This window comes from Eublepharis macularius, chromosome 8 (assembly GCF_028583425.1).
Source record: "Eublepharis macularius isolate TG4126 chromosome 8, MPM_Emac_v1.0, whole genome shotgun sequence".
In the NCBI taxonomy this organism is placed as follows: Eukaryota; Metazoa; Chordata; class Lepidosauria; order Squamata; family Eublepharidae; genus Eublepharis; species Eublepharis macularius.
The window spans coordinates 122,848,570-122,920,658 of record NC_072797.1 but is presented as its reverse complement, the minus strand read 5'-3'; the positions used below and the strand labels follow the sequence as shown (position 1 = coordinate 122,920,658).

The window sequence follows — 72,089 nt, the reverse complement described above, 5'->3', positions numbered from 1 at the left end:
AAATCGAATGTTATTATTATTATTATTAAGTAACAGTGGTGGCACCTAAGCAAAGGATAGTAGCAGAAGGCATTGGGCAACATGTTTCATGTATGCCTGTGTCCTCCTCAGTGCAGCTTTCCTTTAATTATTCTTTATCATTGTTAATTTCTACCCTAATCTGCATAATATGAGCCTTTGTGATAGACTAGGACTTGGAGGCTGGAGGAGACCCTTCCCTCCTCAAACTAATGAGTCCATGTCTGCATGGACATTGGTTGCTCAACAGCCTTGCATAGTGCATAAAAGGGCACAGAAAGGGATTGGTGGCAACACTGTCGACTAGGGGTGTGCACTTCAGGTTTTGATTTGGATTTTTAACCTGAATCAGGCTCATTTGGAAAGATTCAGGATTCCGAAATCGGCCCCAGCATTGGTAAGTCAATTCTTGTGCGGCATGAAAAGTATTGCCGCTTTCAAATGCTGGCAGCTTTTTTCAGCTGATGGGGGACCCCCCTTCCATCAGCTGTAAAGCGGATGGGGTTTGAAAGCAACACTTTTCTTGCCGTTTGCAAATGGCAAGAAAAGTGCTGCTTTGAGCTTTGGTGTGCTCCGTAAAGTTCCCGAATTTTTATGCAGCATACCAAAGCATTTAAACACCCGAATCCTGAAGCGGCATCCTGAATTGCTTTTCCGCTTTGGGTGGGAAACCTGAATATTTTTCAGGTGCACACCTCTACTGATGACACCATGCTATCTGCTGCTCCTCTCCCCAACACAAAGCCAGTTTTTTACAAATCGATCCGTACAAGCCATGCAGTGCCAATGCCGTTGCCCAGGAAGTGCTGAAGACAGCATGCACTCATGCATAATGCACACATTTCTCTTCCTGCTAATAGAGTTATTCTACTGTTAGGATCCAATTGCTTGGTTGCCATTAAGGAAAACAGTTACAGATACTGTTGTCTGCCACTGCCAGCCCAGTGGTTGCCTGCCTGCACTGCCGCTACATGATAAAAACCAAACTGAAAAGCACAAACTTGGCCGTTACCACACCGCTGGTCATTCCTGCTCAGCCTCCACACACACTCCTCAAAGGCATTTACTTTGTGCTTTGAGGTCGCAGGACAGTTTCCACAGTTCTTAGAAGAAGCAGTTTGGCAGAAGAGGTTGGGCACTTTCGTCATCGCTGGCCTCCCTTTCAAATGTTTTTTTTTTTGCTCTGCCCATGCACAATTGCATGCTGAGAGCTTCAGGGGAGGAGGTGGGCTGTGATCAGATGATTCCTCAGAGTGCTTTAACAATTGACATGCCCAAGAATGTAGAAAAAGTGTTCCATCAGCCTACAACAAAAGACCAGCGGAAGTGCAGTCTCAGAAAAGGCACCAAAAAACAGAATCCAAGCAGCCTGCAACCATTTTGCAAATGGTGACATCTGGAATTGTGGGGAAAAGGCGCCAGTGTTCTGTGAGTGGACCATCCCTACAAGGACATGTGGGAATGGCCCTTTTCAGTGTGTGTGTGTGTGGGGGGGGAATCATTAAAGCTCAGTTTCCCGATTTGTTTCATAATTCCGGAAGCCATTTTAATGAACCGAACTAGTGATTTCTGAGTGTGTTTCCAGCTCATTTGTTTTTTTCACACATCCCTAGAATTCCGCCTCCCTTTTCCATATTAGCACATGGTATGGGAACAGCTTCCCTTCTTCTTCTTGCAATCTCAGGCAGCTCTGGTAACCATGTAGGTGGGACAGATGTTGCCGTTTCTTAAGAAAGCAATTATGCAGCATTTTGGTGTGTTTTATTTATCTGTAAAATTTCTGAGTCACTTCATCCAGCCTCAAATGAGCACTCAAAGCAACTTGTAGTACAATAAAACAATCACATTCACAATTAAAAGCATATACACCCAATAAAACAACTTTTTAAAAGATACAAGAAGCATCAGAGGGACAAACTTAATTTCCAGCTCTTGACAATTCAACAACAACAAGCCCTGAAAAAACAGTGTTTTAATTTGCCAGTAAAACACATACCTGACTTGGATAGCTCAGGTGAGGTCTAAGAAGCTAAGCAGGATCAGTCTTGGTTAGTAATTGGATGGGAGACCTCCAGTGAAGACCAGAGTTGCTGAGCTAGTCAGTGACAAACTACCTCTCTTGCCATGAAAATCCCACCAGGGGTTGCCATATGTCAGCTGTGTTGAGGGCACGCTCCACAAGAAGGAGTTTAAAGCACTCAACCATAAATTCATAGGATGACTGACCATTGGTCTATCAAGGTCAAAATTGTCTACCCTGACTAGCAGCAGTTCTCCAGGATCTCAGGTCAAGCTACACTTCTACTGTATGTGTCAAGTCACAACCAACTTATGGCAACCCCATAGGGTTTTCGAGGCGAAGGACAAACAGAGGTGGTTTGCCATTGCCTGCCTCTGGGCAGCGACCCTGGACTTAAGTACTAACCAAAGCCCAGCCTGTTTAGCTTCCATGATCGGGCTAGTCTGGGCTGTCCTATTCAGGGCTATCAGATGGTTTTAAATGGAGATGCTGTGGATTGAACCAGTAACCCTCATAAAACTCATTTAAGTAGGTAGCTCAGATGGCGGCTGTGGCTATGAGAATCATTATTTACTTAAGGCTCCCTATTGGGTTCAAGAAGTGTTGATTGTTTTTGCTTACAAGAATAATGACCTTCAATACGGCTTGGTATCTCTGGGTGATACAGACTTACAGCAGGGCCTGAAGGAGTCTGATGCCTCAAGGGTGGAGCCAGGAAAATCGAAGAAGTCAGGCCCCAGCCAAGCCAGAAAAGAATCTGTCGGGTTGGAGAAGATCCAGAGGAAAATACGGTGAAGCCTGGCAGAGTTGGCTAATCAGCTTTGCTCTTCACTATTCACTCTATGGAATGACTGAGTTCAGCAGCCATTTTCTAGGGCCTCTTCATGCCGCTACGTTGCTCTATGCACCTGGGCATGCAGGAGAAAAAAATCAGTAGGAGCTGGCCTGTACTCACCATGACCCAGAAACGTTAGCATGATTCCCTCTCCTCCATTTGTTAAAAAAAAATCTCTCTCAATCAATTCTATATGTTTTTCTTATTCTATAATGTAACATTTGTCCAAGCGTGGATTTATGGCTGTCATTTTCCATGCCTATTTTTATCCCTTTGAAAAGCAGCTTCTGTATTGACTGCCTTCCAGTACTTATGCCTTTTCATTCCTGTCTCCCACTGCTATTTTACAACCTCCTTATTATACTCTGCAATTACAGCATACTCTCTAGAGTGCTACCTAGCAAACAGAGGTGGGCATAGGAAATTTCAGAGATGGGTTTTTATTGCCAGCTAGGGTTGCCAGTCCCCCAGTGGGAGTGGGAGATTCGCCGCTCCCAGCCTCCACCTCCTGCCACCACTCACCTGTCCAGCAGAGAGGAGAGTGCAAGGAATGAGCCCAGGAATTTCAGAATAGACATGCCCATGAACCAAAAAAAATTAACGAACCTGTGGTTCGTGGTTTGGTGCCGCTGACGAACCCGAACAAATGAACTGCAATGAACATTTCCTGTTACCGAACCGGTTTGCGGTTCGTGGGCATCAGAATGGCCCCTGTTACACTTAGAGAGCCCATATTCACAGGGTGTGTTTAGCAGGCTCTCCTCCAGCCAGCACCCAAGTTTGGTCAATATTGCAATAGGGATCTTGGAGTTATACCCTCTCCAAACTGAGGCTCCCAGGAAACTCCCACTCGATACAATTAGAGCCGCCAGTTGATGTTGGCCCAGTGTACAAGGGGTTGGCTGTCAGAACTGCCTATCAGGGTTTGCAAGGATGAAATTGGAGTGCTCATGGCTACAGAACACCCCCCTTCCCCCTCCCTCCCCCGGGTGTCTTCTCCCATGTAACCAATTGTAACCAATTTGCAGCTCCATGGTTGGAAGGAAGACCTGCCGATCAAGGTAAGCTGGGCTTTGATTCGGGTTTCCAGGGCAACAGAAGGAGTGCAGACAGAGTTCAGGCATTCCCTCAGCTCCATTTCCAAGGGAATTGATTGATGGTGCTTGACTGTCTGGCTTCACGAACCACGGGCAAATGCAATGAACCGGTCTTCCAACGAACGCTGGTTCATTGGCCATAGACCCTCACGAACCGCCAGATCTTGAACAGACAATCAGTCGGTTTGTGGGGTTTTTTTGTTCGTGCCCATGTCTACTCCAGAGCATGTGAGAGCGAGCTCTGGTGCTCTTCTTTCTTGTGCCGGGAATGACGTCATTCCTGGTGCAACAAGGAAGAGCTCCGGAGCTCAGTTCCATGCCAAGTGTGGGCATGAGGTAAGTTCCCCCTGCCCTGTGCCTCCCTGTCCCCCAGGTTGGGCTCCAGGAGACCTGGCAAACCTCTTGCCAGTTCATTTCTCAACAGCAACTGATTTGCTCTTGTTTCTATGTTCATATTCAGACATGCAATAATTCAGCTATTTTGTTTATTTTTAGAATTCAATAGAAGTATGGCTAGCTATTTATAAGACTGCTTCCCTGTCTATTAATAGTTTTCATAATTGCTGAACATGATGGGAAATGTAAGCGTGGGATGAGTTAGACAAGATATCAGAGATGTAGGGAGCCAGTTTGGTGTAGTGGGTGTACATGTGGGTGCATCTGATAGGACAAATAGCCCCCCCTCCCCTTGGACAGCTTCAGGTTAAAAAAGAACATGGAAAGGGATCTGCAGCCCTTTCCTCACCTCTGTTGCATTCATGAACTAGATCAGGGTACTGTGAGCATGGAAACTGAGGTGAACCAGCAACTCACATCTCACTGTTACACACGGCTTTTTTTCTGGGAAAAGAGGTGGTGGAACTCAGTGTGTTGCCAGCACAGGGGGCAACTCTTAGCGGGAGGTGGTGCCCCTGGTACCACATGAGCACACGCAAAGTGCGTGCACGCTCCCAGGACCAATGACATCACTTTGGGTCAGCTAGAACAAGGGGGGAGGTTTTAAAAGTTTAAATCGCCCTCGGTGAAAATGGTCACATGGCCGGTGGCCTCGCCCCCTGTTCTCCAAACAGAGGGGAGTTTAGATTGCCCTCCATGCTGTGGAGGGCAATCTAAACTCCCCTCTGTCTGGAGATCAGGGGGTGGGGCCACCGGCCATGTGACCATTTTCAAGAGGTTCCAGAACTCCGTTCCACCACGTTCCAGCTGAAAAAAAGCCCTGCTGTTACATAGTATGCCAGGTGAGGACTCGAGACCCAACCAGTGTACACCTGTAGTGTATGAATGAGCCCTTGGGTGTCATTCACTCCCAGCTTAACCTGCTTCATGGGAAATATCTGCATTACAAACCTGTACTGATTTTATTCTAGTTTAATTGTCATGCCCCTTCTGCCACCACCGAATCCTGAAATCTGCAGCTGGCTGAGGATGCAGAAACCGCTCTGTTAAAAAACCTCTAGCTTCCCTCACCAAACTACGATTTTCAGGAACAGCAGGCAGGCAGGCACGTTACGACGAGCAGCCTCAGCACCTATGGCCACCTTGTGTGAACCAGTTTTTCAGCTTGCTTTGTATGGCTTTCTAGTCAAATGCTACTTCAGCTTTCAGTCTCGCCTCTGTCCTTGTGTCGCAGGGAAATTATATATTTTTTCTTTAAGAACTGTGGCGTTTATTTGCCTATATATCCCTTCTTTTCCGTGACAAAAAAAACCCCATATACTTTTTTGAAAGTTGCATAATTGTTTTGGGTACTGTAGAAGAAGTATGTTGAGGATGTCAACAGGTAATATCACACTTAATCCTCCCCACCCTGGTGCTTTAGAAATTGGAAAAATTAAGGCTCCCACCCCAACCTCATTCTAGAACAGAAGGAAGTATGTTTTTAAGGCAGTGAACATGGCAAGTTCCCGCTGTCCTGTCAGGGGATTTCCATCTCTCTGGTCTTATACAAATTTTTCAGTGCAATGTGGTTCACCTACATTCTTGTGGAATGTTCTCCTATACCCCACCCATTCTGACTTTGGGCGCCAGAAGATGGGAGCTTCTTCTTGTTGTTTGGTTGCCTTCTCTGGTTTTAAGAAATGGTTTTTAAAAGGCAGCAGATGAAGAGTTCAAAGCATCTTTGCTACTCTCAAAATGGGACAACCATCTTCACTCACTTTTAAACCAGTTTAAATCCTAAGCATGCTCACTAGGACTTTGCATTTGGTTGAAATCAGACATTACAACATTTCAACCACAGCAAAAATAACTGCAAACCTCATGGAGATTGGAGGAACACTAGTTCCTAGATATAGCAAACAATATTCTGAACACCCAAAGAAGACTTCTCTTCCACTGACAGGTTCCCTTATCCACCTGGTGGGAAAGTGGGGGGAGGGGGGAAACCCAGCCAGCACTCACCTTTTTAGATTCCTTGCACATGCGCTTTGCATGCACATGCTCCCAGTGTGGTGCAATAATGTCACTTCCAGAAGTGACTTCATCGCACCCGTGAGGAAAGCACCCACGGCATGCAATAAGGGGGGTATTGACCACCTACCCCCATATATGAGCAACCATGCAGGGTTAAGCCGCACCTCCACCTCCATCAGATGCTATATGGTTTTTATACGGTGAGCAGGTGTTTTATTAGAAGGCTGTGGTAAATTATTGTGGTTTTATGCCTGTATATTTTATTTATTGTTGTGACCCGCCCTGAGCCCGCTTGTGGGGAGGGTGGGATATTATTATTGTTGTTGTTGTTGTTGTTGTTATTGATAATAATATTAATCCCCCACCGGTCAGGTGATTGGTTGGGGGGGGCAGATGCTGAGAGATCCTCTGCCCTCTCTGGGGGACTGGCAGCCCTATTACTCTGGTATGACTATATTACTACATTGGCAGTCTATGGGTCTAATTTAGGATCTCTCTGCCATCTGAGTAGCTTATACTGGTCACTTCTGCCAACGGGGGTATAGTCGGTATAGTGTAGTGGTTAGAGCATTGGATTAGGGTATGAGAGATCCAGGTTCAAGTTCCTACTCTGCCATGGAAGCTCAGTGGGTGATGTTGGGGGACAGACACACACACACACACACACACACACACACAGAGCCTAATCTACCTCACAGGGTTGTTATTTTGAGGAAAGATGCTTTGGGTACCCATTGTGGTGAAAAGCAAGGTATAATTGAAGTATATAACTAAATTCTTGTATGAGGAGGTAACAGAGTTTCAGAACAGAGCAGTTGTGCATGCACATAAACACAACAAGATCCTGTATTTAAGCCCATCTAAAACCCACTGCAGGTTCAGAAAGGCTTCCTATGCTCTGAAAACTATCTCCATGTACAGATTGCCCTTGCTGCACTAGGATAGAAATCTTTATTTTTCATTCTGACACCACACTGGGACTCTATGTGCAAAAGCATGCTTCCTCATTAGAAGCTACTAATTGCATGAAAGTAGAATGGGATTGGGGCCATTTTGTTTTGGCAGAAGTTTTAATCCATATTATTGATCTTGAATGGGATTCCCAAAGTACTGCAACTTCTGCTACACTTGTAGAAAGCAACTTGCTTCCCTCTCCCCTCCCACAGCCCACATCACCCAGAAAGGGTCAGCACAATACAAAGGCATGCAGTGAGAGGAACTGGTCATTCCACCAGCAAAAAAATCCGTGTTGGATCCAACTTTTTGCTTTGTCTGCAGTGAGTTGTGGCCCTAGAGTTTCCTGAGGGCATTATGAATACTAAGTTGCATAACTCAATATTAAGTAATTTCATGTGTCCGTTTTTAAATGGGGAAAGTGGGAGAAAAGATTTTTTTTTTAAAGACTCCTTCCCTAGTGCCACAGACTGATTCATATTGGATCCCCATTGCCACCACCAGCTTCATTTTTGGCTCAAAAGGTCTTGGAACTCCAGTGTCACATGCAATTCTGATTCTTAGAGTCTCTCTACATGAGATCTTGCACGGGGATGCTCAAGTGCAGTTAGCTGGGAAGTGTAGTTTTAAAAGACAGATCCAAATTTCACCTCTCTTCATGAAGGTAATTTAAAAAGACAGAGCTGGCGGAGATCGTTCCTCAGAGAGTTTGTTAATTTCCTCTTTGCCTCCCGGAAGGCTCTGTCCATTTCACTTCCCCTTTGGGGCTGGGGAGCAGCAGGTGGGGGTGAGAGTTCTCCTGCCCCAGGTGGGAGGTGGCAAGCCTAAATGCGCTTGCTGCCTTTGAAATGCTGAGAGAAGTTGGGAATCAATTAATGGCGGGAGGAGAGATGGAGATGAGGAAATTGCTCTGTTCCCTTAAGGGGTTAAATCTTGAAGAGTTTTTAAAATCCTGGAAGGAAAGATTTAAGGAATGTGGAATTTCCGAGTTCTTTTGCTCTCTTCAGCCTTGTGATCTCTCATAGGCCCCCAACTTGTAAATACATGATAACAGAGTTCTAAACGTTGCTAGTTACTTCTACGACCATTTCTGGTGGGCAAAAATATTTTAGGATTGATTTGCTGCTGTTTTACAATCTAGTTTAGCAGTTGCTTTCAAGTGAGTTGTTCTATTATGATTTTTAACAGGGTGGATAAATATCAAGGATTTTTTTTTTAAAAAAATCAAAAATATTGATTTTTTAAATTTAAATTGGATTTTTAAATTTAATTTAATTTAATTTTTTAAAAAATTTAAATCAGATTTTTAAAATGTTTTTTGAAGAAATATCTATCTAAAGATAATTTTCTGTTTAAGATACATTATAGTCCAAAGGTTATCATCATAAAATAAGGATTGGTTTTTAATTATGTAGCATGAAGCTGTATATTCATGCAATGTTTAAATTTTTTGGTGAATGAATTCCATTAATCCATGTACAATGTCATGCTCTTCCAGAGGTTTCTGTAAGACTATTGGGCAATTTTTCTATCTAGAAGATATTATCATAGATGCTTGGTTTTACAGTTCTCAAAACTGTGAATTTGTGTCTGCAGAGATCACATGTCCCGTCTTCACAGCAAAAAGGTTATAAAAGACACACACACAGTTGAGATAAAGACCTTAATCCCATTGTTCCTTTGCAAATTTTTGTACACAGAACCAACCCCTTACCTCTTAAGTGCCCGTTTCAAAAAATTCAATGAACAGAAGATAGTTGGGAGTAGACTAGATCTGCACAAGAAGCTAAGTGTGAGGAGTCTTTAATGTAGAAAACTATGATCTAAATCTAGTCTTACTGACTAGTGATTTAAATTGTGATTTAAAGCAGAATTTAAATCGATTTGATTTAAATCAAATCCACCCTGATTTTAAACAAGGGTCCCCATATGACAGTTTGTGTTTAAGGAGTTAAAAAAAATGAAAGAAACAGATCTGTTGCAGACTTTTAATCATGAAACCTTTTAGGCACAGGACATCCCAAGCAAATAAAAATGAGTGTTCTCTCAATTCAACAAAACTGGAGAACCACCAATGGTATGCCATTAACAATTCTCCCCAGGACTGCGTGTTAATTATTTGCAGCCATTACTTTGGCAAAGATTTTTTAAAGCACTTTCCTGAAAGACATTATAGAGGAGAATTCATTATTTATTAGCAGCTTTTTTCATTTGTCATCTTTTACTTAGTATGTTCTTACAGACCTCGGAGTTACTGTAATGTTTTTGCAACCACAGGGGAAAAAAATGATACATTAAACCCCTTATTATGAAGGGTTAATACAATCCAAAAGTCTCCTGGGAAATATTCACATACCCCAAACTCAACCTTTCATGTGGAAAGTGGCCAAAGTAGACAAAGAAGCAGGGAAGAAGTTGGACACAAGGAATAAGATTTCATTAAATTCTGTGTTGGGAAGACTGCTTCTGTGAGCTCCAGTCTATGAGTCAGACAATGAATTTACATATTTCTCGTCTCACTTTATTATAGTTTCCTAACAAATAAAACTGCTCACTCAATGAAATGGATGGAGACATCTTTTCATTTAACAGCTAGAATCTAGGTCATGGTTTTAAAGGGATATTCAAAAGGTGGAAGACAAAGACAAGATGGCATTTATGACAGACTAACATACCACACAGAGTTATGAAGAGAAAATGGAGGAAGGAAGAAACCACATACAATGCCTTAAGTTGCGTGGGGAAAGGACATGATAAAACATAGTGAGTGGATCGTTTTAAAGAGGACCCCAATTTTGAATTAAGGGCTCAAGAATCAGTAGTGGAAGAGCCACTGAAAACCATATAAAGTGAGTCACACATAGGAATGTGGAATGTACACATGGTTGCCCTGTATATACATTATAGTGAACGTGTGCATAGTGCATGCGAGCAGGCCAAAGTGGGCCTGCTCACATGCAGGCCAGCCACGGAGATTTCCAGAACTCTCTAGAAGGCTAGGAGTGCCCCTCCTCCCTTTGGAACTTTCCCGCCAAAAACATCACTTGACCAGGAGGAGGGGCACTATTCCCTCAGATTTCTCCATGCTGCCACCAGACACCCCCCAGAAATTCAAGTTCCAGAGAGTTCACAGTGGGGCAGGAGGGAGGGATGTGTGCCTGCACAGAAGACCACTCTTCTGAGAAACAGCCTTGGAACCAAGGGCTTTGTCAGGCCACAATTCCAAGTTTCTCCCCTCTGAACTGTGGGGGTGAGTGCCTTTAATCAAGCTGGTGTACCGCTGCAGACTTGAAGGAAGAGCCATTATGAGATTTGGATTTACCTTTAATCTAGATTTATCTTTAATCTGAATTTCCCTTTAACCAGGCTGGTACAAAGCCACAGCCTCCTCGCAGAAGGAGACATTGTGAGGAAGTTCTGACCAACCACAGCTCTGGACTTAGCCCTTGATACTCAAGGGTGCCAGGGAAGCAATCAGGCTGGCATGAAGCCATGGCCTTAGGGAAAAGCCATTGTGAGGAGGCTCTGACAGGCCACACCTTTGGGTGCCCTGCCTCCTAAATTTAGGTGGGTGGCAACCTGGTCCCTTTTTATTGCCATATTTCACCAGTGGGTGAAGTTTTACCTGGCATTCCTTCAGTGATTGTTATATATATATATATATATATATATATATATATATATATATATATATATATATATATATATATATATATATATATATATATATATATATATATATATATATATATATATATATATATGTTTGATTTTTTTGTTTTGTTTAGAGATTTTAAGACATATCTTTATTATGTACATAGTCAATCTCGGTGGTCCTGGTGAGGGCAGAAAGGTGGGGTATACGTTTTGTGGCAGACTATAAATAACACAAATCAATTAATTAATCAGCAACAATTTTTTTCTTGTTCTCGTTGTATAAAGCTCATCTGTAGCTTTGACAGAACGCATCTTCCTTTTCCAAGGAGGGAGAATTCGCTTTTAGAACATTTTGCTTCTTAGCTTTTGTGGGAGGCTGATGCATCAAATGGGGGAGGCTCTTGGTTTGAGGGCCAGATCAGCAAGGTTACACTCCAAGCAAGGACTGTTTGCCCAAAGCCTTGGCATAAGCCCCACAATAGCTAACCAGGTACCATGCAAAAGTTAACATCTGATTGAACAGATGAAGGACACTCCATGGACATTTTATGGAATCATCTACAGAAAGAGTTTCTTACAAGCTAGGCATGAAAGAATAAATGAACAATGCTTCTTGAGATGTCTCCCCTTGCCAGGAGTCTTCTGACCCTGCTAGAAGGTAAGTATCAGCAGTTGCTGCTGTGGTATTAACAGGGGTTTCAACACTGAGCCAACACATCTTCTCCCCTGGAAGAGCTTCCCTAGAGGCATCAGCTGCAGAAAGAAACTATAGTGTTGTCGGCTACGCAGCTGCTCTGTCCAACACTTTTTTCTAAGCATAAGGACATTGCTGTTGCAGCTGCTTGCTCATCTGCAGAGCCCAGGAGGAGGGAGGCACAAGGCATGGAAGGAGGAAGTGTCAAAATGAGGGAGTGAACGTGTCAAGGGAGAAGGCAGCCAAGATGAGTAATACTTCTCACCCATTCTTTCAACATATCTAGATCACACACACTGGCACATTCCTTGATTTCCCCACACATTATTATGGTAAACTCATGACTAGAAGCTGAACCAATGAACTAACTGTATGTTATACATAATCCTTTGTTAGCTGTGTTGAAGTTCTACTTATAGTGTTACAGCTTTGATAGCCATTCACACATGGGAATAAGTGGTTAACCCATACATGTGAACAAGGCCGGTAAAAGGAGGGGGATCTATGAAACACCAGCTTCTATAGTCCACACATTTCAGAAGCAGGAAGCAGACACAAAGTCACAGGGCAGAAGACATTTTGTGGGTTACTCAGCAACCAATGAGACCTATATATTTTTTCCTAATTGGTCTCCGTGGTTCAAGTGGTATATTCTAGTGCTATCAGGAGCGAGCAGGAACATCACCCCCATTCTGCAGTCACTCCATTGGCTGCCTAGCAGCTACCTCGCTCAGTTCAAGGTATTGGTTATCACATACAAAGCTCTTCATGGCCTTGGCCCGGCATATCTATGGGACCACCTCCCTCCCTATGTTCCTCCACGGCAGCATCACTCATCTGAACAAGGTCTCCTGCAGATGCCACCCTGCACATGGGCAAAATCAACAACAGCCCGTACACAGGCTCTCTCTGTGGTGGCCCCTGTCCTGTGGCCCCCAGTCTCCTAGCTTTCCGCAAACAATGCAAAACCAAATTATTCAAAGAGGCTTTTGTATTGTAGGGAGGGGCTCTCAGATGCTTCGCTGATGAGTTAAGGACCATAGAGTTCACCATGTTGCCTTACATACTACCTATTGTCTTAAATATGTGCTCCTATGAGCTACTTGTGCCTCATGTGGTCTAATGTAAGTCCTAGAATTGCTTATTTTCTATTTTAGCATTTCTTCAACTCTGTATTGGATTCTTACTAATGCTATATTTTTGTAAAATTGTATTTATTTACCCTATGGCATTGTTTATGGAAATGTCCTTCAAATTGACTATACTAATCTCACTCTGTATAATCCGCCTTGAGTCTCAGTGAGAAAGCGGACTATAAATGACATACATACATACACAACTGGCTGTTGATAGAAAATGGGAGCCATACTAAGTTTTGTGACAACAGGAAATGGAAGGAGGACACACGATATAGCAACTTTGTTGAAGCTATAGAGATCTGAGCTTGGTCAGTGGCTGGATGGCAAAAATCGTCCTGGGAAACTTAGATAAGCCTCCTTGAGTTCAAGGATAAAAAAAAGGTGGGATATAAATTAAATAAATACTAATATCTGAAGAACTCTAGCCACTAGAGATTGCCAGTTGCTGTGTAGTGCCACAGTGCCGCAGGAGGCTTCCCAGGTGTTTGGGATGGATGGCTGCTCCCAGGGGTGCCCAGTACAGAATTCCCCAGCCCCCATCTCCCATCTTTGTGAAACAGCAGCCGCAGCAGAAAAAAATGGCCTCCACAGGGGCACTCTAGGAACTTCCTTTAGTTTCTATGGTCTTTACCACAGAGGTTAGGGGAAATCCTAGAGCATCACCCCAAACTGACATTACATCCCCTACTCTGACCCAAGCTACATCCTTCTGCAGGCACTGCCTCCCAAATCTCCTGGCATTTGCCTGGACAGAGTTGAGAATTGTACTTGCCACCTGCTTGAGTCACAGTTCTTTTTCTCTGCAATTACAAAAGTTCCTAATTTTTGTTTGCTTGTTTAAATAAAACTACAGTTCTGACAGCAACTGTCATCATGTAGTTTGCCATCAGAAAATGCCAACTTTTAAAAATATGATCTCTAATTCCCCGGAGCAATTCTAAGCCTCCATAATGATTTAACCAGTTTTGCACTGTGTTTGGCACACTTCCAGTTGAGCAGTCCTTTGCTCTGAATCACAGGTTTCCTGCTGTTAAGCAGAATGCTGGATTGTTATCAGTGTAGTTGAAAGAGGCCAAGTTAATATGATAAAGCTGTAACTATAATAAAACCCCCCCAGATTTTAACTTACAAAGAGGAAGTAATGTATACAATTTGGTAAACATGTGGGAATTATTTCTTAACTGGGCTAATGTTTGTGAATTTATTATTGATTTGGCAAAAATGTAAGAAACATTGTCAACAAGTTGTTATACGATGGTGTATAAAAATTAAAACAAAACATACACATACCAGATTTGGGGCCATAACTATGCTCTGTCATTCCAGCAGTTAAAGAACTAACACTGTAATCCCATATGATTACTCCTATGAAGTACCTCTGCATAGGATTGCACTATAACATTCTCAGAAATAATCATTTATCTTCAGTGTACCGTTTAAAAAATTCCCAACATTATGTTACATTGTACTCTGAATAGAAACCAGGCTAGAACAGATGGAGACAGGGCCAAGTCAGAATTTCAATGACTGGATGCACCAGAAGGAAGGAACTAATTTAGCTCTGATCCTAATCATGACCTTGGATTAGGGTTCCCAGGACCCTATTCCCTCCTGGTGGTAGGGAGGACTTAGGACTTACCTGATTTAGTCTCATCACACACGTGCTCCCAGAGAGATGTATCACGCCAGCCACAGTGAAGTGCAGGAGCAGGCCCATTGCCAGTGCGATGGTATCCTTTCAGGAAGTGACTTCATTGCACCCTGCTGGGCATGTGCTCGGTGTACACTTTTCTGGGTGCACTTTCCAGCGATCAGTGAGCAACAAAGCAAATCCCCAGGAGATTGCCCACCACTGGCTGGCAACTTGTAAGCCTACTTTGAATACACCCTAATTCTTCCTTCTGTGTAAAAGAATGGTTGTCATTTATTCTTGTGAGAGAAAGTAAAAGCACTGCAGTTGGAAACGGAATGTGTAAGCACGGCTACCGATAGCTAAACTGGAAATGACAGCATCCTTGTGTCCGTCATGCGGATATCGTCACAATTTTAAATCCTAAAATGGGTGCTTAACAAACAAGGCACTCTTCCCTCTCATGCCTTTTGAATGCTGAAATGGCCAGACACAAAGTCCTATGGCCACTTAGACACTTCAAGAGTCACTGGAGGGAATAAGAGCACCTCATCTCACTACACTGTGGGCCCAATCAGGATTAAGCCTTCTCAGCATTTTAAAATACTATTTTAGACTTGAAAATAGTAGTGGCATCGCCATGGTAGTCCCACAGACACCATCATCTCTAGTTTGGACTGAGTGGAAGTACAAGGGAGGCAAAATTTCAGAGCTTCTGCTTCCTCCGTGGGCCTGTGGAGCTGAGCAAGTCATGCAGTTGATTTCATATGATGTTTGGGTTGGGGCTGGCTGCTGAGATGAAAGAACAGAGGAAATTTTGGACTGGGAACCCATGGAGGCCTTCAGGAACCCTGCCTTCAGCACTACCTTGATGGTAGGTAGGTGGCTCAGTTGCCTAACATCTCTCTGAATCCCCTATGAGTCTTATTAAAAAAAATACCACATTGTCTCCTTCTTTCAAAATGGCTTATATAATCTAAATAAAAATACACCATAATAAAAAAAATCTGAAAGAGTTATGAATTGAACAACCCATTTCTGTTAAAATCTTGATGTGTCACAGATAAAAGCTTAAAAACAATCACTCGTAAGTAGGGCAGCCAGATGGGGTCCAGACTAATAATAATACCGGACCGCAGGAATAGAGGAGGGACTTTTTGCGCACACGTGCTCCCGGATTGGCATGACGATATCACCGAGGAACCCCCACCACTTCTGGGTGGTGCCGTGCCACCACAGGAGGTTGCCCAGGCTGGCCAACCACTGCTGAGTAGTGCCACAATGCAACAGGAGGCTTCTTGGGTGTTTGGGATGGATGGCTGTTCCCATGGGTGTCGCACAGCTGCAGGCCAGCCTGGTATAGGCCACTTTCTTGGCCTGACAGCAGCATAGTGCAGCCACAGGAGGCTGGGCAGCCAGGCTAGGCAACTGATGGGGAAGGGGCCAGGCTGTGCCAGGTATCTGGAATCTGGGGAACATTTTTCCCAAACAGTTCCCTAAAATACCAAACTGTCCATGCAAAAATCATACACCTGACAACCCTACAGGCCCTACAAAACAGTACAGGCCCCATGAAAGGCAACTCTCCTCACTTTCTCTGGCAGTCCATAAAACCAGGGCACACAACCTACAATCACTAAAAGAAGTCTGTTGACAGAATCTAAGCTGTAAGCATGGGTTCCACAATCCAAATACCACTCATCTTAATAATGACCTCTTTGCTAGTAACAAATGTTGTTTTGGTTTGAAGCCTACAGAGCATTGTACTTGTCATTACACGGAATACGTACTGGTATGGTTATCCTGCATTTCCCCTGCTCTTTTAGGATACCTCAGCTAACATGCAACTTAATACTTGATAGTTGCCCAGGAATTTCAAAGTCATGGCTCCACCCCCTTTGCCACTCATAATCTTTGCCATTAAAGACTCCATTGTGTGGTAGCTCACCATTACTGAACAGTTAGATAACACCAGTTCTGAAGTTTGTTTTTCAGTTACCTAAGATTCCCTTTGTGCATGCAACAAAAGCAAACGAGAGGAGTGATATTCAGGTTCAAATACTTGCCATTAAATTTGTCATTTAAAAGGTGCCACCACAAGAAGACTGCTACGATAACAGTCCTCCAACCTGTTCCCTTGAGTCCTCTTGTTTCCAATATCTTTATTCATTCTTTAAATCCTTGGGATTATATCAGTGATATTATTAACTATCACACAATCAGACACTGAAAGGAGGGCATGGGGAACCATGATATAAGACAAAGCTCTTTTGGTAATATACTGTTGGTCTTGAGGTCCAGTCCTATGGACATGCCCCCCTTTTTAAAGGAATAGCTATGAAGTCATATTATATAACTATATGGGTAGGAAATCACCTGGGAATACCCAGGTAGGCAGGTGATGCAGTGGGTTAGATCATCGCATCAAGATCATGGAGACCTGCTTCAAATCCCCATCCTGTCAAGAAATTTGCTAGGCAAGCTCAGGCCAATCGCTCACTCACCCTCAACCTTAACCTACTTCACAGGATTGTTGTGAGGAGCACAACACTCATTCCCTCCCTTATGGGCATCTGTCCCCTAGGGTGCTCACAACCTTATGAGAATGAGAGAAAAAATGCCCTTGAAAGCTTTCAGTAAAGAGTACCTGAAAACAAATACATCTCAACAGCTGGCAGATGTAAACGCCAGATGTGATGTTCAAAGTCACACTCTCTAGAAAGGGAGAATGCCTGCAAGGTTTTATGCTTTCTCCAAAATTTAAGTCCACTAAGCAAACCTACAAAAACTGTTCATAACTAAGTTAACAAAAATCTCAAGAGCAGCAGTTTCTTGCTTTATTTCAGAGCTCGAGAGAAATGTTTCTTCTGACAGTTCTTCTAATAAGCTTATTCAGACTGCTGAATAGCGATGGACCCTGACCTCCGTGATTCATTTATTTAAGAGATGTTTTTAAAATGCTCAAAGAAGGTCCTTCCTTAGCAATTGCTATAATGGAGAATGGGTAAAGTGTAAAAATACAGAAGGGGGGGGGGGCAGCCACAAAGTTGATCTGAGAGTGAAAAGCTAGTGCAGTATAGTTCATTTTATAATCTTTCTCCTTCAAATTCACCTACAGAGATTCAAAACCCCACTGAATCACAGCACCCATTAGGTGCTTCGGGCAAGTCAGTGTGTGCATAAACACAGAGCAGTGATTAGAGTGTCAGACTAGGGTTGGAGAGATCCAGATTCAAACCTCCACTCTGCCAAAGAACCCAGCAAGAAGAATTGTTCTCTGCCACCTGTAGTAAACTGAAGAAGCATTGAAATTATACACCAAGGTAACCACATAATTTTCGGTCTTTAGTCGAATAGCCTGTAATTTTAAAACGAAAGTCAGTTTTGTTCCTTTGAATTCAGCCCTAGTTACCAGGTAACTTCCTTGAGATAACGCTACCACGGAAGTCTCGTAGTATTTCAGTGGAGGTCTATTCAGACCTTAGTAATTCCAGACTATGGAAGTAAGAGAGTATAGCATACAAAAATTTTATTACACTAGCAATGGCATCCTAAGCAGTGCTATACCCAGGGCTTTTTTTCAGCTGGAACGCGGTGGAACGGAGTTCCGGAACCTCTTGAAAACGGTCACGTGGCTGGTGGCCCCGCCCCCTGATCTCCAGACAGAGGGGAGTTTAGATTGCCCTCCGTGCCGCCAAGTGGCGCAGAGGGCAATCTAAACTCCCCTCTGTCTGGAGATCAGGGGGTGGGGCCACCAGCCATGTGACCATTTTCTCCGAGGGCAACCCACTGAGTTCCACCACCTCTTTTCCCAGAAAAAAAGCCCTGGCTATACCCTTCTAACTTCTCTGAAGTCAATGGACTTCAAAGCACATAACTGTTTAGGATTTTATGGTTAAGCACTTTAAGGATACAACTATGAAAAGCATCCAGCTTTGATCCCAATACATGCAGGCATACATTAATATTCACTGGACAAGGTTAACCACGTGCTTCTGTAGCAAGTCAGATGTAATAAACTACCATGTTCAACAAGAAATCTAATAATAGGGCTAGCAATATTCTACAAAAATATTTAGAAGCATCCAATGCTGAACTTTTTCCAAGTGTTTCACAGTGTTCTCTTTTTATGTATGCATATATAAACACCTCAATTGGCTTAGATGATGCAATTGTCTAGAGTGTAAAAGTGGAATTTAACAGAAATACAACTCATAAGAGATGGAAACATATTTTGATTGGCTTTTCTGGTGAGATTAATGTGAAATGTGTTTAAAGAAATGTTATGAGGAGCGCAATAAATACACCTTGCTCAAAATATTTGATTGTATTCAAAATTTATTTTTAAACAAAAACAAGACAATGATTTTTAAATAAACATGGTATGTTTGACATGTTGACAGAGCCATTTTGAGCCTTTGCTCTGTTCTGCAGCAGTGCCCTCCTACAATATTTTCAAAGTATTTATTTCCATTTCCTAATCAGCCCAGATTTCTTATATAAGAAATCAAGTTGCTGGCTTAAGTGAAGCATCAGTTTCCTTTATCATTAAAGGCTTCACTAATGCCAGAAAAAAAAACCTTCATACTTACAAAACATTAAAACACACACACACATACAAGAACAATGAAGTCTGTCCGGCCTTTGGTTTTTCTGTTCCACTGCCCATACAATGATCAGCATCTAGCTAAACCAGCCACGCTTCACTTCAGCAGTGCAATGAATGGCATCAACCAAACTTCACAAAACACAAACATTATCAGCAAAATTAAGCTAGATAACAGTGACGACAACAATGACTATGGTTTTTAAAAAAGTTCAGTGGGTCATAATCAGACTGGTTTGGGGTGTGCAGCTTTCCTCAGGAAGCACTTCTTCCTGATTCACATATAAAGCCTTATTTATGGAGAAAGATGCCCTTCAAAACAAACTTTGTCATGTCATAAGGCAAATAAAGAAAATACAGGAATGAATAAATTTGGTCTGGGGTAAACATTCATAGGATGTCTGCACACATGTACACACACAACCCTCCCTTCCCCTCCCCCCACAAACACACACACAATTAAATTACACCATGTGTATACCAGACAGTTAATGGACTGGCTCAGTAAATTGGGGGAAAATGTCCTTTTCTATAAATACTCAGTTATTGCTAATATGCTACACATTATGCTTTTTGTCACAGAAGTGTCGTAACTCAGGATTTAAAGCTGCCATACTGGCAATATGCACTTAGCAATAGACTGGTGATAACATGCCATGCCCATTTGGGAGAGAAAGCAGCACAAATACAGTTATTTAAAAAAAAAACCCAAAAGGCTTATGCAGTGCCCCCTCTAAGTTTTGCTCTGTGTTTTGAGTCTCTCTTTAAACGTGTTCCAAACAAGTCCAGCTCACCACAAGTTAAGAGCAGCCCCACAGAGGGGAGTGAAGAACAAGCTAATAGGAATAGAAAAAGTAAGACATCATGCATTTATAACTTGGCTATAATCTAGTCTTTTTTTAGTCATTGCAACTGGAATACAAAAGCCAAATTGAAAGACCAGATTAAGTGTAGAGGGAGTGGGGGAAAGCCAAGAATAGACCTACTTTGATAGTTAAAGCTTACAATTGAATATCAGTAACCGCAAACTCACCTTGCCTATTTAATATGCTGACAAGTATCTATTGCAATTTGCTATTTAAGAATGACTAGTGAAAAGAGAGAGAGACCTACATCCACTTTAAAAAAGATATTAAATACCTGCATCATGAAATTACATTCTTAAGAAGACATAGTATATAAGAAAATAGCTCATGTGAAATGTTTCTGAAATGCATTCCCTCTCCCCTATAACTATCAAACATTCACTCTCACAGAACAAAAAACACCCTTTTAAAAAAAAAGTCAAGATGGGGATGAAGGAAATTAGCTAGACTAATTACAGCACAGTGATTAAAAATGGTTCAAGACAGAACCAATTGGAGTTGGCCAAAAGATGCCCTCTAGGCATAGCTAACCATTAATTCTTCCCACCTGCCACACCAAACTCTGTCTACTTTTGGCTCACTGCAGTGAGACCAAAAATAATAATATGCTAATATATATATATACACACACCCACACCCACATACACACGGTCACGCACACATAAATACAAATTTCCAGCTTTTACTTTTTTGTGTAATAAGGCCTAGTTACCTATTCGTTTATATTTGCTCTGCAGCAACTACAAGAGGTAGGCATAGATCATCTAAAAAGCTTCTCTCCTTGTTCCCTGCCACCTGTGCTTTCCAAAGCCAACTGCACTTCTACAAAAATGTTATCTATCCTTTCAACATACACACTCCAAAAGGCTGTAATTCTTGTCTCTGTTCTTGCGCAATTTCCATTCAATTCCGATAGATCTGCGTAGAAGATATTCCTTGGGGATAATGTCCTTTGACCCATAGCATACAGGACACCATATGACAGAGAGAAAGAGCTTTCGCTATACTGAAAGATACTGTCTTTAGAGTTTGCTGCAGAACACTCTTAAGGAAAATAAATCCTGGAACCAATTCTCTTGATTTGAATTTGTACATTTTTTTAAAAAGGTACCATTTGGCCAAGACTACAGATGTACTTTTTTCACAGATGCAAGTGCCATGCAAAATAAATTAAGGAACAGATACGAAAACATACAGGTAATAAAACTATTGAAGGTAGATCTTTTAAAAGCATTTATATAAACATAATTTATAATACTTTCTTTTTTCTCCTTTTTCTCTTTTCTTGAAAGACAGTCACAAAGCTGAGGCTATACATCAAGGATCTCCTCTGCAGTGCCTCCACAGCGTAATCTGTAGCGTCCTGTCCTCCAGCTAATAGTTGGATCCCACAAGGCAGAGAGGAAGATGTATATTGTCATAGACTCTCTGATGAACCACGCTACAGCATAGTCAAGTTTTGAAAAACACAGAGCGCCACCCTGGGGATTGGACAAAACACATGCTCTCCTTTAGCGGCAATGCTATTGCTAATGACTAAATTAAATTTTCAACGGGCACATCTTAACCAAATGGTACAGTACAGTAACTTAGAAACTATTATTCTTTAATTACACAATATTAAGTTACTGATATTCCATGCAAAAAATGGGAATCATCAAGAGTCAAAATTATCTATTGCTGGTACCCAATCACTACACTATAACTATATAAGTGTCTCATAATTTGTGCCAACCAGAGAAGAATGTGAGAAAGCAGCCTTACAACGTTAATTGGTCTACCTAATTCAGTAGTTCCCAACTGACAGTATCTTTCCTAGGAGGACCCAACGAAGAGGGGAGGAAATAGGTAGACTACCAGGCCCTACAGACAACTGAGAAATCCATTACCATAATATAGTCTATTAGATTATTTTGGAAATAAAACAGAATTCTCTTTCAAACAAACAGATTGTCCAGTTTTCTCTATGAATGCACTAAGGTTGGGAGGGGGTTACCATACAGGGGCCCTCTTTCTAAACCCTGCCACATAAGATCTTTAATTGGAAATGTTGGGTTCAGCCTGATACCTCAAGTATGCAGCTTATCACTGAGCTATGGCCCTTCTCAGAGAAGCCAATTTTTCTCCTACTAGCTAAAAAGCAAACAGAAGGATGAGTCTCATGCTTTTTTCTATTTACTTCTTTAAATAGCACAAAAATAAGTAGGGAATGAGCACCTTTGAAGATTTCGACTTTTTACAGCTTATGTGTCTGCCTCAGATCTGACTCTTCAGAGAAAGATTTACCAGAGCTGAGTGTCCTGTACTGGCCATGCTTTTTACCCCCTGCTCCCCAGCATACGTCTTAAAAAGCAAACAGGGAAATGCCTGGAAAAAAATCTTTTGTTTGCAAAAACGAAAGTCAGCCCTGCAAAAACCAATGTTCCACACCCTATTCATTGACTTTACGCAGATTAACTCAAAGTTTATCATGTTAAACTACTGCCAACCATTTCAATTAACTTAGAACAGAACGCATGTTAAAGAGGAGGTACTGAAATTCAACCTACCTGGACACCCCTGAGTTGAATGTAGTCAAAAATAAACCATGCTAGACAGTGACACATAAAAAAAACCATTATGTCCCATCTGAACACATGGTGCACTGCCCATCCAATAATTAAGCTTGCCACAAAGCACTCTGAGATTGGCTCACAGATTATTGTAGCTGGAAGCATGTTGATCCGTAGTTTGGCCCATCTAGAATTAAAGAGAAAAAGCTCACCTGAAACTCGATTATACCTGGTTAGCTGCTATTAACAAGTGGGTTGGATCTAAGTACTGTGAACAGAGCTTCTAAAACAGACATACACCCTGAGCCCTCAAATTCTGTTTCAGGGGACTGAAGGGACCCCAGTGTGGGCAAAAATCCCAACTATCTGCAAACAGAAGTGCCATATTGTTTTAATGGCTGTGTGGTTTTATTGTATTTTTAAAAAATTATTAGCTGCCTTAAGCAGGTCTCTGAAGAGGAAGTATTAAAAAGATTCTAAATAAAGAACTACAGAAAGATATATTAAGTTGGATCCAGAACTGCTGTTTCACGAGCATGATTATAAATAAAAAAATCAGTAGTTCTTGAGCTAAAGGTAAAACCCAAGTTTCAGAAGTAGCACTGTGCCTTGCTATGACAAAAGGTATGGATTTTTAATTTCTCAACCTGCAAGTATTTGTGATAAAATCAGGGCTTTTTTTCAGCTGGAACGCAGTGGAACGGAGTTCCGGAACCTCTTGAAAATGGTCACATGGCTGGTGGCCCCGCCTCCTGATCTCCAGACAGAGGGGAGTTGAGATTGCCCTCTGCGCCGCTGGAGGGCAATCTAAACTCCTCTCTGTCTGGAGATCGGGGCCACCAGCCATGTGACCATTTTCTCCGAGGGCAACCCACTGAGTTCCACCACCTCTTTTCCCAGAAAAAAAGCCCTGGATAAAATGATTATCATGGACTGAAATCGTGGAGCTTTATGGTAACTCCAATATGCTTGAAATGATTTTAAATACATTTCTTTATAATTCCTCTCATTTTACCATCAAGAAACTCTGCTCAGCTAAGCACAAAAATGGACTAATTTACAAGTTTATGCAAGAGTTCAAGGCATCTCTGGTTAAAAGTTATATAACTGAAGACTGCTAGTGCTATAGTTCCACAATCAGCAAGGAAAACAAAGCCTTCTCCAGATTAGCTACTAAGTGTTGCTTGTGGGCTACCACAATAAGATTTACAGGTTAAAATATAGCTGCCAAGCAAGTCTAGAAGAAAGAACACTGCATGAAAAAAGATCCTGCTGTGATGAATTCATCAAAAATCCTCTCCATGGTATTTTATAATAAGTATTTAAAATTGGGAATGGTAGTACTTATTGGCCGTTTCCACACATACTTAGAGGGACAGCCCACTCAAGGAACACTGACGGCTTTCCCCCAGAAATCCAGATGTCTCCAACGTTTTCAAAACGATTGTGGGCTGTTTGGCTTCTGGTCTTTTGGCGCCTTTTCTGGGACCTCAGAAAGTGCATTACCAGAAAAAGTGCCAAAAAAAGGAAGCCAAACAGCCTGCAACCATTTTGAAAACGGAGACATCTGGATTCCCGGGGAAAAGCCGCCCGTGTTCTGTGAGTGGGCCATCCCTATAAGAACGTGTGGAAATGACCATTCACTCTAACTTTCTATCTCCTCAAACAGTATTTTTTTTCATACATAAAGTTCTAAACCATAGGTACCAAGCTGCTTGAGGGTGTTCTGATCTATCAATGATGGATGCAAGCTATGCATGCAGTTCCTTGGTAGGTCAAGGATCTGCTATATTATTTGCTGCATCGCTCTCCATACATACATGTAGCAAACACCTTCTGATGGTTTGGGTGAAAGCTGCTGAGACGCCTAAATAAACAGAAGAGCAGTGTCCTTAGATTCAGTCATAAGATGTGGTATTTTTTCCTTGTTCACTAACCAAAATAATGGCACAAAAGGTACAAAATGCCCATAAAGTAACTTGATCCAGAGGAGTTAGCCATGTTCGTAGTTGCAAAATAGTAAAAGCTAACCAACTTTATTGTAGCATAAGCTTTCGAGAACCACAGCTCTCTTCATCAGATGCAGATGCATAAAGTAACGGATATTTAAATATACTTTAAGTTGATAACTGGCTATTATAAAATATACAACCTATAGTTTATGCCTTAATAAAATTCGGAATATGTATTTATTCATAAGAGAAAAATTGGTCACAACCTCAAAAACCACAATGCTTTATAATGAAAAGGTTCTAAATACCTGGTTCTAAAGGTTCTAAATAGGCATACCCATTTTTAGTCACCTGAACTCTCAATCTCATGCTTATTTTTCTTTAAATACAGTTTCTCCATGACAAGTTGTATTTAATACTCAATAGGTACTTTAGTATTGCTAGTCCAACAGGTCAAATTCTTATGACTTTAAAACCATATGCAGAAGTGAAAGAAAACAACGAGGACTGGACAGAGGAGAGTCAAGTTAGAACTTTCACCTGATCATTCTGGACTGAAACTGGGAAATGGAATAGGAGCCAGAGTTCTGCATAGCAACTTGTGTGGCCATTGCAAATTTCCAGCCTCTGAAAACAAATACACATCGTTAATAACTAAGATATAGGACAGCAGGCAACAGTTCTGTCATCCAAGGATACTCATTAGGTCATTTTTTTCCTGCACACATATCAAGGACAACTGCCAAATGTTTTTATCCAGGGCTTCTCTTAACAGTTCATTAAAATACTTATCAGGGCTTTGGAAAAGTAAATTGCTATCCTAAGATCCATGCGACACAATAGTGATACAGCTTCAGCTGGAGAGTTCCAGTTCTACCTGCCAGTGCAAGTCTGGATTCCCACTGATTGTATCCATAAGGATAAGTAATATGTCAAGAAGATTAAGTTTAAGATTAAGATTAAGTTAGGGTTGAATGCTAACCCCACATGTCACTATTCTACATGCAAAAGAAAGGGTGTCCCTACACATGCTCCCGCCCATGTCCAGTATGAAATGGTATATAAAGCGACTAGATCTGCTCCACTAGTTTCCCCTATTGAGACAAATGGTTCATAGTCTTTAAGAACTTTAAGGGCCTCGCCCGAGTTCTCTCTTTACGTTATACTTAATGACTACCTCTGAACTTCAGTTTAAAGAGACATCGTTAAGAAGGATTAAGAAGAACAGAAGGAGTAATACAAACTGCCTTGATATTCTCGTGCTCTACTGTAAACTTCAGAAATCAACCGACATGATCCACTGTCCTGACGGGTGGAGCAATAGGAAGTGCAGATTGTTCATGCAGGATGTTTTATGTACCCAATAAGCTAAGCTTCCAAAGGATTCTCCAAGGAGGATGTTTCCTGAATTTTACCTGTCAGCTATTGCTTTGGCCATAAAGTAATCCTCAGCAATGTATTGCGCAAAGGCTATGAGCCCACCAGCTTGATCCAGTACGTCTTTTCTCATCAAGCAAGACATTCCTGTTACACATTTGAAGCCAGTTACATGGGCAGAAATATATGATCTTGGATGAGAAGTGCCAAAATATACCTGTTAAGGAAAAAGGCATGGTAATTATCCCACAGCCTCCCCCATCATGTCATGATTTTCTCTAATAAAATTTTTTAGCACACTTGTACATGCGTTTCCACTACATCGCCTGCTCAAATAATCAGAAAGTACTGTATTCATCATTTCCCAAGAAATGTACAACCAGCATTCCTGCCATCTTGGAATTCTGTAAAATTCTGTCTGGTGTATAAAACCAGACAAGAACCTTTGCACAAAGCAATCTACAATCTGTCAACATCAATTATTACTTTGGTGCTAGAAAAATCTACTCCTGCCTTTCTCGCCAATGGAGAAACACATTGGTTTATGTTGTTCTCTCCTCCATTTTATCATTACAACAACCCTGTGAGGTAGGTTGCACTGAGAGCCTGGGACTAGGCACAAGCTCACCCAGCAAGTTTCCATGGCAGAGTAGGGATTTGAATTGGGGTCTCCTGGACTGTAGTCTGACATTATGATGCTCTCTTTCAAAGCACCAATATTAATACTAGAAACTGATTGCATGACGTATACAATGAGAGAGCAATTTATAATTCAATGAGCGGATTCTCACTGCCACTTTTGGGTCATTTAAATCCATGCAGACTCGACCCTGCACAAAACCCAACCACCAGGTAAACCTGTTGGGACGAGGCTGTGAACGTGTACATTTAGATATGGTTAGAGCTGTGAGCACAGCAATTTTCCAAGGAAAAGTTCTGATAAAGATAGTTTTCTTGAAGGAAGGGGGAAGACTGGTATGAAGAAAGTAAGGCACAGTCTAAGGGGCAGAAAAGGAGGAGGAAAAAGGTTTCAATCAAAATCCTCCTACAGAGCAACTCTTCTAATATAGTAACATTCATCACCTGAAATACCTTATTACAGTATACATGTGTAACTTAAAGTATCAAACGACAGAATTTCAGTGGCAAAAGCTCCACACAGTGTTAAGGTATTAGTAAGAACAGCAGGACATAAAAGCAGCAAGAATGTCAAAACATGCTACCTTTGCCCTATGGCCAGCTTAGCAGCTGGCTTGCGTGACCTCAGTTCTTTTACTATCTCATGCCACCACACACAACTTTTTAAAAAGTCTAGCATGAGGTCATTGAGGAAAACCTGGGTTCATGACACTAGGCAAACATGTAGGCTCATCCAAAGGAAACCGTGCTGCTTTTGCAATGCTAATATTGCGTATGAATGCAGGAGCTCAGAAGTTACAGATTAAGTGAGCAACGTTGACCTTTCCAGATTTACCCTCAAAACTAAAAACTCCACCCTCTCCTCTTGCCAGTTCCAACAGGGGAAAATTCAAGTGTATTTGCCACTAAAGCCCTGCTCTTATTTATTTACTTCATTTAGATCTCCCATTTCTCCCCAATGGGGATCCAAAGTGACTTACATAGTTCTCTCCTCCATTTTCACAACATAAAATGAAATGTTGTTACCAGAATACTCAGAAAATAACACTAAATTCTACATTATTAAACATCTGAAAAATATTTTAGGTTATTATAACAGGGAAAGACCAAAAAAATCAGTTCCAATTTTTTCTTCCTAAAACAGCTTTGTATCTTCTATGCTTTTTAACTTTACAATGTCATGATTTCAAAGAAAGAGGGCAATTCCACTGGGGAAGAAGGGAAGAGAGCAAAACAGCACTCACCTGTTCTAGAGTGGCAGCAAAGCCCTGTCTATCTGCCACATAGGGCAGGCCATGAACCAGTCCAACTTTCTCTGTCATTTGATTGGCCATGTCAGTTAGTGTATCTGGCGTTACTAAAAATAAAAACTGGACTGTGGTTAACATGGATCAGCAGATTAAATCTATGGGAAAATATCTGATTTCTCAGTTACATCCACAATTTCAAAAAGAAAGGAACTATTTTACATCATTAACATGAACAAACTTGTACTTCTTTTTGCATGCTTATATAGAAGGCTGCAATATTTTAAGTTAGAGCTTAGGTTTGAAGATAGTGGACATAGCTTCAGAAGACAAAAATATCCCATTTTAAATATATGAGGCAAACTCTAAAGTCCAAAGGCAACATCATAAGTGACATCCACATGGAGTACACCGTAAAGCGCTTATGTTCAGGTGAGAAATATAGTGTAATGTTAACACCTTGAATACTGTGAGCCTAGTTAAATGAGTTCCGTATCTCCAAATGCTATGACCAAAGTGAGGAGGAGAAGCTACTGTTGCAGTAGTAACAGCAGCAGTAGGGAAAGAGGAAACTTGCCATATTATCCTGATATAACATTTATTTATAAGATTAATATCTTCCACTTAAAAAAATCGTTTAAGCTTGTACTACACTGACTGTTATAGCATACATCATTTAAAAAAAAAACACCCAAGTCTCCTTTGCTAAAGCCTAGTCATTCACCAGCTACAAAACTAAGAATAGCAAACATAAAGGTGCATGCCTCTGCCTAGGAGTTGAAACAACTGAACATTACTGCAAGAAAATCCAGTTTCTTTACCCAAGCATAATCTAAGTGTGACACATACAGCAAAGCAGGTGGTGTAGTTAACCCATGCCAAGGTCGTGGGAATGTAAACGCTATTAAATATTTGTCTTTGCATTTGGACAGGGCTGTGCTTCTTCTGCCTGTGTTGCTCTATGAAGAGCTTTGTTTAATGACGGTATGAATTATAGCATAATACCCTCAATCACCACATTTAACAGCGTGATATCACGGGGACTATGGACTTCCTTTAAAACACACACACAAGTACAATAAAAAGGTTCTATCATCTCTGACTACATGCTTACCTCGAATGCCACTATCGCAGATCCATATTAAATCATATTTGGCAACTTCATATGCTGGCATTAAGTTGTTGATCTTTGGATTTATCCCCACCTTTTTACCACCTTAAAAAACAAATTCTAGGTTAATGTAAAAAACATACATCTGTTTTCAAAATGTACTTCTTCACAGCCAAAACTGAATGGGATTAAGAGAAGATTCTGCACTCTCAGGTTCTCGTAACACACAAGTGCTCGACTACTTGATTGGATTCTGAACCCACATGAAAAGTCAACAGTACCAGTTCTTGACCTCTAACAAACCCAGCACAAGAACAGCAAGGCAACACTGGAGCTTCTGGATGCTGTTACAATATGCACAAGGCTAAAGAGGGCCTGCAGCAAGTAGCTAAGACAGGTATGTACAGACAGCATAGCATCTTGCAATTCTGTTCACATAATCCTGGAAGGCAGCTCTTAGTGAAACTTTCATTCAGCCTACCCTGGGAGGTAAATACTGCATTTTCCATTGCCCAACCACAATCTGATGAGCAGGCACAGCTAACAGCAGCAAGTCAGATACATTTTTAACTAGCAATGACATTTGCTCTTGTACTGACAGCCGTTTCACACATTACAGTTCAGTGACCCTGTATCTGAGAAGCATATGTTCATCAAGCTGCAAATGATACCCACATCTCAAGTGTACCTTTATATTAAATGCACTGACACACACACCATCACATGCATAGCCTCCATCTTAATAGGTACTGTAAAAATATTTTGTTGACATACAAAAGAAGCCGAGCAGATGAAAGGCAGACTAAGATCAAGCCTTAGTCCTTTCTTTTGCATTTAAGAGATTAAAAATATACAAGGTAAAGCAACAAGAGTCAATGCTGATCATCGTTCAATAAACATTTGAGGACCTAATTTCATCACAACAGCTCCACAGATATTCAGCCTGTTCCAATTCGGAACTATTTGTGTCTGAAATATGTTTTGAACTGCAGGAATCAAGAATTACCAGATTTCTACCAGCCAAGTGTAATAGAGAAACTTGCACAGAGAAGATACTCTTCTGCGTACTTAAGAAGCAAGTATACTTTGTCCAGATGCATCTCATGACCACCAATAATTTGCAGTTTAATACAGTACCCATACTGATTTTTTTTAGTCTGACAATTGGAATAATAAAAGTTGTCCTTCACTCACCTATAAATAGCCTTGCATCAATATTGGGATATTTGCCAAGGAGTTTTTTACACACATCAATGGCAGGATCATCATGGTCTTGTACGCAGAGAAGAACTTCATACTGGGGGAAGGAAGATTTGCAGTGCAAATTGTTAAGCAGTTTTTAACAAAGAACAGTTTTAAACCAGGTTTTATTTACAAGACTCAAATAGCAAAGTTGCAAGGTATCAGTTATATAACAACTGGACTGTCACAACAATCATCTGTAATAGTTTTCCAGCAACAGGGATTCTTTTGCTCTAAGAACTCTTTTGACAACTAATACACAACAGGAACTCCATAAAGGTTTAAATATTCTGACTGGACCCCTTTCAAGGTGAGCTGTCATAACTCGGCTGAGTAGGATTCTTTACTAAGAATTAATTTGATTATGCAATTGAACAACATCTGTTTTACATAAGCAATGCAATGTAGATGTCCTGGACTAACAATATTCAAACCAGTCCTCAGAAACCATCTGTTTTAGGCAACAGAAAACACTGCTGTCATTGGTTTCCTTTTGATAAAGTACTAGTCCATAGTTTTTCCTAAGGCAGTCATTACGCACTTGCTGACAGAACCAACAATCCTTTTCCCCTTGCTCAGTATAAGCCAGTGGAAGGAATTCATTTGGAATGGAGGAGAGAGAAGATAGAGAGCCACAATCAGAAACACATCAGACAGAGAGGAGGAATAATGCCGATTTATTGTGATGAACAGGTCCTGTTCTGCCTCTCCCCGAGTCACCCAATGGGAGCTGATAGAATGTTGGGGAAAGGCTGGCAGTTGACAGTTAAGTCTGTCAGAACTGTGAGTGAAGGAGATGTAAGATTAAGTCAGCAAGGGAAACAGTCTAACAACAACAACAACAACAACAACAACATTCGATTTATATACTGCCCTTCAGGACAACTTAATGCCCACTCAGAGTGGTTTACAAAGTATGTTGTTATTATCCCCACAACAAAACACCCTGTGAGGTGGGTGGGGCTGAGAGAGCTCCAAAGAACTGTGACTAGCCCAAGGTCACCCAGCTGGCTTCAAGTGGAGAATCAAACCTGGCTCTCCAGATTAGAGTCCCATGCTCTTAACCACTACACCAAAATGGTTCTCAGTATGATCCAGACGCTGGCTGGGAGAAAGATAGTTTGTAACCAAGAGGACTTTAAAGATGCAGATAGATAGAGATCATAAATTCAGTTTTTAAAAAGTGCTGTTGAATGCATCTGAATCACTCCAAAGTTATTTAAAGTTTTAAATAAAAGTTAACTCCTTTTTGTTCTGTCCTGCTGACTGAAAGTAGACTGTCTTGGGGACAGAAAAAAAATATACATAAACCAGTCAAGCCTTGGGCTGTGCTTATATAAAGTGGCAGCATGAAAAGGAAGCAGTATTCAGTTCCCTACCCCAATAGTTCAAGTATTTGGGTGGGAAGGAATGAATACAGGAATTGGGCTGCTCTGTCTGGAGGTGTGTCTGGGAAGGAGAGTGGCAACCTGGTGTGTAAAAGGATCGTGGTTCTCATAGACAAGACGAGTGCCAAATTTGTGACCTGTGCCTTTGAGGAAGCTGAAAGTGAGGCTGTTTTGGGGTAGCAGGTTTAAGGGGGGGGTCACATTTACTTTATTCAGGACTTTCACATGGTAGGTTAATGATTGTGACATTTAACCTACAGTTCATACACACAATGTCCAAAATAAGAAGGATAAAGCCATCACCAAAGTATCTAACTCTTAACAAGTCCAAATCTGTGGCTGTTTAAACCTAGAAATATGAGACATGAACAGATGTGACAGATCTTTCCACAGATCAGAAAAAAGCCCCAGTTTTGCAGAAAAATGAGAAATCTTTAAAAAAATACATGAGAGGTGACAAAACCCAAATAGAAGCAGCACCTGCTGCTTTAAGAAACACATGCCTTCAGGGTCAATTGGTAGGCAACCACAACAGTATTCAAGCCTTGGTTTCTGTCAGTAAAAGGCAGGGGGAGAGGACAGGGTCCTTTCCAGGGGTGTTTTGGGCCTTGAGTGAGGACCACCAGGCAACTTGCTACCACACAGCCTACATGACTTACTACGACTGACTGTTTGCTTCTATTCAACAGCAGCCACTCCATGAAATCTAGTGTCGTATAGTGGTTAGAGTTTCACACTAGTTTCAAACCCTGGTTCAAATCATCACTCTGCCATGGAAGCTCACTGGGTGACCATGGGCCAGTCACACATTCTCAGTCTAATTTAACTCACAGAGTTGTTACAATGATAAAATGGAGGAGTGGAGATTCATGTAAGCTGCTCTAGGTTCCAGTTGTGGAGAAAGATGTAGTATAAATGAAATAATAACGATAGCTGAAGATAAACATAGGTTGGCTGATAAGTGGGGAGGAGAGAAGGAAGGAGGAAAAAGGGAGTGAGGCCATGGGCTCTTTAGAAAAAGGAAAGAGGAAATAATGGGGAGGGAAAATTGACACACACACACACGCAAGTCTTTGCATCATCCACTGATGTATATACATATTCTAGCTAGCTAGTTAAGTGAAAAGTACAAAACTCATTTATCATTTTACATCAGAATAAGTTTTGTTGTATGGCAGAAAAATCCATGTGCATGAAGTTCTTGTCATTCCTTGATTAAATGTTAGCTTTACACCATTCAAAGTGGTAGATGAATCCATTTCATGAGCTGTTGCTCTTTATACTGGCTCCAATATTTAATTAAATGGTGATTTTAAAACAAAAGAATTATCAGAACATCAGGTTAGGATTAGAGGTCAGCTTTCTGTTGTGGAGATCTCAAATACTTCTGTTAAAAATTATGAGAAACTAGTTTCAGATTTTATGGTAGCAATAATTAGAAAATATAGTTATTAATAAATGAGACTCTGAAAACTGGAAACAGCCTAACTCCTAACCTTTTGGAACGGCTTGCAGACTGAAAGAAAATGGTCAAGGCCAGTATTACGCATACATGAAGTAGCTCAAAGAAACAAAAGCTATGATGTTTAGAATCTAAACCAGATGTTCTGGCATAATGGAAGGGCTGCCTCTCTTCGTACAAAATGGTGCCATCCCATCAGATCCCCTCACTGCAACCTCATACTGCAGCCCTCCATCAAAGCTGTTCATCTGGTTACTACACAGATTTGCTTTTTTACAGTGGCAGCTCAACCTCTCTGGAACAGTTTGCCACAAAAGTGAGGAGAGCCCTTACTTCAATCCAATTCCACAGACAACATAAAGCTGCTGAAATTTGGGGAAACTTTTGATTTTAATGCATTGGTACTGGCTTTTTGTATGCTGCCTTGAGTTGCTGTCTATCGTAAGACATGTAATTGGATCCAGCGCAAAATTTCCACTTACTCTAGAATTCTTGCTCACGCAGAAATGCAAGGATAATTCTGCAGTAGCTACGTGCACCAAGTCAAACATCTCATCTCCCTACCCGTTTCTACTTGCACAAGATATCAAGCAACAAATAGGGAGGAAAGCAACACATGTTATACAAGATCTTGTCCTAGTGGAACTGCTCTACCTACGTTTCCACTTGCATGTTACTGGATCTGAGAGACAGAGCAGAATATGGAAACAAGATTTAAAATTAACATATTACCTGTCTTTACTATGGAGTGGGCTATAAATTATGAACTCTCTTTTACCACGTCAGAAAAATGGCTGAGCACACAAGTTATCAAGTCCATCACAATTCTGTGCCCATTGGTGAATCAATGATAGCTTCACGTGAAGGTAAGAATGATGCAATCCATATATTTTCTACTTCCCAATATTAAAAAAAACATATAGTTCGTAAAACATATAGTTCGCTTACTATTCAGTAGCATTCAGAAGTTGTTTCTGAAAGAGAATCATTTTTTCTACTACTTAAGAATTTGACTAGGCCTTTGGAGACTGAACAGCAGTTTCTGTGCCTCTTCTCAGTTTGTTAGGTCACAGTAAGAATTTCATTTTCAAATGTACTTCAGCAAAATATACTTCTTATGCCTCATTTTACATTTCATACTTAGGGCTTGCCAAACTAAACAATTATAGGAGACACATATGCAATGCTCCATTGTATGTTAGTAGTGCCAATTTGCCCTCTTCCACATTTGTTTAGCTTAAACTTGAGCAAGACAACTTTGCTTACAGTGAAAAAAGACATTTTGTGCAAAAAGCTGCCAAAGTGGCTGCTCTCAAGACTATGTGCGTACTAAATTTTCAGGATGCTCAAAGATCTTCCTTCTCTTAGGAAGCAGCCAACCTCTGCAACTTCAGTTAAAACCCAGAAAAGGTAACCAAGGGGAAAAGCTATTACAAAAGGAAAAAGAAAGGCAGACGATATTGAGATGTCTTCCACACATAAACAGGATTTTTTGGTTTCCCCGTTGTTGGTACAGCTGCAGATTAAGTGGTGCAGCAACAGGGCTTCCCCATGGTAAGTTTATTTACAGTTTTCCTATCCCAGTCCCCCAGAAGTGGCTGCCACCATCTTCCCCTGAGCCAGCTAGGCTTTTGCCATCTTTTTTTTTTTAAACCGGCACTATAATATCATTATATCAATATTCATGATAATCTAGCATTGATTCTAGTGGCAAAGAAACAACATCAGGGAAAATGGCTACCATGTGAGACAGAAAATCCAAATTTTCCCTCATACACAGGAGCCGTCTCAGCTGTACTGTGATCTTTCCCAAAACTTCAGAGCAAAAGTTCGAGAAAGATCAGATGAAAGCCAGGGAAACCCTCAGAGCTGCATGAATACATCACAATGTTGTGAGGAAGAAGGAAAAACCCATTTCCCCAAAGCACCAAACCTGGGACAGTGAAATACACCCAGGTGGATATCTAGGCACCATTCAATAGTCTAGATGATGAATCACACAGTCTTCTTAAAATCTATTACTGCTACACCTGCTATAGGGCTTAAAATCCAAGAGAAATTTTAAGGACTGCAATTCATATTGCTCAGTAGCAACTGAAAATGAAGAAGAGTACTGATGACTAAAAGAACACAGCCAACAAGCTACAGTTCAAAAGCTGCTTGGCAGGTTTCAAGTTATGTGGTGGTGGAGGTTGCCGTTAACTTACGGGGGTTTTCAAGACAAGAAACTGACAGGGGTGCCTGCCTCTGCATAGCAACCCTGGCCTTCACTGGAGATCTCCCATCCAAAGGCTGACCTAGCTTAGTTTCCAAAATCTGATATGTGGTTGTTGAGGAAAGTGCCATCAAGTCATATCTGACTTACGGCAACCCTTCCTGGAGTTTTCAAGGCAAGAGACCAACAGAAGTGGTTTGCCATTGCTTGCTTCTGCAACCCTGGTTTTCTTTGGAGGTCTCCCATCCAATTACTAACCAAGGCTGACCCCGTTTAGCTTCTGAGATCTGAGAGATGGAAGCTTGCCTGGGTTATTCAGGTCAGGGCTGAATTTATGTATGCTTCACCAATTCTGGGAAGTTACTTTTAGCATCCCCATGGATGCTAAATAAGGTATTTTGCACAATACTTTACTTATCAGGAATTAATCTACATAACATTAACCTTCTTTGTCAAGTACTGCTAAACACACATACAGATTACAGATATAGACTTAGATCTATCAAAGCATTTCCATGGGTAGGATTTCTTGCCCATAGAACATGACTTTCTCTCTTTCCCACTCATGCTGAATTCCCAAATGATCCTGAGATCCCACAGGAGAAGCTTTTCAGGGGCTGCAGCAGGAAGGGGAAGAGAGAAAGCCATACTCCATTAGTAGACTTTATTCTGCCTATGGAAACACTCCACTGGCTCCAACCCATAGACACACGTGTTAAAATTAAGTAGATAGTTTGGGAGCCACTTATGCAGCACTCCTATTTGTTTCAATGGCATATGTGTATGAAGTCTTTCTGGGAAATAATGCCTATGACATGTGGGATTGTCAACAGCATGGAGAAAAAATATGTCCTATCCTTTAATAGAAGCTTAATGAGAAGTTATTTATCTCCATGCAAAGAAAAGCTTAAGCTGCCTATTTCCAGGCATGATTCTTCTATTAAAGAGATAGGGTAGTCTTCTACAGGCATGTCGGCAATCATAATTTTACAGTACGATTTCACACCAGCCAGTTTGATGTAGTGTTTAAGAGCAGCAGGACTCTTATCTGGAGAGCCAGGTTTGATTCCCCACTCCTCCACTCGTAGCCTCCACTCGTAGCTGGGTGACCTTGGGTCAGTCACAGCTCTCTAGAGCTCTCTCAGCTTCACTCACCTCACAGGGTGATTGTTGTGGGGATAATAACAACATACTTTGTAAACTGCTCTGAGAGGGCGTTAAGTTGTCCTGAAGGGCGGTATATAAATCAAATGATATTATTATTATTATCACAGCAGACAGCTAAATAAGCCACCCCAAGCTAACAGAAAAGGAGGATTAAAGTATTTTAAACCTACTTGAATAAGATGTGTTCTGAGCTGCAAGATACACAACTGATGTGTTATAACAGAAGGTAATTTGCTATGCTTAATATTCTGAACCAGAATGATGAAAATATAATAGCCTAACTGTCCAGAATTAATCCTATCTAAGCCTGGTGATTTCAGTAGACAGATGAGCAACTCTGCATAAGATCACAATTAAACAATCTAAAGTTGAGAAGGTTTTACTTATAATATCCTTGTTTGTACGAAAATTTGGCATTGGTATCATCTTCCAGTGCTTATGCTGGATTTTTCTGGGAAGTTGGGTAGCTTTTAGGAATGTGTGCCACTATCCATGCCAATGGCTGTAAAGGCTAGGAAGCTGCCCTCATGAGACCCAGCCTATTAAATGGTGTTGATTCCTCCAATGAATAGTGAACAGAAGTGATGGCCATTCAGCTTGTGGAGATGTGTGCTGAAAGTTATTTTAGATATTTTTTGCACACTACCCAAACAGTAAAAATAGTTAATATTTGTACCCTATCAAGCACTACAATATTCTGCTAGGCAAGATACCCAAGGGGCTAGCTCTGATTAGCATTAAAAATTAAAACTTTATACATACTTTTGGATAATCCAACTCAAAGAAAGTTTCCAAGTTGTTGATGAGGTTTGGATCGACACCCTTTAATGGTTTTAGAAGTGAAACTCCTGGAAGCTTACTATATGGCTGTTTGTCTGTAGCTTTCTTGTTGAGGTGGAGACGCCTGAAAAACAAAATGCCCTTTATTAATAAAATCGTGTGTAGATTTAAACAACCAGGCTATTTTAGGCAAAGCAACAATAAAAAGTTCTTTCATCTGGTTCTAACAACTGTGACAAGCAGCAGGAACAGCTTTCTCCAACAGATTCTGGACTGAAGTACAACGAGCTGCTGCATGAGACAAACCCCTTACCCAATACATTTGCATGGTTTTTAATAATGAGTGTGGAAGGGCAGAGTCTTGGCAACCTGTCCTATCAGAATGAAGCCCTTTCCAGCATTCATCTGATAGATGAGGCAAAGAGAGTGGAATGGATGTAGAGGTTGAGTCTAAGAATGTCTTTCCCTAATCCCAAACCAGAGATCTGACTGGGATTGCATGAGGTACTTATGCTTCAGCCCAAATAATTCAGCAAGGACCAGGAGTTCCGCTGGGACAGGGAGCCTTCCACATATAAGGGGGCATTTGTAGACAATTGGGATTATGCTATACAAATTGTAAAGTAGTTTTAGGTGGACAGCCATTTCAGATCAACAGCACAGCCATGGGCACTCGCATGGCACCACAATATGTCAGCATTAGAGATGGGCATGAACCGAAATACGAACCAATGTTTGTGATGAACCAGGCCAGTTCGTGGTTCGCAAACCGGTGGTTCATCACAGCCCATTTCTGATGAACTGCCACAAACTTCAGGCTGGTTCGTTCTTTTGGTTCGTCACTGCAGACAGCCTGGCACCAATCAATCAGTTTCCTAGGCAACAGGGGATGGACTTCCTGCAGACCTTCTGCTGGCCCAGAAGTAGCCTTCTGCTGGCCCAGATGTGATGTTTTCATGAACCAAACAAACCGGTTCACAAACTGGGGCAGGTTCGTGAAAGGTGACCAACTATGAACCGCACAGTTCAGTTTTTTTCCAGTTTGTGCCCATCTCTAGCCAGCATTCTTCATGGATGAGTTGGAGCAGTACTTTCTCAGCTTCCACCCTCTAACACTTCTCATGTATCTGAGATTTATTGATGACATTTTCATCATCAGAACACATGAGAAAGAAATACTGGAGGAATTGCATCAGGCCTTCAGCAACTTCCACTCCACCATCAACCTGACCATAAATCAATCCACATAGGAAGTAAATTTTCTAGTCACCACTGTACAAATACATAATGGAAGTTTAAGAATCACCTTATATCGGAAACCTACTGATCAGCAAACGTATCTACGCAATTCCAGTCACCATCCTAAAGACGCCAAAAAAATCTATCATCTACAGCCAAGATCCACATTACAGTCACATCTATTCCAATCTCTCTGAAAGAGATTCTCACCTACAGGATTACAACAGACATTTTTGGAATTATAATACCCACCTGATGAAGAAAGGAAACAGATCAACAAAGCCAGGATGATACCAAGGGATAACCTGTTATAAGATAGGCCCAAACAAAACAACTAAAGAATGTCACTAGTGGTCACATATAGCTCTCAGCTTAAACCAGCACATCATTAATCACTTGCAATCTATGCTGGACAATGATGCTATTCACTCACAAGCATCGCAGGCAAGCCTTTTCTTGCCCACAGACAACCCACTAACCTTAAAAAAACTTCTTATTCATAATAACATACTTATCAACACTGACATGGACTCTGGTACCAGAGCCTGCAGTAAACTAGAATGCCAACTTTGTCTCCATATTCACTTTGACAGCATAATCACTGGACATAACAACACCAGTTATAGTTTCTCAGTTTCATTCACTTTTTCATCTTCTAATGTTATATATGCTATCAAGTGTCAGCAATGCCACTCTCTACACTGGACAAACCAACAAAAATAATAAATGGACATAGATCTGACATTAGGTATCACAGCACTCAAAAACCAGTGCGAGAACATTTTAAAATTTCAGGACATTCTACTGAAGACCTAAAAGTGGCTGTTCTCAAACAGAGAAACTTCAAGGGAAGATTATGATGTCAGATTGCTGAAATTGTGGCTGTTTCTGCACATTCTAATGTTGCACAACCCTCACTGTATGAGGGCATCTTCATGGCACAATTTCTGATGTCACTGCACCACGATCCCGTTTTTGTGGTGCGATGATATCAGAAATCGCGCCATGAAGATGCCCTCGTTCCACGAGGGTTGCACGACATTAGGACGTGCAGAAAGGACCAGAGTTCATTTACAAAGTCAGAACAATGGACCTCTCAGGTTGAACAGAGTCATAGGATTCTTACTTACTACAGATGCTAATCTCTGCTTTAATCAAGCTGCATATTGCCTCTAGATCCTGACAACCTGAGTTGTTGCAGCTAGGGGTGTGCATCGGGGGGGGGGGATTCAGGTTTCCTGCTTCAGGATTTGGGTCTTTAAATTGCTTTGGAATGCTCCAAAGTGGGGGAAAGCATTGTTCCAGCCCCACCACCCACCTCATTTACCTCTCAGGACGGGAGGGAAGCCCAGCTGAGCTGCGGGAGGGCACACTGCCGCCACCTCCACAGTGGCCAGCAGGGCAGCGGAGAAGGCCGGAGCTGGCACCACCGCTGCCCGTGCAGCGACCAGCTGGGCAGCGGGGTCCGGAAGGCTGGAGCCAGCTCCTCCGCTTCTTGTGCTGCTGCCGCTGCAGCCAGCTGGGTGGTGGGGAAAGCCGCCGCCGCCGCCTCCACAGCAGCGACTAGCTGGGCAGCTGGGTCCGAAAGGCCGGAGCCAGCTCCTCTGCCACCCACACCACCGCCGCTGCCACCTCTGCAGCGGCCAGCTGGGCAGTAGGGAAGGCTGCAGCTGGTGCCTCTTCTGCCTGCGCCTCTGCAGCAGCCAGATGGGCACTAGGGAAGGTCGCAGCCAGCACCTCCACCGCCTGCGCCGCTACCTCATCCGCCACTGCTGGGAAGGCTCAGGTAAGTGGGGTGGTGGGAGGGAGCCCTTTTAAAAGGCCCTGAATCTTCCCCAAGCGACCCCAATTGCTTTGGGAAGCTTTGATTCAGGGTTTCCGAATTGGGACCAGCATGCTGGCCCCAATTCAGGAACTCCAAATCTTTATGGATTGGGTCCAATTTGGGCATTTTTCCCAAATTGGATACCTGAAGTGCTCACCCCTAGTAGCAACCCTCTTATATAATCAAACTATATTGTACCTTTGCATCTTGATGCCCTTCCTTGTGACACTCTTCCCACCACTTGGCTGAGATATAAAGGCTCAGGAATCTCTACTCCTCCCTGTATCAGAAGAGAACTCTGACTCTCGAATGCTTATATGCTGAAAAACTTGTTGGTCTTTAAGGTGCCACTGGACTCAAATCAAATTATAATTCTGGCATACAGAAATTATATTTTAAAAACAGATGGAATGACTGCAAAATTCAATGTGGCTGTGAACTAGATCTATGCAATACAGTAAAGTATCTCTAACAAAAAAGGGCCAGAACCTCATGCAAATAATGAATGCAGCACAATGGGAGCAGGAACAAAAGAAAGTGAAGTTTCTCTTTGCAACTCTATGGAATCTAAAATGCTGCCAATTCACACTGAATCCTCATCCTTTATGTGCTTTCTCAGAAGCAAAAACTACTGGGTTCAAGGGGAGTTACTCCCAGATAAGAAAAGCTTCAGGTTCACATTCAGAGGTCACCTACTTGTATAAATTATATCAGATCAAAGAGAGCTTAAGAAAAACCTAACTGTATTTACCACAAAGTGAGAGAGAAAAGCTGATTTGCAACTTTGTGGTTCCAGGAAGTGAATCCGTTTATCTGAACTGCACACCCAACAAAGGTATTCTGAAGATGTTTTAAAATGCTTCATTTTGCATTAAAGAACCTGAATTGCAGGGCCTGACAAAAAAGGTAATGCAACTTAGCTTCTAATTAACATATGCTTTCTTAGCAAAGCTCCTGAAAGATCTGATAGGAGAAGATTTATCAGAGCATTAAACTGATGAAAGAATTATACCAGTCAATTAACAAGCAGATGTATTAAAAAATTAAATGAAAAGATACACTCAACCTTGCATCAAAGGTATGTTTCATAAAGCAATCCTGGTATATTTTAATAAATTCAAATATTCCAAAAAGCAAACAGCTTCAGTAAATCAACTAAAACATGTCAGTATATGGTACTTTACTGAACACTGTGATGAACTGTGGATTCAAGTGATACTCAACACAAAGTTGATCAGATTTTAAGTCTGAATAACCCACAGGATAAGCACTATCTGGTTTATGCTTTGCTTTAGGTTTGTTGTTTCATAGCAAAAAAACACCCCTCAGCTTTAGATGTAACAAGCTCAAATTTCTGTTCCCTGTCAAATTAGCAATATTTGCCTGCACCTGTGCATTCTGTCTACTCAGCACCAGCTTTTTAGTGAGGGCAGTAAAGGCAGGGTCTTTCCTTGATCAATGGAATCATATCATATGCTATTTTTTACTTCCTGGAGGAGTAGAAAGAGAAGATCTCCGTTTTTAAATGAATTTTGATGTTCTCAGAACATGAATGCTGAATCTAGTCCCAGACCACACACACGCAATGTGGTCACAGAACTGCAGCATAACACAACTCTGGATATAATCTACCAACTGCCGCTGCAGTCCATCCATTCAGTATTATTGCAACAAGCGTTGCACAGCCCTTTGAAATCAATGCAGGTTAAATCACCATCTGGTTTGGGGGAACGGCACCTTTTATAATCTACTTCAATTTATTATGTTGTCAAGAAAAACTGCTTGAATAACTCTGCAGGAGTGCACAGCACTGTATGTTTTTAATTTCCTTGGAAATGACTGTGGAGTGGCATAACATACAAAAACACATTTAATGATGTAGAAGTCTACAGGTGTAATGCTAAACACTTAATCCAAAGTAGAGTGCTTATGACTGGGCAAGTTTATTTGACAGAGGTGCCTGGTCCCTAGCAAGAAAGGTACTCAGCAACATATATCTCCATCCTCAAGTCTTGTATTAAGGGTTGGATAATTTTTTAAAAAAACTGGTATCTTTCAGGCTGTTGCCTGCTTCTATAAAATATGCTGATTTTTCCTTGAAGTATGAAGCAGTTAGTTCAATGATGGTAGGCAAAAAGCAGTGAGGTCAACAGCAAATACAATTTAATGTATTTTACAATTACATGCTTTCTCCACACTCTTTCCACAGTCAGCCTGAAGTTATTTACATTTCTCAATCTACATGGCTTATAAAGCCAGTGCTAAGTTATCTTTCCAAGAATGTTTCGCTGATGCAGTAGAGCTTCTTATTTCAGAAGAATGGCTGTACTCCAATAATGCATGGATAATACATTAGTGTAATATATTTTGGTTTTAAGAACTGAAAAAAATGCACAAAAATGGAACCTGAAGTTTAAGATATGAATGTCAAAAGTTTTCAAAGGCAGAAAAATCTAATGCAGTGCTAACTTTTATGAGACTTTTAATTTATTTCTTTATTTAACTTCATTTATGCTTTTCATTTCTCCTTAATGGGGACCCAAAGTGGCATACATCATTCTCCTCTCCTCCACTTTATCCTCACAACAACCTTATAAAGTAGGTTAGGCTAAAAGTGTGAGACTGGCCCAAAGTAGCAGAGTGGGGATTTGAACATGGATCTACCAGATCCCAGTCCAACACTCTAACCACTACACAAGACTGGCTCTCACAAAAGGCTACTAAGTCAAAGTATACCCAGCATACAGTAACAAAGTTATGTTTCAATATTAAGCTATTGATCGGAACCGTCCACTGGCTGATGAAAACTTTTCTTCACATCAAGTTGCAACCGACCTATTTAACCCCCACTGGGTTTTCAAGGCAAGAGACAAACAGAGGTGGCTTGCCATTGTCTACCTCAGCATAGTAGCCCTAGACTTCCTTGGTAGTCTCCCATCCAAGTACTAACCAGAGCTGACACTACTTAGCTACCAAAATGTGATGAGATCCGACTAGCCTGGGCTACTCAGTGACTTGAGGTCACTTGCTCTTGTTCAATTTGAACATTTAATTTGTACACAAGTCCCCAAGAGCTTCTGCACCACAAATATGTTTACTAGCCTGCTTATCCACTTCACCCAGTGATACATCATTTGTGGCCTATCAAAGAAAAAAATGCAATTACACCAAGTTCCTTTGCCTTGTTGCCCAGAGGAGATTCAAGAAAATGATTATTTATGAGCCCAATTCAGATGAGCTTCATTTTAGCACTGGATTATGTTGCTTCAATATTTCATGCTATGCCAGATTCAATAACAAAATTCTCATCAGGACATGATGCACAACTTTAAAAGAGAAATTGCGTTGTGCTGTTGTACAGTGTTAATATGCAGTGCTTTGCATATACCTTACAACCAAATTTAATTCCAAATGTTCTGCAGGGCAAAAGTCCACTCAGAGATTAATACAAACTCTCTCTAACACAGGCATGTGAGCCATTATATCAACGGCCAAGTTTAATGGGGAAAAGAAGGTATCCAAGTTTATCTTATACTTACAACTTGCTTGAAAAGCCAACCACGTGGTATCGCTATGCTATCATAACTACAGTCCAAAGATGAAGAAAATTGTTTTATGTGCATGACAGTATGCTATATAAACTTGAGATCTCCTTTAATGAGCAAAGAGTCACATATCCCAGTTCACCAGTGTTTAAAATATAGTTTCAAAAATGGGGAGGCACACAACATAAAGTAACATACTCTCTGTAATATTTGTGGGTGTGAAATGCCACTCAGTGAATCTTAAGTGAAAAACTAGTTCTTACAGAAAAAACCTCATCAAAATCATGTGAAATCATAAGCTACATACATTTCATGACTTTTATATTGTTTTGTTTAGATATATCTCCTTCCCCAAACACATTCATCACTTTAAGATCCTGAAATCTTTATTTCTGGTCCAAAACTTTATTAAAAAATTGACTCTAGAACATCCACAATAATTATCTCAGAGACACTCCACACATCAGGCGGTCCAGTGCAATTGCCTCAGGATTATCCCAAAAGGACTGCTAGCGCTGTCACCAAAATATCAATGATTCCATGGGCGCTGTCCACGCAGAGGCACTAATTCACATAAAAGCCACTTGAAATCAGCACAGTCTGATTAGAAACCCAGTGCCAGCCCACACATTCCTGAAGTGAGTATAGAGTAGTCACACAACATGCAAATCAGCCTCAAGGCAGAGAACTATGGAAATTTTAGTTCTTGTGCTAGTCCCATAATATTCACCTATATTAACTGCACAGTTCCCAAAGGTCCTACCACCAAAAAAACCCCACCCCACCACTACTTGTTTTTGTGGTTCCACAGTCAATTGCTATACTGTTCAGCACTTCTACAACCAGATAACCAGGTTAGGCTATGAACATCTCCCCCCTCCCGCCCCCCAAGAATACTAAAATGATATGAGGGAAACAGATCTGCAAGAGAAAAACATTCAGCTCGTGCTTATGAAAAACCTGTTAATGGAAATTTCAAATTAACTTCAAACATAGTACTCATCTGATGGCTCCACACAACTAAGAATATAGTTCATAAGTGAAAGCAGCAACTATTCAATGAAGCTCAGTGTACTCATCATATGATTCTGCAAGCTGCCTTGTATAGGTAAAGAGGTGAATATTTAAGATGTGTGAGTGTCCTGCAGGAATCCTATTACACTCAACATGTGAACATAAACAAATTTTGTACATAGTTAAATACCTGAGGAATCACTACTATGAACCTAACAACTACATAAAAGGAGGATCTAGTTATGGATTTTCATCATTCAGAAGAGACCTAGACCCATTTAAAGAAATCACAATCTTAAGGCTAGGTAGCCTGAGTAAAAAGTCATTTAACAGGTGTTTCTATCCAACTTACCAGGCAACTAGAGGGCGAGTCTGAGAAGTTAGACAGGAAATACTTCAATTCTCAGACTGCAGAAAAAATGCATCACCCTCCTTGATCTTGAGGTAAGCACCTAAAGGTAAGGCAGCAGGGCAAATTAAAATATGTATTTAACTTCTAGCTCATCTTTCTATCCAGAAAAATCCCCATGTTTGTTTACACAGAATGATAACTGCATAGTTAAGCAAGGATGCCTCCATACCCTCTGAGGTATCAATGCTCTGGAACAGCAATCTCACCCAACTCTCAGTTCTCATCCCTCAATTCTCATGATTGCTTCCTGGGCCTTCAATGCATTTTCACTCTTAACTGCGGGCAACTGAGACTTGCCTCTGATTGAGTTACCAAAATAGGAGGTCTCCTTAATTGGTTGGGGGAATCAGCATTAAGGAGGCAAGCAAGAGGGGGTAACTGGGATTCTTCATCTATGTTTAGGGGGGTTATTCCCTTAGAGAACTCTCAAATAAGCCAGACAGATGTTCAACAGGAAACTTTTTTTTATTAAAGTGGGAATAAAAAGACATATGTATAGAAAAACCACACATTGCACATGTACAAGGCTAACTAAGAAAATCAGGGAGGAAATGGGGAGAAAGCAGTTTAGGGAGAGTGATAATTACCAGTCTTGAAGATAGAGGTCCACAAAGGCAGAAAAACAAGCAGTGTATTCATGAAGCAAAAGTGAAGAGAGGAAGCCCTAATGAATTTGGGGATGTATGGACAGATTCAGAATATACACACACATACAGCACATGGCTGGGAAGCCCAGTTATAGGGAAAAACGTTTCCTGGGGGGAAACTGACATCTTTTCCCCAAAACAATGGCTTAATGGCTGTTTCCAGAGGTGGACAAAGAAGTTGGGAGAAGTTTGATGGTTCCCATCTCAGGTAGACTATAGGTGAAAATATTGCTTGATGGCTTGGTAAATACCCAATGAGAAAGCTACCAGGTTTGCTGAATAGCTTTAATTAGGGTAAATGGGTGAGGGGAGGTACAGGAAGGTGTTGATGAGCTTAGGCAGTGGTTTTCTCTGCATTTCTCTGGGGTGTGGAGGGCTGTCAGTCAGTCAACTGCCTCTGACTCATGTTCTGGTAATTTTCCAGGCCCCCATCTAGTTGGCATTCACTTTGCCTTTCGGCCACACAGTGCCCTGGACTTATGACATAGGAGGAAGGGGTTTATGATATGCCATCAATAAACTGCCCTGTCAGTGTGAAGAGGGGGACTGACTGCTAACGAGCATGCTTAGAATCACACTGTAAAATAGCTTGGCATCTAATACTCAGAGACATCCAGAAAGTGGCAATAAATAGATAACCACTGATGCAGCAGCAATTTACACTAGTTGGTAGCAGCTATAACATATGTCAGCATCTCCTTAAGCACAGTATTTCTTCCTAGCACAGCTGTATTTCCAGCCACTTTCCCCAAAACTGGGCTCATAAAATGTTGAGTGATCACAACAATTTGATAAATATTTCTCGTACAGACATGCATGGGGTTTGATAGACCAAGGGTCTGTAATTTGACGAGATGTATTTTTCTACTGCTCGGTTAACCTGAATGTCTCTACTTGATCCATGAGGCCTGACTTCCTATGCTCTGGAGGAAGATGCTGAATCACAGGTGATATGGGCTTCTTCAGTACATAGTGATATCTAGCTATGCATGCTGCATAGTTTGCAATCTGAAGGGAGACCACAGCAGATTAACAAAATTATCTGCCCACAATATCCATTCTCTTGCACTCTTTGTCAGTAGATGGTAGTGAATTTTTTGTTTATGTTTAGATATGGATGTCTCTATTACATGTACAGATGTATAAAAAGATTCTGGCAGTCTTCTGGTAGCATTCTAAACATGCCTGGCAACTATTGTGCCACAGGAGGTGCCAGTGCTGGCTCATCCCTGCACGCTTTGCCACCTGCATTAACACTGAAAGCATCAGCAAAGCCATCAGGGCCTGGGAAGTAGAGTCTGCTAGTCCAAATACTGGGTCTGGAACGGTCACTGGTGGTTGTTTCATTTCCAACTCCAATGCACCAGCTGTTTTTATGATCTGTTCAGTATACATTTTTAAGTCCTCTGAGGTAAGGGAGGCTTTTGTTTTGCCCTTCTTCTCCACCCGAGGATGATAATACTGAAACAGCTAGTGGAGATTCAAGATGAGATCTGTTTGAATGTGAAGGCTGCAGGACTTCTTTCCCTTTAGGTACATCATCTGTTCTACAGAGTATAACTTGTTCTTGTGTCTTGTAAACAGGAAAAAATGTTTAAGTGGCTGACCATTTAAATTTTTAGTTTGCCTTGTTTCAGACCCAGTGAAAAGTTAGTATTATGCTCCCGCACAATTCTCCTCGTGTTTTCAATTACAGGCGCCCTCTCAAGGCCAAGGAGTGGAATGCCTTGCCTCTCAATAACGTGGCTTGCTGCAATATTGTAATGATCAGGTTGGCCTGTAGCCTCTGTACCTCCTCCTTGAAGGATAATATTCTCAATCCCAAGAATGGTAATTATAATGGGGAGATTGGCTCCTATACCTATAAGACCTTCCACATATCTTTCTGCAAAAATTGGCCCTGTCACTCTCAATACCAAGAAGCACAGCTTCTGCCTTGTTGAACCTCACAGTATTGATTAGTATTCTGATACTGGGAATCTGCTTTCTCCCACCTCCAAGACTGATGTTTTGCATCCCAGTCTGCAGACACATCTACTGACATATTCTCAATCTGCTCCTCTGAAAGGGCCACTGCCAGTTATCTTAACAACTTCTCCTGCAACTGACTCCTCACTTCCCAATCCTTTTGAAAAAATTCTAGGACTGCTACGCTGACTTCTGTATCAGCACTGATTTTTGAGGTCCCACTGAAATGGTGGCAGCTGCAGTGGTGGTGGGTGAAATGGTGCTGGGTGTGTTTTGATTTTTTCTTTCTTCTTTCCTTTCTGGTCATTTGCTAACTTTGCTGAGGCTAACAGCCCTTGATTTTTTGCTTCTGTGCCTTAAGTTCATCAGACTTCTTTGCATGAGAGCTCTATTTCTGCTGATTAGACAGGGAATCATTCGATGGTTTTGTATTGCTTAATACCAATATCACGAAATCTGACATTGTCAGAGCTGGCAACGTCAGGACCATGGGTGAGGATGCAGCCACTTGATCTGGGGTAAGAGCTTTCTTCTACAACAGGGTCTTTAGTCTGTTATCACAATTACATCTACCTTGTTTTGTAAGCTTAAGGCATTTCTGGCCAGAGTCCACTTTATGCTCCTCCCCACCAAGCATAAAAGACAACGGCTACGGCTATCTGTGGACAGGATTTTTCTCTTCCTGCAAAACGTAAGCACACAGCCCACACCTAAGCAAACTTTTCTTTACTCCTTTCTGTCCTAGCATTTAAATAATTTGAAGAAACTGACAACAAGAAGGTCCCTCTAAAGGGACTTGCAGTTAAAGAAGAACTTATGGATGAGCACAGCTCCACCCAGTCTGGGCATGTGCACTGAGTAGCTGTTGCTCTTTTAAAGTTACCATCAGCTTGCCTAAATGAAAATGCTTTAGACAAACGTCTAGAACGCCTGCAGTGTTCGTTTCTTACAGGTTTTCCTTGGGAGATTTATGCCAGAGCTACATATTATCCAGCTACCTTACATACAGAAACACAGATGCATGCAGAGCCCGGCAACCTGTCCCAGCCTACTTAGAGTAGGTATGTTTAAAAGTGCAGTAATACTTTAACATGTAGTTCCCCCATTTTTTCTCTCACGCAGATTTGTGCAGAAAATTCATTATAATAATATTAATAAAATGACTGGCTGTGGGGAAAAAACAGCAAAAAACTCCTTTAACACAAGGATGTTTTAATATACCTGAGGAAGCTTAAAAAACACTTTGGAAGGACAGCAGGTTACTAAAATGCAGCATGAATATTCTGTAAGAAGTTAAAACTACAAAAGAAGCACAGAATTGAGAGTACCACTTCAATTTAGAAACAAACAACAACAAAAAGCAACCAAAAGTATACTAACATACTTGGAGACAGTCTATGGCTCAGTGACAAAGCATCTACTTTGCAGGCAAAAGATATGGCATCTCACATTTAAAGGATCAGGTACGAGGTAATGTGAAAGACCTCTGCCTGAGACCCTTGAGTGCCACTACCAGTCAAAGAAAACAATACTGACCTAGATAGATCAATGGTCTGACTCAGCTTCATGTACACTAACAACAGCTGGTAAACTGCAAAGGATTAATGCTAAAAAAAATTAGGAGGTTAAACTCTACCTCCGTATACCTCTTGAACCAAACCAAGGGGAGAGTCTGACTCCCCCTGCACCAGGTCAGAGGCTAGGGCTGTGGCACCATCCAGCGTTCCCTTTTCTTAGTCCACCCATGGATGTGCTTCAGAATATGGAGAGAAAGGGATGCATGCTCACTCCTTTTGGGCTTGACACATTCTGCCCAGGCCTAGTAAAGGATTGTCATGAGGGAAGAAGGGCTGACCCTGAATTCCACCCCCATACCCTCTCTTCAAAGGGGGCCCAAGTAAGTGGAGGGAATCTGCACCAATGGCCTCCCTGGCTGTGACCTCCCTTCTTCTGCCCTGCTCTCCTCAGAGGTTTTAAGAGGCTGTTCTGCCTGCCTGCTCAGGCCCCAGAGGGCCCCAAGCTGGGGCTGTTCTCAGGTACAGTCCACTGCCTGAGCCCTGCCTCCCTTCTAAAGTATGCACTAGGTCTGCAAGGCTTTGAGGCTTCTGCTGGTGCACCTCTGGGGGTGGCCTTGCCCTTGCTTCTATCCCCACAGTCCCCAGTAGAGCTGCTTGCCTTAGCAGTGCCCAGGCAAGGCTGTCCCCTGCCAGAGGCTCCTCTGAAGTAGATGGATGCAGAGATGGGGCCACCACTCCCTGACAGGGAGCTAGGAAGGAAGGACAGCTGCAGTTAGTGAACAACACAGCTATAGACAGAGGAGACACTTCCAAATTCTCTCTTTCAGAGAGAAGCAGAAAACACAGCCAGTCAGGTTTGGTTTTTATTCCTCTCAATACAGCAGAAAAGGAACAAAAATCAGAACTGCAGTAGCCACGTTTGCAGTGTTCGCATGCTAGTTTAACGTAGCAGGGCTAGCAGACTCGCATCCCCTTTTTGTTCCTATTGCAGAGATAGATGGATATGACAAATCCAGCCAGCTGGCAGAACCCTGTGTAAGCTACAGCTCTATTCTAGAAACATTGTGTGAGACTATTCTCCTTGCCCCAGCAGTAGGAAAACAACCAGTTCAGAATGCAGCTGTTTCTCTCACGCTTGCAGGGAAAAAGAAATAGCCAGACAAGCTAATTCCTGAACACAGCTCAGTCTTCCAGCCCCCTAAGCATGGGGGGAGGGGATTCCATGATGGGACATTTCACCTTTTCTCAAAGGGGGCCACTGAGAGCCTTCACACAGGAAGCTGCAAGTAACTAGATCTCCTGAGGCAATTTTTACTCACCCCAGGAGACCAAATGATCTTTCCCAATTACATTTCCCATCTCCACAGACATTTAGTTTTCCTAATAGTAGTAATTATTTTACAACACTTAATGTAAGAGATAATTGAAAAAGCAATTCATGTGACAGATAGCATTACATCTAAACTAGTTATGTACAACTGAAGGTAATTTTTTTCTGTCAAATTTTGGAGAGCACAAGATTTGAGTGTAATTGAAGAGAAGGTTGTTAAAACTTTGCCTCTGGCTCAAAACCATTCCTGCCATGATACCATCCCCCACCCCCCAATGGGCATGTGCCTTCTCTCCTGCAGAGAAACTGGCAATTTGGTGTAAAAAAAATTGCTGGAAGGTGCACTGCCAATATTGGGTGGTCTCCAAAAGTTATTCTTGAAAGAAAAGTAAGGGGTGCATTCAAGGATTCTCACTGGCTCACTTAAGTATTCATATATATACACAAGGTTATAACCACGTTGTAGCCACAGAAATGAATTTGGTATAAAATGAATGAAAGGGGGGGGTCCCTCCTGGAGAAGGAAAAACATTAACTGAATCTGTGTGACAGGCCCAATGTCACCCAACAAGCTTACATGGCAGAGTGGGGATTTGAACCTGTGACTCCCAGATCCTAGTGTGACACCCTAACCACCACACCATACTGGCTCTATCAATTCTATAACCATCATAAAACCAGGTATATTTTTTACCAAAAAAAACGTAGTTTATTGACTGGTATGGTATCTACCGTCATCAAATTTATAACTTTGAAATAACTGCCTTCTAAATTATTCAAAACTGAAAGCACCTAAGGGATGCCTTCATTTAAACAAGATGCTGTGTAAGTGCCAAATCTCAGGGGAGAGTGTGTTTGCTTTGCCAAGCATCACATTTAAACCAAGCCTCAGTCAGCACTGGGATGGGATGTGGAGTTGTCAGCACTGGAGTAGCACTGGGACTGTAGTGGTCACCCATGGCTGCCATGATGCCTAAACTCCCCTCTAGGAGTCAAAATGCCAGGCACGGGACATGTGGGTCATTCACAGAGCTGCCAGCGACTTTTTTTTAGTAGGCTTAGGTATCAGATACCTCCAGGGCTTGGGTCCTCTAGCAGGCAAGTACACAGGGAAGCATAATGAGTTCAGTAAAGAAATAGCCTGAAACTCCCTTTTTTCCCTATTCTATTCAAGACCCCTTGAATTTTACCCCCCAAATTTTAAGCAGCAAGTAGGTACCAGGAAACACACTGGTGAATACCATTGGCACTTGAGCCCTCATTTATGTGTGCAATTTTATTTCCTCTTACTGTGTAATTACAGATTTAGTTCAATCTGAACAAAAGCTGACATCACAACACACATACATCACAATAAGCAAAGTTGATCAAAACTGTTGTGATGTCTGATGCAGATAGCACAACAAATAGAGAAGTATGTTGGTCGGTGAATTGGGATTTCAAAATTTGAGTTTGTTAAACTCAGTTCATACTAATTGCTGTAAAGTATGAATGCACAAATCACAGTTTGTTGTGTAGCACTGCCCCCTTGCCCTCACTCAGTCACAAAATACAGGGATGATGACAGGACAGGAGGAAGAAGCAGACAAACTAGATTCTATGCACACACCATGATCTGATATGTGCATCTAGCTGTATAGTCAGTTTGTTGCACTTTTAAACACTGTCCACTTTTTAAACACTGGCCTTGCAGATTAACATTGTATCAGCTACAAATACAGTCTCCTACCATAGTGTTTAAAGTAACCATACATACATAGCTTCTGTTACCAAAAAACTAAAAGGACTCTGAAAAGTACTGCTGCTTGCAAAATGCAATGTTAAACCGATAAATGAGGCAACTATGTATAGTTTATTGGATCAGAATGATTGCCAATTTTCTAACTAGGCAATAGAATAAAGATATCTGAAAAAAGTATTTAAAGAGTATTTACAACATGGACTCATTTTACTAAAGTGACTCATGTAGATTAGAGAGCGATCATATCCATTTTATAGCACAGAGCCATTAAGCTTTAAAGAAACTTACTTTTTAATTCTAGGGTGCAAACCAGGAATTACCCTGAAGCCAGGCAAGTTACATATGAGATACAGCCTGGTTATGTAGAGCAATAACTAGTGTACTGTAAGAATTGTTGCAATCAGTATTGTGTCCTGACTGAAACATTGTATGTACTCAAGTTTCTTCCTTATGGATTTTTTTTAAAAACACACATAAGTACCTTTGTTTTTAAAGCCAGATGATAAATGCTGTCATGAAATTAATAACAGGTATTAATAAGGTATTTTTGAAAATGGTGAGAATTCATCACCAATATTCAGGTAAATAACCATATGTATCCCATGTATATTTTTCAGTCTTGCAGAAACAAGAGTGACTGGTCGGATATTACGATAGCAGCTACCAGTCTTCCTGTAATACCCATGTATGAATTAAGCTGCTGTAGGTACAATACTTAATAAAAGTTCCAAGTTAGGCAGGGGCATAGTGCAAGAAGTACAAGAAACACACTAGCTTAAATGTATGGTGGATGATGATATTTCCTCTAGGCTACAGAACTCACCCAAAGTTATTTGTTTTGCTTAGAATACTATAGACTGTTGTGTTCCTCTAGTCCAAGCAGAGAAGGAATTATTTCTTCTAAACCTTATTTTTAAGCTTTAGTAATTAGCAAGCCTAACTGATAACATCTTATGGTCGCTTTGCAGTTTCAAGACTTTCAAGATTTCAGTGTGTAAGAAATGTTTCACTAGATATTTACTCTATAGCATGAAAGAATTCTGCTACCGCTGAATATTTAGAAAACAGAATACAGTGCGGTGTGGCACATCAACTCTGAAGAGTTTAAGGGGGGAAGAGGGAGCTGTGAGACCACGGTGTCTCTCAAGTTATTAAGATTCATAAATAGGGTCATAGGGCAACCACTGTTGCAACATTCTTATTACAGATTCATTATTAGTTTTATCAGCTCAGAAGCCATTGCCTCAGTCCTAAATATTTGCATGCATAAGCAAATCAAGTAATTGTTTTCCACTGTAGATGTGATCTTAAGAATGACACTGAATTCATTTCATAAACATCTTGCACAGTATCCTTTGCAATACAGGGTCGTCATTAGAAACAGACATTAATTCAAGAGAAGATTATCATGAAACAAGAGAGGTTTCCTCTCCAAATTTTTCTGTATACTTCTTCCTTTCCACACACTCCACAATCCTCTAGCCACTGTATCAAGGTGGAAAATGTTTACTGAGAAATCTTCTGTAGGCAATTGTCTTCTCCTCCTTGAAGAGCTAGCTGAATTTATTATTTAGGAGTATTTTAACAAATATTTGCTCTGTCTTTCATTGCATGACAGTAATGTGCAGAAACAGTTGATTTTTTTTAAGTTGATTTTGTTATATCCTACTTAGTCACACGTTCCATGTCACACTGTTAGCATAACAGGACAATGTATGCCTGTGTTCCCAAATGAGCCTCAAAAGCAATCACATGAAATCAACTCAGAAGTTATGTCCAACATATTTATGCATAAGCAACTAAAGCAGTTTTCCAAGACAAAGTAATTTTAAGAATGGTACTGAATTAATTTCTCAACTAAAGTAATTCATTTTTTTAAAAAAATGAATTTTATATTCTTATTTTGCTTTACATACAATTCATTTAGTTGAATGTTTAAAATATTGTAGTTCTCTCATAATTCAGAGCAAGGAACACACATAGCTGGCAATAACCTAAGGTAACAAGCAAATTACAACAGCAATATTGCTTAACTACAGCATATGCAGAACTATACTGTAAGAGTAAGGGCATTACAGCAACAATTGTACTTGAGTACTGATAATGTAAAGAGTGAAGACTATTTATTTTATTTAAAATATTTATATCCTGCTTTTCCACCATGTCCAAGGACTACTGAGTGGTCACTGACCCAAAGCACGTACATAAGACAGACGCACAAAGATTTCACACAAATTCATCGGCTCTCATAGGCTACATCTGTATCATCATCCACAATCTGCATACACAGACACCAGTCCTACAGAAGAAGAAAGAACGCTGTACTGGAGCCAAGAATGTCCACAGGCATATGGATAAATATCATAGGGAACAGGTTCAAAAACAGCTGTACACTGCAACACCAAAAGGAACTCTGAAGGTTGGGAAGATTATCACCACCACCATCAATCCTACAGCACTTATCAAACACACAAATGATGCAGAGTAAGCATGCGAGCGGGTTCATGAGTTCAAGTACAACAGGCGCAGGCAGATATTTAAAATTTAAATCACTGACATAAAAGACAGAGCAGAAATCCTGGAGGGAGGGGAGTTCAGATTGTAAACAATGGCATGGAGCCATTTGTATTTTACACATTGTTCTGCTAGAGGAGGCTCGGGTTTTTTTTAATGTAAATATAGAGGAAGGGACATACATGAGCTATTCACATTAAGCAATATTCACTCAAGCTATTCACATCAAGATAAAGTAATAGACAAGCTATACCGTCTCTGCAGTTTGGAAGAGGATGGGGGGGGGGGCTGGAGAGGCCGGGGGCACGCCTACCCCCGCTCCTGGGTGTTGGGGCCGAGCCTCGGTGCCTTATCACTGCTGTGGGCTGAGTAGGGCAGGGCACGGCAGGTGCCTCACCTCTGAAAGCCATTCAAGGCTGGAACGGGGCGGGGGGGAGGAAAGGCAGAAGGAAGAAAGGAGGGAGGCTTTTTGACACAGCATCTCCTCCTCTCCCCCCCCCCTTTGTGGCGGAAAGGACGAGAGAAGGGGAAAGGGGAGCGAGCGCAGAGGCCTCACTTACGTGTAGATGATGGACATGAAGTGCATGAGCCACAGCACCACGAAGAGGATGAGCCCGAAGACCGCGAGTCCCTCCAGCGCCAGGTCCAGCACCGCCATCCCCGCCGGGCCAAGGAGAGAGGAGGAAGGGGGGGGGGTTGCCTCACGGCGGCGGCGGCGACTATACGGCCAGGCGCAAGCGAAGCCCCGCCCACTCCCCGGCTGCCCTCACGTAGCCCCTCACACGGGCGGGCGCCGCCTCCAGCCGCCGCCTCCTCCCCTCGCCCCCTCCTCTGTCTTCCTCGCTCTCTGGCCGCGCCAGGCGCCCCTCCCCCTCCGGGCTCTCGCGCTCGCCTCTGCAGCGGCCCCTCAGCTGCCCTCCGCTCACTGCCGAGTCCAAACCGCCTCTCCGCGAGCTGACAACCCCGTGGCCGCCCCGCCCCGTCGCTATCACCCGTGGAAGCCACGCCTCCCCGCTCCGTTCCCTCAGTTTCTGTCCCCGGCGCTTGACGACAACCTTCCTCTTCTGGGAAGCCCCGCCCCCTCTGGTGGCTGCTGCATGGAGATGTGTGTGGAGCAAAAAAAAAAGAGAGAGGGGGCTGGGGGATGAGGGGGCGGGAGTGAGTCACCGTGGGCGGGAAAGGGGGGGCAGGAGCGGTGAGGTCATTGCTACGGGGAGGGGGCGGGGAGGCTCGCCTCTGGGGCGGTCATCTCCTCGCGAGGAGGCAGCGCCCCCCAACTATGGAAAAAGGCGGGAAGCGCAGAGCCGGTTTTGAGGAGAGAATTTTTTTTTTTTACATCCTTCTAAACTGTCGCCACAAAATCATTCTACCCTAACTCTACAGTGCAGATCCCCTGACGTGAACTTCATCACCTTTTCCCTGGTAGCAGCAGAAAAGAGTCCAGTAGCACCTACAACAAAATTTGTGGTAGCTTTCGTCAGCCACAGCTCACTTCTTCAGCTTCAGCTAGAATGGGAGTCCATCTGTCCTTATATCTAGGAGAGTGGAGTGGTTTCAGATGCCCCATGGCAATGGCAGGTAAATGAAATCTCTCCACTCTCCAAGATATAAGGAAGGACACATAGCTGTATCTGAAGAAGTGAGCTGTGACTCCACAAATTTTGTTATAGGTGCTGCTGGACTCTTGCTCTTTTCTACTGCTGCAGACAGACTTAACACCACAACCCATCTTGATATTTTTCCTTTACAGATATGATAAAACCTCCTACTCCACATACTTCACAAACTGGCATTAATACTAACAACTCCCATGGTTTTGATGTAATGATTTACAGCCACCTTTTTCAGAGGCTCCAAGTGGATAGCCATAACAAAAATGTCCTTAATTCATAGCACTAAGACGCATCCCTTACTCCACCTCCCTGGGACAAGGGAGGTACATGCCCCTAGGCTAGCACTAGTATTCAGAGGTTTTCTGCCTAAAGACGAAGAGGTTTCTTTAGACTAGCTCATTAAAAAATGTACTTCATTTATTCCCTACCTTTCTCCTCAACGGGTACCCAAAGCAGCTTACACCATTCCCCAGTTCTTCATAAATCTTTCTAATCTTTTTGGAAAGTAGGGTTGCCAACTGATGGGAGGGGGGGCAGGACATGTGAACTGGTGTCAGGCAATGTCATTACATCACATGTTTTCCGGGGCTTTTTTTCAGTGGGAACGCGGTGGAACGGAGTTCCAGCACCTCTTAAAAATGGTCACATGGCTGGTGGCCCCACCCCCTGATCTCCAGACAGAGGGGAGTTTAGATTGCCCTCCCTGCCACTTCCCTCTGTCTGAAGATCAGGGGGCGGGGCCACCGGCCATGTGACCATTTTCACCGAGGGCAATTTAAACTTTAAAAAACTCCCCCCTTGTTCCAGCTCACCCAAAGTGATATCATTGTGCGATCTTGACTTCCACCACCTCTTTCCCCAGAAAAAAGCCCTGATGTTTTCTCTGTAAGTGATGTAATGCAATTGCCTGATGGTGATTTTTAATTCTTTTCCTCCTGCCAGCTGTTGGAGTGCAGGCAGCAATGGGAGCTGGAGGCAGGAGATTCCCAGCAGACAAATGGGAAGCCTACTTCTAAAGCCATTAGTCATAATGGCCATCGCTACTCCCACAGACAGTGAATTCCACAAGTTAAATACTTGTTGAGTAATTAATTATCCAAAAGGATTATGGGACAGACGATGGGGGGGGGGAGGAGTTCCCTCTATCCATTTTCTCCAACCCATACATAGTTTATTAAACTTCATGTTCCCCCTTTGTTATCTAGTTTCTAATCTGGAAAGCCCCAGTCTCTTCAGCATCACAGTGCTCCAAAGCATTATATATACTTCAGCCAGAATACCCATAGCTCAGCTTTTAGGACCCATGGCATGGGGCAATATAGTACTGGCCTAGGGTTGCCAGCTCCAAGTTGGGAAATTCCTGGAGATCTAGGGGGTGAAACCTGGAGAAACCTGGAGAAATGGGGTTTGGGGAGGGAAAGGATCTTGGCATGGTATAATTCCATAGAGTCCACTCCCCAAAGTAGCCATTTTCTCCAGGTGAACTGGTCTCTGTGGCCTGGAGACCAGTTGTAATTCTGGGAGATCTCCAGCCACTACCTGGAGGCTGGCAGCCCTATACTGGCCTCATGTGGGGTGCATCTAGAAAGGAGTTCCACAGAAAAGGCACTGAGTACCAACTGCCAAGGAAGAGAACACCTCTACTTGGAACACTTATGTTACTCCATGTCAAGACACACACCAAAGGCAAGACTGTATTCGCCCAACCTGGCATGCAATGACTGCACACCACATAGGTAGACAAAGGAGGGAGAGTCCCTGCCTCAGACCAGGACTGTTTCTCCCTTTCCTCCTATACTTAAGCATTGTATTGTACTCTTGCTATTTATTGAAAATATGTATATCTTGCTTTCCTCTAATCTATGGGACTCAAAACAGCTTACATCAAAAAATAAATATAGAGGTTTTAAGGTTAAAAAAATACCCAAGCTAAACAACTATATAGGCATTTGTGAAGGAGCTTTTCAGGTCACTTTATTACTCCAGAGGCTTCATTGGCTTTGTTTCTGACAGGATTTGTATCCCTCATCTTCAAGCAGGGATCAAGATTCAATAGACAAGTCACACCCTCTCACATCCTCTCTGGAGAGTTTCAACCAATTCCTCACCCATTATTGTCTCACTTCTGAGGTAAAAATGCAAGGGTAGGAATGGAGGGTTAGAAATTCACAGAAGAAAGATATTCTTTCTTACATCAAATTTAAAAGTAACAGTTTACATCAAATTTAAAAACACATAGAAATGAATATCAATAGAAATACAACTTCTACTCATGGGTCCCTAAAACAATGTCAAAAAACTTCTACTTTACAGTCTTCAAAATCTAAGCAAGATCAGGTCACATCTTTTGCAAGCCCATCACACAGCACAGGTGCAGCCATCAGGAAAACATAAACCTGAGCAGAAACAGTTCTCACTGGCTCCAATGAAGGAATTACCAATGATCCATGGTTTGATGAATGGGGCTGTCTTATATATGTGTGGACGCAATCCCATGGATATGAGTGTCCTAAGTTAACACCAGGGCCTTGAATTGTGTATAGAAGCAAACTGGCAGCCAGTGTAGCAGTCTTAAACTTTGGGTGATATGTTTGGAATGTTTAGACCCTACCAACAGTCTAACTGGTACATTGTGCACCAATCTTGGCATCTGTTTTGTAGCTGTACATAGAGAGTATTACAGTAGTATTACCAACCCAAGCACCTTGCCCAAATACGAACTATGGCCACCAGGTAGTAGTTGTTTAGTTCAGTGGGATCCAAGTATGCGTTCTTCAGGAGGGGTACCTTGGTAACTTTTCCTAGCATTATTGTCTTTTCCAGTGAGTCATGTCTTCTCGATAGCCTCAGTTTAGTCATTTTAGCTTCTAGGGAGAAATCAGGCACAAATTTAGGTTTTATCTAGAACCTACTTATTTGTCTTTTCTGTGGTCCATGGTATCTGCACACTTGCGCAGGTGTGAATTACTGCCAACTGTACTGTTTTAATATATAGAAAACCCATTGAACATACTGATGAACAGCTAAACTGCTTGATGAAAACTCAGCTTCCTGCATGCAAGAGGCCAATATTCAAGCATCACTAAGAGTCTCTCTACACAAGACATCTTACACGGGGATACTCAAGTGACTTACTTTCTGTGTGGTCTTATATTCAGGTATATTCTGTCTCCCTAGCAGCGCATGTCTATCCACAATGGGAGAACAAATGTAAGATATTTCACTTGATCCTACTCATGTAAGATGTCTTATGTAGAGAGACTCTAAGAAGCACCAGGATTTAGCTTCAATCCATGATTTAAGGATTTTCTGATTTCAGTCATTATACAACTTTGCCAGTGATTCAACCAGTATAACTTGAAACCTTTTGTAAAAGTCTGCTGACTGTTCAATCCAGGAAATTTATCCTGCTTAACTGTTTGATCACAGTTATAACTTCCTGTTCTTTAACGGACGTCAGTTGACTTAAAAGGGTGTAACTCTTTTAAGATTGTACTGTTAATCACCTATATTCTTCCAAAAACATTAGGATCCAAAAGGCACAACTAGATGAAATATGAATCATTATTGTAGTATATTGGTACAATTGCTTTAAGGAGGACTCCCAGAAGTCCTCCAGAAAGGAGAGGCCTAGGTCTTGTGGCCATAGCTGGAGGAGGGGTTATAGTTGTAGAGGCCTAAGTCTGGCCTAGGGTTGCCAGTTCCCTATGCCTCCAGTGGGAGTAGGGTTGCCAGCCTCCAGGTAGTGGCTGGAGATCTCCCAGAATTACAACTGGTCTCCAGACCACAGAGATCAGTTCACCTGGAGAAAATGTCTACTTTGGGGGGTGGACTCTATGGAATTATGCCGTGCCAAGGTCCTTTCCCTCCACAAACCCCACTTTCTCCAGGTTTCTCCAGGTTTCTCCAGGTTTCACTCCCCAGTTCTCCAGGAATTTCTCAACTTGGAGCTGGCAACCCTAAGTAGGAGGGGGGACCTGTCACTTAATAAGAGTGTTTCCTTTGCATGCATGCAAAGCATGTGCGCACTCCTAGCACTCCCGCAATGATGTCATTTGGGAAGGGATGATCTCATGATGGCCATGGGCATGCTCCCACAGTTTGCTCTGGGCCAATTCAGCCCATTGGGGGCAAAAATTGGCCCCAGCGAAAAGCAGGACCACACCCGGTGCTCACTTTCTTGTGTTGCCTGCCAGTGGTGGGAAATTGCCGGGGAGTTTGCTACCTCCTGCCCATCGCCAGCAATCGGAAGGAAATAGGGAAATCCTAGTCTGCCTTGTTCAGTTAGTTGCTTGTGATTGTTCCAATTAGGGTTACCATCCTCCTACCAGAACTAATCAGAATAGGGGGTAGGGTTTCTGTCCAGGTAACAACAATGGGTATACAACAACATAGATATACAGTATCTGATCAGGAGAAAATAAAAGAAAGATGGAAACAATACACTGAGGAGCTATACAAAAGAGATGGAAGGATGACAGATACTTTTGATGAAGAATATTTTGATGAAGAACCAGAAATCCTAGAAAGTGAGATAAAAACTGCACTCAAAGCAATTGAGAGAAACAAAGCACCTGGAGTAGGTGGAATACCAACAGAGCTATTTCAAGTCACAGAAATGGAGTCTATCAAAATCTTAACAAGAATATGTCAACAAATATGGAAAACAAAACAATGGCCCACCGACTGGAAACACTCAGTCTACATTCCAATCCCCAAAAAAGGAGACGCCAAAGAGTGCAGTAACTATCAGACAATTGCGTTAATTTTCCAAGCAAGCAAAGTGATGCTCAAAATTATACAGCAAAGACTCTTACCATATATGGAACGAGAAATATCACATGTTCAAGCTGGATTCAGATAAGGAAGAGGCACCACAGATCACAAATTTACGATGGCTAATGGAACATACCAGGGAATTTCAGAAGAAAATCAGCCTGTGTTCTATAGATTACAGCAAAGCTTTTGACTGTGTAGATCATGAAAAGCTATGGAGAGTCTTAAAAGAAATGGGAGTTCCACAACATCTGATTGTTTTTATGCGCAACCTGTACTCTGGACAAGAGGCTACTGTCAGGACAGAATATGGGGAAACAGAATGGTTTCCAATTGGCAAGAGTGTCAGACACTCTTGCCAAAAGGATGCATATTATCTCCCTACCTGTTCAACCTCTATGCAGAGTATATCATAAGGAAAGCTGGATTAGATCTAGAAGAAGGTGGAGTGAAAATTGGTGGGAGGAACATTAACAATTTGAGATATGCAGATGACACCACATTACTAGCAGAAAATAGCGAAGACTTGAAACGACTACTGATGAAGGTTAAAGGGGAAAGCTCCAAAGCAGGATTACAACTGAACATCAAGAAGACAAAAGTAATGACTACCGAGGAACTACACAATTTTAAAGTCAACAATGAGGAAATTGAAGTTGTTCAAGATTTTCTATTCCTTGGCTCGATCATCAACCAACAGGGAGACTGCAATGAAGAAATCAAAAGAAGATTGAGACTCGGAAGAGCAGCTGTGAGGGAGCTAGATAAGATCCTTAAAGATAAAGATGTCTCTCTGGGAACCAAGATCAAGATAATCCAAACTATGATATTCCCCATTGCCATGTATGGATGTGAAAGTTGGATGGTAAAGAAAGGTCACAGGAAAAAAATTGATTCATTTGAAATGTGGTGCCTGAAGGAGAGTTTTGCAGATACCATGGACAGCCAAAAAGACAAATAAGTGGGTACTAGATCAAATCAAGCCGGAATTCTCCTTAGAAGCTAAAATGACAAAACTAAAGCTATTGTACTTTGGTCACATCATGAGAAGACATGATTCTCTGGAAAAGTCAATAATGCTAGGAAAAGTGGAAGGCAGCAGGAAAAGAGGAAGACCTAAAACGTGGTGGCTTGACTCAATAAAAGAAGCCACGTCCTCCAGTTTGCAGAATCTGAGTAAGTCTGTTAGAGATGGAACGTTTTGGAGGTCTTTCATTCATAGGATCACCATAGGTCAGAAATGACTTGACAGCACATAACACAACACACACAACAACAATGGAGGAGAGGATTATGCTACCACTGCCACTTGCTCGTCTCCTACAGACCAACACACGGCTACCCACCTGAAACTTTCTAACTTCGTATTTTCCCCTCCTGTATTAGCTGTCTTTTCCTTTTACACACTGTCTTTTCAAACTCCTTATCCTTCTCCTTAATTTTTTGGTTGTACCTATCCATTAACAGTTTAAATAATTGGGGGGGGACCCTTTTACCTTTACGTTGATCAAGGGGTACTGTACTCTTTCTTTCTCATCCCCATTTCTTCTCTCCCACTGCCATTAACTAGTTCATTATTATTTTCTGAGTCCCAACTTGTTCCATTCACCCATCTTTCAAATTTGTATTGTTCAATATAATCCATTAATCTCGATGTTACTAACTTCCTAATTTTCTTCTGATTTAACAAGGACTTTAAAAAGATATACCAAATCCAATAGATTACAGTTCATTATTGAGAGCAAAATTATCAGTTAGAACATTAGTCGAAAGCAAGTGAACCCACTGCAGAGTTAATGAGTGATGGAATTAATCAGAGAGCAGAGCAAAATGATTCAACTGCACAGTTCATTAATTACAAAAGAGACCTATTACAGAGTTTCTCTGTTACAGAGTCCACCAATTACTTAACAGAACGGTTTGGATTAAGCAGCTTCTTTCTCAAGGGAAGGAGATGAATCAGCCCCAGCTTTCTCAGGTCAAAGGGACGGACATTCATTCAGCAATTAAGTACAACACACAAGATAGAAGAACCACCACACTGCTGCAACAACGCAAACCCGTCCTCAGAGAAAGACTAAAGAAAGGCATAGTCAGTGTATGCCTTCTTAAACAGGGTTCCCCAACACAGAACCCACGGGCACCATGGCACCTGCAGGCACTTCTCTAGGCACCACCACGTGCTTCAGGGAAGTAGGTGGAGCCATTATGGCGGAAGAACCAGTGATCACTATCTTCATACAAATAAAGGGTCTTTTCACTTGCATCATTCCCATAGGTCACTGGAGAAGCATCCTGATTGTGTAAGCAGGGCTCACTGTGAAGCAATGGGAGCTAGGGAGCACCAAAGCAGTGGAGCACCCCTTCTCCCTCTTGGTCTTCTACCTGTGTGTGTTTTATCCTCCTTTTCCACCATTGGTTGTCTTCTTTTGTATATGTGTGTGTTTTTATTCCCTGTCCTCCTTCATCATGTGTGTGCTTGGCTCCATCTCCTGTGGCATCCATTTTGAACTTGGCTCTACTTCCTGTTGTGCTCACCACCCTACCGCAAAATTGAGCCCGCAGGCTCAAAAAGACCCCTGCTATGCAATATGTTGTCTAAAAAAAAACCCCACCCCTGTATACGCAGGAGGGGGAGTTGGTTGTATCATGTGTAAAAGGAACTTTACACAGGGCAGATCACTCATCTAAGGATCTTAAAATCTAGACTTTGACAAATAGCGAAGAGAGATGGAGATGAATAATGGGGAAAATACTACATGAAAATTAAAGTATTTCTTTTGACATTGTAAAATAAAAATTCAAATCAGAACAGACCATCAATAGCTTCACGCAGAAATAAAATCTCATCAAAACATCATCCCAACATCAGAGATTTTCAGTGCCATCCAAAACAGATTAATTTGGGCTGTTAAGCACTGAAACCCATTGAAACAAAGAGTTGAAACAAAGGTTTGAATTGTAGCCATTGTCCAATGAATTTCTCAGAGAATTAGATTCATTAAGAATACTTCTTTTAATAAACAAGCTTTCTCTTTTTCACAATTTCCACTACTTCCAATATTTAGCATATTCAGCATTACCATGTATCCAGTAGGAAGGGTTGCAGCGAACAATGAAGTGACACAGGAATTTATATTTTTCAGATGGGGAAAGAGAACAGAGTGGGAAGAGAGCAATGGGGTTTGAGTAAGGTATAGTCCGCTGACAGCAGATGAGTAGGCAGGGCAGTTTACAAAAAAAGCGTCACAAAAGAAAATAATTTGGATTTGAAAGAAAAGGACTGAGAAAAAGAGGGTCCCAGCTTAGGATAAAACAAAAGACGCATACGCATGAGTGGAAGAAAGAGGTCAAGGATACCCATTATTACATAGGAACATGTGCAAAATGAAGTAAGTAAGAAAAAGGAGGTACTGTAAGAGGAGCCACAAGAGTAGAAACAGTCATGGTATGAGGGCAAAGTTTTCAACTTTGCTCCCTTTAGATGAGGAAATCACAACCGTATCTGAAATACTCCACTGGCATACCCTAATTGCCCAATTCGCATACCATTTTGTGACCATGCGAAATGCCTCCGGGTGCAGTTGGCACACATCTTAAAATAGAAAATCCTGTTTTGGCACCTCCTTTTTGCCAACCTGACTTGTTTTTTTTCATCATAATGTTGGGAAGCCATCTGGACCGAACTTACTACATGAGGGAAGGGCCATCTTTCTATCAATCTCTTTTAGAGTGGATTTCAGGGGGCCAAAAGAAGAGAAGCGATTCAGAACACTGCGTTCTTGATGACTAAAGTAAGCCAATATATTCAGCAACATGAAAGTAAGCATACCTCCTATTTAGCCTGGAGCATTCATTAGCGCATTTCATTTGGTGGTTTCCCCTTCCCATTCACAAATGTGGCAATCTACCAATTTCCTGACTGTGATCAAAATTCATCTAACATTAAACCGGAATCTTGAGGGCGCATTAATGACTAGCAATTTTTATTCTAGTATAAATTGGCTATGTTTATAAAGAAAATGAGCCATGAAATGCAAGGAGTTCAAACATCGCTTTAAAAAAGTACAAAAACCATTCACAACAACATTAATTGGTGATTTCCCTAGTTTTGCTAAACTATGTAACATCTGTAATGTATGAGGAATCCCGAATCTTCATTAAGTTTCTGGAATTAATTCTAATTCAGCAGTTTATGCTGGGGTTTTTCTTTTGAAGTTTCTTTTGCAGGAGAAAGGGGTCTCCCACATTCTCAGAACGCTCCGACTGTTTACAAAATGTTTCCCTCCTCCTCCTCTTTCCTGTAATAAGGGTTAGCAATGAACATATAAAAGGGTAAGTGTATATACTGTGATTTTTAAGAGGAATAAGCAGCCCATCTGAAATATGGAGGTAGGAACAAGATGACAGGTGGTGGTCAGAAGATACACATGAGATGAGGTTATGCCACATTTGTTATAGATTATAAGGAAGAGAGACAAGAGGAATAGTGTAATAGCAGCTGTGTTTCTTATTGCGTCTCTTTCGGCCCTGAGTTAGCAATCTGAATGTCTATTAGCAGCAATGGCCCATAACAGAGGAACTTCCTGAGATGATGTTATCTGAGTAGTTCAGTGACAGCATACACAGAAGACCATTTAGTCATTTTTGACTCTGTTTTCTATATTAGCTAAAGTAGGAAGGATCCTTGTTCATTATGATCACGTATTTTGTTTGAAATCTTTTATACAATAGTCACTGATTAGGCATCTCTTTGACTCTGGATCTAGCTACGCACACATTTTTATGCCACCTTTCCTCTAAGATATTCAGGGTGGTGTACACTCCATGCTCAATCTTCTGAAGTAGGTTAGTCCAAGAGAGAAAGAGTGAATGGCCCAAGAATTTCTTTGCTGAAATCCTCTGTCTTCTAGGTCCTAGCCCAATACTCTTATCTGGTGAGTCCCGACATGGTGCCCGTAGGAAACACCCACATGGTACTCACCTCCTTCTTCCCCCAAAGCAAAGAGCCAATGATGCTGAGACTTAAGACTAGTTCCCATATTAATGTTCGTCACTTGGTGACATTAATACCATAATGAATACTGATTTTCACGTGTGAATGAATCAAAATGTGGTATAGTCATTAGCGCAATGATCCTCAGCATGGCACATGTAGGCACCATGGCTTGGTGTTTCCTGGTACCCACTTCCACAAAGCAAAAAGGCAGTCATGATTTCCTCCACCTCACTGGAATAGGAGGTATTTTGGAAGAGCCTGGGAGGCATCAACTGTTGGATCTGAATGAATAATCCATTTGGAAACAGCTGTCTCCATCACAGGACAACACTTGGCATGCAACCTCCCAGCATTTTGTATTCTCCAGCATGGCTTTCCACCACCTAATTGGAGCACACGCTGCTTAGGAAGCACAGCTTTTGTGCCTATAGGAAACACCTATTTTAGAAACAGCCGGGGCTTTTTTTCAGCAGGCATGCGGTGGAACGGAGTTACAACATTGTTTGAAAATGGTCACATAGCCGGTGGCCCCACCCCCTGATCTCCAAACAGAGGGGAGTTTAGATTGCCCTCTGCGCCACTGGCACAGAGGGCAATCTAAACTCCCCTCTGACTGGAGATCAGGGAGCAGGGCCACCGGCCATGTGGCCATTTTCACCAAGCGCGATTTAAACTTTAAAAAACTCCCCCCTTGTTCCAGCTGACCCAAAGTGACGTCATTGTGCAGTCCTGAGTTCCACCACTGAGTTCCACCACCTCTTTTCCCAGAAAAAAAGCCCTGGAAACAGCTACCTCCATCATATGAGGATGTTTGGCTTGGAACCTTGTAACATTTTGTGTAATTTATCAACACTTCACTATCGGTCCACTATCGGTTCTCAGATAGTTTCCAACAAGGTTGGGGACTAGTGGTTTAAGGGATGAAAATGGAAAGCAAGACTTTCATATGGCAAGATATTGGTATTATATAACTGATACGAAAAATTTTCACTCTAGATATAAACCATTACCACAGAGATTACTTAAGAGCTTTTATGAAAAACAAGAATGGAAGTCATTCTGAATTACAAGTATGAGTCCCAGATTTATTACCTGACATATCTAGTTAAAGGATTTTGGTAGTGGAAAGTGCCGGCAAGTCATAGCCAACTTATGGTAACCCCTGCTGGGGTTTTTCAGTGCAAGACAGTAACAGAAATTGGTGGTTTGTTATTGCCAGCAACTTTGGACTTCTTTGGAAGTCCCCCATCCAATTACTAACCAAGACCAACTCTGCTTAGCGCTTCTAAAATCTGACAAGATTTTGTTTGCCTGGGCTATCCAGGACAGGCTTTAGATTAGTTTAATCAGGGAAGGCCTCTGCTAAAAACCCCAATAGTGCTGGGCTGAGAATCAATGTGGAAAGCCACCATTCAGATATTTTGGCAAGGAGTCAATATATATACAAAATCTCTCTTCCTCTGGAAGGTCTAGTAATGTATGATTAGCCAAAATGGTAAGGAAATAAAAACCTTCTTGGTAATGTATTAATCTGATCCCAGATTCAGACATCCAGTCTGTGTGTGTATATAGATATATATATTCATAGGTGTATATATATATATATATATATATATATATATATATATATATATATATATACACACACACACAGAGACTGGATGTCTGAATCTGGGATCAGATTAATACATTACCAAGAAGGTTTTTATTTCCTTACCATTTTGGCTAATCATACATTACTAGACCTTCCAGAGGAAGAGAGATTTTGTGCATTATATTTTTAGTTTGCTTTGATGTGGAGAAATAGATGTATCTCCTTGACTATATTTGGCTTTCAGACTTCTAAGTTTCCAGACATATGCTTTACCAGCAGGCAGGCATGAGGTAACTGACAAACATAGCACAAAGCCAGATATGTTTACATGTACAGTCATAGATCAGGAACCTTTTCAACTATACTTCTTGGTCCTGAGATAAAAATGCATCCTGTTTATCCCACCTTTATATATTATGGTTTTTTCATTCATCAGTACTGAATTGATTTTTTTTTTTGCTTTATGTACAGAACTGTATATTTTCTCTCTACATGCTGCAATTAGTGTATTTTGCCCCACTGAGCAAAGCCCTCTGCTGGACTTACAAACGATATACCAGTGTGGTGAAATAGTTTACAGTACTGGGCTACTTCTGGGGAGATCCACGTTTCAATACTGTTTGGCACACAACTTACTGGCAAACCATGGGCCAGTCATTCTCTGCCAAGTGTATTTCATAGGGTTGTTATTATAAGAGTACCATGAAGGAAGGGAGGCCCATATATGCTGCCCTAATCTCTTTAGAGGAAAAATGAAGCAAGTTTTAAGTAAGTTGTTACACACACCATTTTCAGTGCTGAAGCCTACTCTTCCATCACCAAGGAACGAGGTAATACAAGGAATCATTGGCATGGAGGTACCACACCTAATACAATCACACTAGCTGAAAGTTCTCCAGGATGAGCCTGGGAAATGTCTCACCTAAAGACCAGCATTTCAAGATCATCAGACCACAAATTGGGACCTTCAGTAATTTATCATAAATGGTGCCTTCTAGAGGTGGGCACGAACCGAAATACAAACCGAAGTTCATCATGAACCGGGCCGGTTCATGGTTCGTGAACGTGTGATTTGTGGGAGCTCATTTCTCATGAACCATGACTAATTTGAACCTGGTTTGTTTGGTTTGTATTTCAATTTGTCACTGCAGACAGCCTGGTGCCGATCAATCAGTTTCCTGGACAAGAGGGGGGGGGAATGGGCTCCCTGCAGATCTTATGCTGACCCAGAAGTGATGTTTTCACAAACCGAACGAACTGGTTCGTGAACTGGGGCAAGTTCATGAAAGTTCATGGATCATGTGATGAACCATGAACTGCACAGTTCAGAATTTTCCCAGTTCATGCCCATCTCTAGTGCCTACTGCTGGCATTAAAGTATCCATTTACCACTTTGGTTGAACTTGTTTAACCATCATTAGTCTGTTGCCCAGAAATTATGCTCACATTTGGGACTGTCCCACTCCAAAGCCTTTTAATTTTGTCCTCTTTGATTAACTTTAGCCCAAGAACTTCACCCTTCTCACACTCTTAGCACCCTGACTCTCTCCTTGTTTGTTTCCAAATCCGGAAACAAAATAATCTCCTCCTATCACAACCCCCACATTCTTGCCCTATAACTGGAGACAATGGGAGGGAGTGCGGACAGAGGCCAAGTTTTTTCAAGTTAAACACAGGAATACTTGAGCATATCAAAATCTGAGTCCACAGAAGCTTGACAAAACTAAGGTATAGTCAGGAGCTTATAGGTCCTCCCAACATTTCACCCAACACCCTGGGTAAGGCAAAATTGGAAAGGAAATTCAAGAGAAGGATACATTTTCCTTAAACTTTCTTATTTGAGACTACTTAGAGGGTATTTTGAAAATATGCTGGTATTCTTTCTCTCTCTTAGTATTTCTGGGAATAGCTGTGCAAGTCCAAGAATACATACTCGAAGTAAATCCCATTGAGCTCAATGGCACTTATGCCCTAGTAAGTGTCTTTAGGATTACATGCTAGGTCACCTAGGGAAGTGGAGGAGAGAATGGCACTGCCATATTTGAAACACTGTGGTTTTCAATATGATAGAAACCAACAGAAAGAATGTGAATTGGTATATAGAGGAATATGCAAATTTAATATAATCTTTTTTAAAAAAAAAATTATTGGGTGAGTAAAAATTAATATTACAGATTTTCAATTAAAACCCTCACTTCCATATTCTCCCACCCTTTTCCCTCTCCCCTTAATCTAAGACTTCCAACAGTTTTCCAACCCGCTGTCTAAATCTACTATTTATATCCCCTTTTCTATTCTTAACTATCTTAACACACTAGTAAAATAATATATATTAGATTAAACAAAACCTAACATCAAACTATCAGTTACATTATGTTTCTAACTTATCTCCTGTCTTCTCTTGTAAAGATCAGTATCTCCTCTTTTCTGCAAAATTAATAGTTATCTAACAACCATAATTGTCCCTTTACGTCCCACTTCTTTTCCAAATACTGTTTTAGTTTACCCCAGTCATTAAGAAATTCTTCTGGATTCTGTTCTCTCAACTTTCTCGTCATTTTATCCATTTCTGCCATGTACAGCAATTTTTGTATCCAATTTTCAATAGATGGTACTTCTTGCGTCTTCCACTTCTGAGCATATAAAATTCTTGCCGCTGTTGTCATATAGAATAATAAAGTTCTTTGTTGCCTGGGAATCTCTTCTAATTTCAGATTTAGCAACAACAGTTCTGGGTTCTTATTTATTGGGATTTGTAAAATTTCAGTCATAACTTCTGTAATATCTCCCCAGAACTGCTTTGCTACCTCACAGGTCCATCACATATGATATAATGAACCTTCATGATTTTTACATTTCCAACACTTGTCTGACATTTTGTTGTTCCCATATGCTATTTTCTTCGGCGTTAGGTACCATCTATATATCATCTTATAAACTTTTTCTTTAATATTGGTACAAGTCGATATCTTCAATGTATTTTTCCACAAGTATTCCCATGCCTCCATTGTTATGTCTCTATTACAATTTATGGCCCACTTCACCATCTGGACTTTAACAATTTCGTCTTCTGTATACCATTTTAACAAAATCTTATAAACTTTAGAAATCTTTTTCTTGCCTTCTTGTAGTATACCTTCTTCCAATTCAGAGTCTTCCCATTTAAATCCCGATTTTAAACGATCCTTGTCATATAAGTCTTTAATCTGTCTGTATTGGAACCATCCATAGTGAGAGGATAATTCTTCTCCTGTTTTAAGTTTAATCATATTTTGCTCCATTTTCAGCACCTCGTTATATGACAAACATTCCTCTCTGTTGTAAATTGTTCTCGGGTAAATAACTTCCAGTGGCACCACCCACGTCGGGATACCCTCATCCAAGTATTTTTTATATTTTTGCCAGACCATGTAGAGGCTTCATCTAATATAATGATGCAGGAACATAGAGTCCACTTTAATTTTATCATACCATAAGTACGCATGCCAACCAAAGAGTTTCTTGTATCCTTCAAGTGTTAAAAGTTTTAAGATTCTCTAATGACATCCATTCCCTGAGCCACACCAAACATATTGCTTCATGGTATAATCTTATATTTGGTCATTGTAGTCCCCCTCTTTCTTTGGCATCACATAACACTTTCATCTTCACTTGAGGCTTCTTCCCTGCCCATACAAAGTCCGATATTTTCCTTTGCCACTTATCAAATTGTTTATTGTCTCTTATTATTGGTATTGTTTGCAATAAAAACATAATCTGTGGTAATACATTCATTTTAATTGATGCTATTCTTCCCAGCCATGACAAATTCAACTTATTCCATTTGATTAAGTCTCTGTCTATTTGTTGCCATAGCTTTTCATAATTGTTCTTGAATAAGTCAATATTTTTAGCAGTAAGTTCTATTCCTAAATATTTTACTTTATGTGTTACCTTGCAATTGGTAATTTCCATTAACTCTTCTTGTCTTTGTTTCACCATATTCTTGCACAATAGCTTAGATTTTCTTTTATTAACATAAAATCCAGCCAAATCTCCAAATTCTTTTATCTTATCCAACAATCTTGGCAGGTATTGAATTGGGTCTTCCACAATAACCATTACATCATCTGCAAAGGCTCTGACTTTAAATGTAAATCCCTTAATCTTCATACCTCTTATGACATCATCCTCTCGTATCTGCATCAATAAAATTTCCAATATCATGACAAACAACAGTGGAGACAATGGGCAACCCTGCCTTGTGCCCTTCCGTATTTCCAATTTCTTGGTTAATTCATCATTTACTACAATTG

General features: G+C 41.5%; 1 protein-coding gene across 1 annotated transcript; it reads right to left on the bottom strand.

Annotated features, from left to right (window-relative positions):
* Nucleotides 1-18,782: 18,782 nt before the first annotated feature.
* Nucleotides 18,783-55,742, bottom strand: UGCG (UDP-glucose ceramide glucosyltransferase). The gene is made up of 9 exons (XM_054987146.1): nt 55,373-55,742; nt 37,043-37,184; nt 30,001-30,103; nt 28,810-28,911; nt 27,693-27,805; nt 25,848-26,026; nt 24,973-25,059; nt 22,478-22,667; nt 18,783-21,409 (listed from the first exon to the last, which is right to left on the bottom strand). The coding sequence occupies exons 1-9, from the start codon at nt 55,468-55,470 to the stop codon at nt 21,239-21,241; spliced, it is 1,185 nt and encodes a 394-aa protein (XP_054843121.1). The 5' UTR covers nt 55,471-55,742; the 3' UTR covers nt 18,783-21,238.
* Nucleotides 55,743-72,089: the final 16,347 nt, after the last annotated feature.

Excerpts from the sequence above, each read along its gene's own strand:
- UGCG (XM_054987146.1), bottom strand. The coding sequence starts at position 55,470 with ATGGCGGTGCTGGACCTGGCGCTGGAGGGACTCGCGGTCTTCGGGCTC. Across the intron at positions 22,668-24,972 it reads TTTCAGTCCAGAATGATCAG|ATGGGCCAAACTACGGATCA; the intron begins GTGAAAGTTCTA and ends CTTTAATTCTAG. Across the intron at positions 21,410-22,477 it reads TTCAACTCAGGGGTGTCCAG|GGTGGCGCTCTGTGTTTTTC; the intron begins GTAGGTTGAATT and ends TCCAATCCCCAG.